A 72,089-nucleotide genomic window follows, 5' to 3' on the forward strand; every position below is an offset into this window, starting at 1 on the left:
AGGGAAGACTGCTGGGTAGTCACAAACGACTCGGACCCCTGCTTGCTGTTGGTCCCTGTCCTGACTGGTGCTGACTACGTGTGCTAGGAATCCCGTGCATCCTGAATCCAGTAACTTCCGTGCCTTCATAGCTGAGAGAAACCTCTTGGCCTTTCTCCTTGGTTCCCCGACGAATTCGAACTGTGCTTCCGCTTCAGGTTGGAACGTGACTTTCTGTTTACGGCACTCGATAGAGGCACCGTATTTGACCAAAAAGTCCATTCCGAAGATAATGTCATAGTCGGTCATTTCTAGCACTATCAGATCGCAAAAGAGCTCCCTGTCTGCTATAATGACCGGCACTGCTCTGAGCCAGTGCGTGGACGCCATAATGCCGTCAAAAACTGACCACGAGTATCTCTGAGGTACCTCTAATTTTCGGAGAACATCCTGGCTACATATGAATGGGTTGCCCAGTATCAGATAAAACGTAGCACTATCGAAAAATGCTAACTGACCTGTGACAACCGTCGAGGCATTGGCTACGTCCTCTCTGGTGAGTGCGTAGATCCTCGCATTCGCTAAAGCTGGAGGGGCTTCTAATCTGCCCTGGCTGATAAGTGGACCTTCTAGAGCGGCCTGCATCTGATGTAACTGAGCTGACTGGCCTGCATACGGAATCTGCTGTGGCTGAGGAAGACCGGTCTTGTTCGGGCACTGCTTGGCCATGTGCCCTTCTTGTCCACATTCAAAGCATCCTCGTGTGCCCTTACGACAAACTCCAAGATGGAATTTCCCACAAGTAGCACACTTTGGATATCTGGGCTGCTTGCTGGCTGGTCCTCCTTTTGGGTAACCTCCTGATTTGCGCTTGTTGCTGGAGTTCCCTTTCCGGTTAGAGCCGTGAGAGCTATGGCCCTGCTGTTTCCGAGTGCATGAGCCTCCTTGACCTTTAGCTTCTGTGAGGACTTGCTCCTGCTGCTGATTAGCCCTGAGGGTGGCTATCTCCTGCTGCTGTTCAGCTAGCTGCTGCTGTAACTGAGCCACTAATGCTGTAAGATCTGGAGGAACTGCCTGCCTCTTGCTGGGGCTCACTGGCTAGTGCCCTTCTAAATGGGCGTCCTCGTGCCATTTCTAATGACATAAGGAACATATGTACAACTAATACTATCACGGTTATATAGTTTCTGATATCATGTTTAACCTATCACATACTAACGAGCAATAAGCATATAACATGAACTGTAACTATAAGCAAGAAGCATATACCATGAATTGTCACTATAAACAAGAACAATAAAGAGAGTAGAGGTATTCTTACTTGGAAGCTGCAGGTGCAATGCTGATGTGTGTGTAGGAAGTATGAAACACTGCTCTGATACCACTCTGTAACGACCCGCCTTCTACTACTAGGCTATAAGGCGAATCGCTACAGTTTAGTGCTAAACTATACTGTGCGGAAAACTGGGTAAAATAAAAATTTTACTAAACTATTGTAGTTGCCTCTGCTAAACTCCGTGAGGGTGAGACTTCATATCCCACTACCTTATAAATGTTCATAGCTATACTAAGGAGGTGGAACTAGGGTTTGGATCGGTCCCTTGAACGATCCACTGACCCCCCACGCTAACACTGGCTGGATCGGTCTGGGGACCGATCCAGTAGAGGCTGGATCGGTCGGCAGACCGATCCAGGTATAGCTGGATCGGTCGGCAGACCGATCCAGGCACCCGAAATTCTCCTGGAGGCTACTGTATCGTGCTGGATCGGTCGGCTGACCGATCCAGGAGGATACAGTATGCTACTGTATCTCGCTGGATCGGTCGGCTGACCGATCCAGTGGCACAATTCAGCCTCTGATCGGTCTGTAGACCGATCAGAGGTCTGATTTCGAGTCTGCACTCTGATTTCCAGCAACTGGGTTGTACCAACTCCACATACCAACTAATTAATGCATCAGAAACTATTCTAACCACATGTACTAACATTCTAACGGCATAAACTAGTAATCTAACTTAACATAAGACATAGTTTAGGAATTTCATGGCAACACGCAACTAAAAGTGCCTAGAACATGGAAACCAAAACCAATAAATAAAACGCTAAAGTAAATGCTAAGGAGTCCAATGCTCAATTTGCTACGTCCCCTAAGGACCTTTGATTCCAGTTCCATGCACACACATCCTCATCTGCATTGACCTCCAGCCTCCGCTACTGGTCCACTTTTCCTTTACCTTTATCTGCAGTATAAGAAAAGTAGTATCTGTAAGCTTTCGCTTAGTAAGAAACCATCTACCTCACAAAATCATGCATTCGATGCAATATGCTTTTAAATCATGCTATTTGAAAATATGCACTGAACTTGCTAAGACATGGAGTACTGAGGTCATAAAGCATAACATATAAGCATGGCATATGATCATACAAGCATAACGGTTAAGTCTAATCATGGCATACTAGTATCTAAGCATGATAACATGAACTAAACATAAGCTAAACTAACGGAAACTAAATCTGTAACTGGAAACAAACTCAACTAGCATAACTGATTTTGAGTTTTGAAATCTAATACATAATAAGTGAAAATAATAAACATACTGTTGGGCCCGGCAACTGTACTTGCTGTGCGCGCATCCCTAACTAGACCCGGGTTTGCAAGTCCCGAATTTAGTAGGGTCTACTAGGTTATCTAAACCTAGCGACTAGGTTATCTGAACCTTACTAGGATATCTGATCCAGTACAGTGCCACTGAAAATAAAATACTGATATCTATAGCTAACTGATATAACATGCTGTTTCTAGGTTATCTGAACCTAGAGCTAGGTTATCTGAACCTAGAGGCGACTGTGGGAGCCCACCCATTGGATATCTGATCCATATAAGATATAATAAGCTGAACTAAACTAAGGTACTGTTTTAAGTGCTCCTAATGCACTTAACTGAGCTATTAAACATAACTGAAGTGGTATTTAGCTACACCAACAATTTATCGAACACTTGGCGTGCTTCAACTCTCTCCTCTAATCGGGAGATCACCTCTAGGCACCCGACAACGTCTAGAATCTCCAACTAAAGGAGAACAACGCGTCCGGCCCGTCTAGAGGTGTTCAACTAGATCCCTACATCCTCGAGGAGGGTTTAAACACACCCTACGTGCCGAAAAACCTGCATATAGCTAAAACCAATGCGTAGAAAACCAAACGGAGCTATTATACCGCAGGTGAGGGGTCTCTTACCTCTTGATCGTAATTTCTTACGATTCTAATCGCTAGGAATTCCGGTGGAGACGACTTCTCGACGTTTCGCTCGCGTCCACGTGCTCTACTCGCGGAGGGGAACGTCCTTGTGTTGAAATCGTCGCCGGAAAGTGATCTCGGGACCCTAGGAGAAGAACCCTAGGTTCTCCTTGGTGTGGCGCCGAAAGAAGGAGAGGAGGGAGAGGAGTCGGCGTTGAGGGTTTGGAGAGGGAGAAGGTTGCCGAACCAAGCAACAATAAACCAAACCCACTTAAACCTTCTATTTATATTAAGTGGTTAATTCGGCTAAACCCAACTTAAATATAATCGTTCCCCTCCTCTTTCAGCACAGCCCTGCTGGGTCAACTGGTTATGACATTGTCCCTCTAAATCATAGGTCTCGGGTTCAATCCCCGCCTAGGCCGTTTTACGCTTATATTTCTTTTTGCTACTTCCGCTACTCGGAAAATTCGAAAAATATCTAAAATTCCAGAAAAATCCTAGAATATTTCTAAAATAAATTTGGGAATTTTCGGTTACAATCCCCATACCTTATAAAAGTTCGTCCCGAACTTAAAACAATTCTGGATACTCCTCTGTCTCCCAAGTCGCCTCTTCTACTGTGTGATTTTGCCAGCTGACTTTGACTAATGGTACCTCCTTGTTCCGTAATTTCTTTACTGCTCGGTCTATTATCTGAATAGGCCGACTGTCATAGCTGAGATCATCACGGACCTGTACCAACTGGGGCTCAATCACCTGGGTGGCGTCTGGGATATGCTTCTTCAGCATAGAGACATGAAATACATTGTGGACAGCTGACATCTCCTGAGGTAGCTCTAGCTCATATGCTACCTTGCCCACTCTCTTCGTGATAAGGTATGGTCCCACATATCTGGGAGCTAGCTTGCCCTTTTTCCCAAAACGCATGACTCCCTTCATGGGAGCTACTCTGAGGAAAACTGTATCCCCAACTGAGAACTCTAGGGGTCTGCGTCGTGTATCAGCATAGCTCTTCTGACGGCTCTGTGCTGTCTCTATCCTCTGGCGAATCTGCTGTATGGCTGCTGTGGTAGCTGCTACTAGGTCTGTCTGAAGTTCTTTTTCCTTCTGCTCACCACTCATACCAGCAGATTGGTGATCTGCACCTCCGCCCATAGAGTGCCTCATAAGGTGCCATGCCGATAGTGGCCTGATAACTGTTGTTGTATGCAAATTCTGCTAGACTCGGATATTTGCACCAACTTCCCTGAAATCTAGGGCACAAGCTCGGAGCATATCTTCGAGTACCGATTTACCCGCTCCGTCGACCATCCATCCGAGGATGGAAGGCTGTCTGAATTTTAACTGGGTGCCCAATGGTGACTGAACACACTTCCGAAGTGTGATGTAACTCTACTGTCTCTGTCTGAAATGATGGTTCGTGGGACTCTAGTCTGACAATCTCCTGGAGATACAACTGAGCTAGCTTCTCCATGGAGTAGGATATCTTGATAGCTAGAAAGTGGGCTGATTTAGTCAACTCAACTATTACCCGGATGGCATCAAAACCATTTGTGGTTCGGGTAGCCCCACTATGAAGTCCATCGAGATATCCTCCCACTTCCATTCTGAATCAGATAGACTCCTCCGGTCGCTGATGTTCGCCTTGACCCTCTGACGTGAGGCGGATGCTAACATATCTGGCGATGTCTCGCTTCATCCCGGGCCATCAAAAGCGTTTCTTCAGGTCTTGATACATTTTGGTGGAGCTCGGATGCATCGCGTAGGGAGTCCTGTGAGCCTCATCTAAAATCCTCCGTAGCTCCTCCCGATCCGGAACACATAGTCTGCCGCCAAAATACAACACCCGCTGTCGGACACTCTGAATTCTCCACTTTCTGATTCTGCTAGCCCTTGCTTGATTTTCTGAATTTCAGGATCCTGATCCTGAGCTGACTGAATATCACCAAGCAAGGTAGACTCTAAGGTCATAGTAGAGAGCTGTCCCACGATGAGCTCGAGACCGAAATCCACGATCTCCTTCTGTAGGGGCGGCGACATGGCTGTAAGAGACAATAAGGTAGCACTGGATTTCCTGCTAAGTGCATCTGCTACCTTATTGGCTTTCCCTGGATGGTAGAGGATGTCTATATCGTAGTCCTTGACCAGCTCAAGCCATCTGCGCTGTCGCATATTCAGATCCTTCTGAGTGAAGAAGTACTTCAGACTCTGATGATCTGTGTACACTCTGCACTGAGCTCCATATAAGTAATGTCTCCAAATTTTGAGAGCGAACACTACTGCTGCAAGCTCAAGGTCATGAGTAGGGTAATTCTTCTCATAATCCTTGAGTTGTCTGGAGGCATAGGCAATCACCTTGCCGTTTTGCATCAGTACTGCTCCTAGTCCCAACTTAGAGGCATCACTATAGATGTCAAAGCTGCTGGTGTCGTCTGGTAGAGCCAAAATAGGAGCACTGGTCAATCTCCTTTTTAGCTCGCTGAAGCTGTTCTCACAGTCCTCTGTCCACTGATATTTCCGGTCAGTGGGGAGGCTACCCTGGAGAAATCCTCTACAAACTTCCTGTAATATCCTGCTAATCCCAGAAAGCTCCTGATTTCACTGGCGTTCTTCGGCTGCTTCCAGTTACTTACTGCTTCTATCTTGCTGGGATCCACCATAATACCATCCTTTGAGATGATGTGACCCAGAAAGGACACCTGATCTAGCCAAAATTCACATTTCGTGAATTTGGCGTATAGCTGGTTCTGCTGAAGGGTCTGTAATACTAGTTTCAGGTGCTCCGTGTGTTCTTCCTGAGATCCTGAGTAGATAAGAACGTCATCGATAAACACAATAACAAACTTATCTAAATACTCCCTGAATACTCTGTTCATGAGATCCATGAATGTAGCTGGAGCATTGGTCACGCCAAAGGGCATGACCACGAACTCGTAGTGTCCGTATCTGGTTCTGAATGCTGTCTTCGGTATATCACCCTCCTTGACTCTGACTTGGTGATATCCTGATCTGAGGTCAATCTTAGAGAACACAGCTGCTCCCTTTAACTGGTCGAACAGGTCATCTATTCTGGGAAGAGGGTACCTGTTCTTGATCGTGACCTGATTCAGTGCTCTGTAGTCTATGCATAGCCGCATGCTTCCATCCTTCTTCTTCACGAACAGTACAGGCGCTCCCCGGTGAGTGACTAGGGCGTATGAAACCCTTGTCATGCTCCTGAAGTTCCTTCAGTTCTGCTGGAGCCATGCGGTATGGTGCCTTGGAAATTGGATTTGTGCCGGGAACAAGCTCTATCTTAAATTCAATCTCCCTGTCTGGTGCTAAGCCTGGTAGCTCTTCAGGGAAGACTGCTGGGTAGTCACAAACGACTCGGACCCCTGCTTGCTGTTGGTCCCTGTCCTGACTGGTGCTGACTACGTGTGCTAGGAATCCGTGCATCCTGAATCCAGAATTTCCGTGCCTTCATAGCTGAGAGAAACCTCTTGGCCTTTCTCCTTGGTTCCCGGCATTCGAATTGCACTGCCGCTTCAGGTTGGAACGTGACTTTCTATTTAAGGCACCGTATTTGACCAAAAAGTCCATTCGAAGATAATGTCATAGTCGGTCATTTCTAGCACTATCGGATCGCAAAAGAGCTCCCTGTCGCTATAATGACCGGCACCAATGCGTGGACGCCATGATCTCTCCTCAAGGTAGCGTCGTCAAAAACTCCACTGAGTATCTCTGGAGGTACCTCTAATTTTTCGGAGAACATCCGGCTACATATGAATGGGTTGCCCCAAGATCAAATAGAACAGTAGCACTATATTGAAAAATGCTAATCGACGTGACAACCGTCGAGGCATTGGCTACGCCCTCTCGGTGAGTGCGTAGATCCTCGCGTTCGCAAAGCTGGAGGGCTTCTAATCTGCCTTGGCCGATAAGTGGACCTTCTAGAGTGGCATGCATCTAAGCGGGCTGGCCTGCATACTGAATCTGCTGTGGCCGAGGAAGACCGGTCTTGTTCGGCCATGGCCATGTGCCCTTCTTGTCCACATTCAGCATCCTCGTGTGCCCTACGACAAACTCCAAGATGGAATTTCCCACAAGTAGCACACTTGTTTGTTGGCTGGTCCTCCTTTTGGGTAACCTCCTGATTTGCGCTTGTTGCTGGAGTTCCCTTTCCGGTTAGAGCCGTGAGAGCTATGGCCCTGCTGTTTCCGAGTGCATGAGCCTCCTTGACCTTTAGCTTCTGTGAGGACTTGCTCCTGCTGCTGATTAGCCCTGAGGGTGGCTATCTCCTGCTGCTGTTCAGCTAGCTGCTGCTGTAACTGAGCCACTAATGCTGTAAGATCTGGAGGAGGCACTGAACTGCCTGCCTCTTGCTGGGGCTCACTGGCTAGTGCCCTTCTAAATGGGCGTCCTCGTGCCATTTCTAATGACATAAGGAACATATGTACAACTAATACTATCACGGTTATATAGTTTCTGATATCATGTTTAACCTATCACATACTAACGAGCAATAAGCATATAACATGAACTGTAACTATAAGCAAGAAGCATATACCATGAATTGTCACTATAAACAAGAACAATAAAGAGAGTAGAGGTATTCTTACTTGGAAGCTGCAGGTGCAATGCTGATGTGTGTGTAGGAAGTATGGAACACTGCTCTGATACCACTCTGTAACGACCCGCCTTCTACTACTAGGCTATAAGGCGAATCGCTACAGTTTAGTGCTAAACTATACTGTGCGGAAAACTGGGTAAAATAAAAATTTTACTAAACTATTGTAGTTGCCTCTGCTAAACTCCGTGAGGGTGAGACTTCATATCCCACTACCTTATAAATGTTCATAGCTATACTAAGGAGGTGGAACTAGGGTTTGGATCGGTCCCTTGAACGATCCACTGACCCCCCACGCTAACACTGGCTGGATCGGTCTGGGGACCGATCCAGTAGAGGCTGGATCGGTCGGCAGACCGATCCAGGTATAGCTGGATCGGTCGGCAGACCGATCCAGGCACCCGAAATTCTCCTGGAGGATACAGTATGCTACTGTATCTCGCTGGATCGGTCGGCTGACCGATCCAGTGGCACAATTCAGCCTCTGATCGGTCTGTAGACCGATCAGAGGTCTGATTTCGAGTCTGCACTCTGATTTCCAGCAACTGGGTTGTACCAACTCCACATACCAACTAATTAATGCATCAGAAACTATTCTAACCACATGTACTAACATTCTAACGGCATAAACTAGTAATCTAACTTAACATGAGACATAGTTTAGGAATTTCATGGCAACACGCAACTAAAAGTGCCTAGAACATGGAAACCAAAACCAATAAATAAAACGCTAAAGTAAATGCTAAGGAGTCCAATGCTCAATTTGCTACGTCCCCTAAGGACCTTTGATTCCAGTTCCATGCACACACATCCTCATCTGCATTGACCTCCAGCCTCCGCTACTGGTCCACTTTTCCTTTACCTTTATCTGCAGTATAAGAAAAGTAGTATCTGTAAGCTTTCGCTTAGTAAGAAACCATCTACCTCACAAAATCATGCATTCGATGCAATATGCTTTTAAATCATGCTATTTGAAAATATGCACTGAACTTGCTAAGACATGGAGTACTGAGGTCATAAAGCATAACATATAAGCATGGCATATGATCATACAAGCATAACGGTTAAGTCTAATCATGGCATACTAGTATCTAAGCATGATAACATGAACTAAACATAAGCTAAACTAACGGAAACTAAATCTGTAACTGGAAACAAACTCAACTAGCATAACTGATTTTGAGTTTTGAAATCTAATACATAATAAGTGAAAATAATAAACATACTGTTGGGCCCGGCAACTGTACTTGCTGTGCGCGCATCCCTAACTAGACCCGGGTTTGCAAGTCCCGAATTTAGTAGGGTCTACTAGGTTATCTAAACCTAGCGACTAGGTTATCTGAACCTTACTAGGATATCTGATCCAGTACAGTGCCACTGAAAATAAAATACTGATATCTATAGCTAATCGATATAACATCTGTTTCTAGGTTATCTGAACCTAGAGCTAGGTTATCTGAACCTAGAGGCGACTGTGGGAGCCCACCCATTGGATATCTGATCCATATAAGATATAATAAGCTGAACTAAACTAAGGTACTGTTTTAAGTGCTCCTAATGCACTTAACTGAGCTATTAAACATAACTGAAGTGGTATTTAGCTACACCAACAATTTATCGAACACTTGGCGTGCTTCAACTCTCTCCTCTAATCGGGAGATCACCTCTAGGCACCCGACAACGTCTAGAATCTCCAACTAAAGGAGAACAACGCGTCCGGCCCGTCTAGAGGTGTTCAACTAGATCCCTACATCCTCGAGGAGGGTTTAAACACACCCTACGTGCCGAAAAACCTGCATATAGCTAAAACCAATGCGTAGAAAACCAAACGGAGCTATTATACCGCAGGTGAGGGGTCTCTTACCTCTTGATCGTAATTTCTTACGATTCTAATCGCTAGGAATTCCGGTGGAGACGACTTCTCGACGTTTCGCTCGCGTCCACGTGCTCTACTCGCGGAGGGGAACGTCCTTGTGTTGAAATCGTCGCCGGAAAGTGATCTCGGGACCCTAGGAGAAGAACCCTAGGTTCTCCTTGGTGTGGCGCCGAAAGAAGGAGAGGAGGGAGAGGAGTCGGCGTTGAGGGTTTGGAGAGGGAGAAGGTTGCCGAACCAAGCAACAATAAACCAAACCCACTTAAACCTTCTATTTATATTAAGTGGTTAATTCGGCTAAACCCAACTTAAATATAATCGTTCCCCTCCTCTTTCAGCACAGCCCTGCTGGGTCAACTGGTTATGACATTGTCCCTCTAAATCATAGGTCTCGGGTTCAATCCCCGCCTAGGCCGTTTTACGCTTATATTTCTTTTTGCTACTTCCGCTACTCGGAAAATTCCGGAAAAATATCTAAAAATTCCAGAAAAATCCTAGAATATTTCTAAAATAAATTTGGGAATTTTCGGGCGTTACATAAACTCTACTCCCATATTACATTGGATACTATCTATATGTATTTCTTTGGGGAGGAGAGAGCAACCACAGTGACTGACTTTAGGTCTCTCTCTCAAGGTTCAACATTATGTCTTGTATCGAGTTCTAACGACCTACATTTTATCAATTACATCTCGCGATGTTATGATAATGTGTCCTTCCTACTCCTTTTTCTTGTATGTACTATATCAGCGTCTAGACATCGACATTGTATTACACACATTTCAATATGTCATCCATGTATTCAGTCTCATCACTAGGTGAGGTTTATATGCCCTACTGCATATGTTGACTTACATATTTTCGACCATAGAGGTAGATATGACCTAGGGTACGCCTACTTCCCTTAGCACATGTGATGCAATTGGTCAGCGTTAGCTCACATTAGTACATATAGATATCACCACTCAGGGGAGACTGTCTTGGAGAGTGGGACCACAGCCAGACATTCCATGTGAGGCCAAGGAGGATTTCCCACCTATCATTCCGACCGAGGGAGAGGAGATGGCATCATTTACAGCTGAGGAGCTCTTTGGACCTCTTTCGACCCAGCCTTCGACCTCGACCCAGCCCTCGACTTCACTATCCATATAGACTTGCTCGACTTGAGAGTCTTCCGCACAGATCTGGCAGTCAGTCTCGGATGGATTCAGGGCTCTCTTGGGGGAGATGACCACCGGATTTCGACAACTAGACCTATAGATGCAGTCGATTCTTCGGGCTTTGCGAGTGCCTGAACAACCCCCACCTCCACTTGCTGATGATAACCAAACCTAATTATATTCAGTGGACTACATTCAGTGCACTGCTATATATTATATATTTGTGTGACTTAATCTATATAGTTAGCCACTTTTTTATCACTTTATTTGGATAACTTAGGAAATTCTTTTTTAGAGTAGGATATGTTTTTCCTCAAGACAATTTTCAAATGATTTGCCAATTCTAGAAAAATCCTTTACTTATATTTAAAAAAATTCTCATTTTCTTAGTATTTTAAAATTAATTTTAGTCTTAGCCTCGATCACACCTATAGAAAGTTTGATCCTATAGATTTAGGTAACGAGCATCTTAAAAACGCACTAGGTCTACCTTAATTGTGTATTCAAAAACTTAGAATGACATGAGATACGTAGGCATCTTGCCTGAACTTTAGATGCTTATGTCAATGCATCAACACAAGTCTGGGCGAACAATACCAAAATTACAGTGATCAGATTAAGTAATCCATTTTAGTCAAACACTAATTGGATACATTTACTTAACTTAACTAACCAAGTGAATACCTTCTGATAGTTAGTTAGTAACTAACGGTTAGACATTTAAGGCTAAATTTGTAGCTGAATATTTTTTTTAATATATCAGGTTCAGGGAGAAGATATTTGAAAATGATTTTAAAATAATTTGTTTCTACTATTTGTTGCAAAAATCACTTTCAAAATATTTTACAAAATACTTTCAGATGTGTGATTCCAACAGAAAGACCTGGTGGATCAGTTTGGACGTCGAGAAGATAACTCGACAGTCGATAAATGAAGGTAAGTCACTGAAGGAGAGCGACTAAGTGAAGATACGTCTCGGTTGAGGGGACAGTAGGCGTCAGTCTAATTTAGGTCCATTTCAGAAACTCAAATTGAGACCTTGACTAGATCCTGATCCGGAGGATAGGGTCTAAATCATAAATTAATCATAACTATTATTGTACTAACCTTATTTTATAGGTTAAATACTTTTGTTGGACTAACACTTTTTGTAGGGCAAAAGGAGTAAAAATTGTCTTAAGTGAACAGCACTTGAGGCGTCTTCCATGGGACGGAAGGCGCCTTGAGTATTATTTATGAAAGGCGCCTTCAGTACTGTTCATGGAAGATGCCTTCGATGGATAAAATCAGACTTTGTCGACAATAAGGAGTGAGCTATTTGGGATCAAATTTTACACATTGGAGGTGCCTTCGACCCAATGGAAAGCGCCTTCCACACTCTATAAAAGTGTTGTTCGACCAAACATTCAACACTAACTCTTCTTTGAGCTTCTACACGTCCATTTGAAGTTTTGATTGCTCCGACTTCTTGCTATTGCTCCGCTACGACGTTGTTGCGTTCGACTACTATTGAGGAGCCGCCCGACATTGAGCCTAAGCCGATTATCTTCGAAAGTGTTGGATAACAAAGTTAAATATTGTACTTACTTTCTGTAAAAGGAAAAGTGTAGCATGTTACACTTGCTCCAATTCTTTTTGTACTCGATACCCTCTTCCGACGGTTCCAAGGAGGTATTTAGTGGATTACTCATCAATAGGTATGTGGGACATGAGTCTTGAAATAGGAGTCACCGAAGGCTCCGAATCAAGTAAAATTGATCGAGTCGTGTTTTCGTGTTTTCTGTTTGTGTGTTTAAATCTTCCACAGTGTATATTATGATTTCAAAATTGAAAAGGAAAGCTTTTTTAAAAAAATAACATGATTTACCCATCTCTCACATGTGTCTCGATCCAACAGTTTCAATGAGGGCAGTCGACTGGGCCTATGTGTTGGATTGAGACGCATGTGAGAGAGGGGGTGAATTACATGGTTTTTAAAAATTTTCTTTTACTTTTAAAAATAAAGTATGCACAGCGGAAAAGAAAGAAACAAGAAAGTAAGCAGAAAATACAAGTACGTAATCGGTTTTACTTGGTTCGGAGCTTTCGGTGACTCCTACTTCAAGACCAGGTCATATGGATCTATCGACGGATAATCCACTAAATACCTCCTCCAAAACTACCGGAAGAGGAGATCGAGTATAAGGAAAATAGGAACAAATGTAACATACTATACTTTTTCTTTTGTAAAAAGTAAATACAAAATTTAAGTTCATTACCCAACACTTTTGAAGATTATCAACTTAGGCTCAATGTCAGGTGGCTCCTCAATAGTAGTCGGACACAACAACATTGTATCAAAGCAACAGCAGGAAGCCGGAGTAGTCGAAACTTCAAACGGACATATAGAAGCTCGTAGAGTGGCTTGGTTGAAATGCTTTTTTAAGGAGTGTGGAAGGTGCCTTCAATGGCCCTGAAAGTACGTACCTTCCATAGACAAATGTCTCCCAAAAATACAGTTCCTTATTGCCGACAAATTTAGATTGTATCCGATAGAAGGTGTCTTCCATGAACAATACTAAAGGCACCTTCCAATGGATTGAAGGCGCTCGCCTGAGGCCTTTTTACTCCTTTTGCCTTGCAAGGTAGGTTAGTCCAACACGACAATATCTAACCTACAAAACAAAGTTAGTAAAATAATAATATGATTAATTTATGACTTAGACCTTGTCCTCTAGACCAAGATCTAGTCAATGTCTCAATTTAGGTTTTTGAAATGGACTTAAATTGGATCAACACCTACTGTCTCATCAATCGGGACGCGCCCTCACTTAGTCACTCTCCTCCATTGACTTACTTTCACTTACCAAGTGTTGAGTTGCCTCCTCGACGTCTAATCTGATCCACCAGGTTTTCTTGCTAGAATCACACATCCGGACTTCCTGCTGTTGAGAATCGAACATCCTAACCTCCTACCAAAATCCCACATCTGGACTCGCCAATTGGGAATCACACATCCCGACTAGATTTCCTGTCTGGTGTTAGGTTTTCTTAACCCGTCAAGTTAGTCAACCCTACATACTTGGTAAATGTATTAGATCACGATAACACCTAATTTAACTCACTTATCATTCATCAAAACCTAAGTTAGACTATTAGTGCAAATTGCACTAACACTATGACAGTTGACTGATATAATCTGAAAATATTTTCAGCATTAGAACTTGACCAAAAGAGTGGTGAACATGTATGTAATCTTATAGAGGATTAATACATGATGTTTATGGTCACTAGAGGTTAACAAGTCCAATAATTGGATATTATTGGAGTTCTTTTTAATGTATGGCAAAGGGGGAGAAGTGTTGGATTTAAGTGGAAAACCTACACACCTTTGCAAGAAAACCTAGCTCAAAAGAAAGCTTAGATGAAGGGAGAGTGATTGCTCATTTATTGGCAAAGAGGAAGAAGTTTATTTTTACGGGAAAATCCTAGCTTAAGGGGGAGCTTAGGTGAAGGAGGAGCCTAGGATTAGGTTTCATAACTTATGCATGAGTAGATATGCATGCTTATTTACAGTGTTATTGCATTTATGTTTTCCTAACTTAAACTGGTTGCCAAATATAAAAAAGGGAGAGATTGTTAGAGCAATCTAGGTACCATAGGTTTTGATGTTTGGGTAAAAATTTAAGTTAGGTTTATTATTGTATTTGATATGTCTATTGAGTGTGCAGGTACAAAAAAGTCCAAGTGTGATCTTGATAATGGTGAAAATCCAAGTGCGTGGAGTCTTGGCGGTGTAAGTCCACATATGTAGTCTTGGCAAGTGTAACTTGGTAAAGTTGAAGTCCCAAAGGTGAGGAGTCTCTTGACAATAAAAACCCCGACAACAAGGATAAGACCGATAGAAGCTCCAGAAGGCAAGGTGTAAAGGATGGGGAGACATCCGAGGGGCGCAAGGCCGATGGAGGAGGGTAGAAAGTAAGGTCTATTGGAGTAGGGAGCACCAGACGATCGAACTTGTGTTTTGATAATGATAAAAGGTTCAAAATTAAGGTTATTTATTATATAACAAGTGTGAATGAGCTTGCAAAAAAGTCCTAAGTGTTCTTAGACAAAAGTCCTAGTAGATTCTAGGCAGGTGGAAAACTTTAGGAAGGTAACCCTAGGTCCTAGGGGATGATAACCCTAGGTTATAGAAAATTCTAGTTGCGATTAGGTAACGAAGTTCTATTCTAGGGGACTGGGCAAAGTCTTGGCGAGTTGAGGACTTTGGACGAAATCCTAGAGTCGAGGACTTTAGGTGAAAATCTTGGGGGTCGTAGACCAGATAAAAGTCTGAACGGGTCGTAGAGTGGACGGTCAGCATGAAGTCCTGAAGTCCCGGATGCTAAGCAAAAGTCCAGACGATATGGAGGTCCAGTCTAGCAAAAGGTAAACTCTCCTTAAAGGAGTAGGTGAGGACATGTTCTCTAAAGAGATAACAGTAGGCGTAGATCCGACCTAGAGTTTCAGGGAAACTCAAAGTCAGAACCGGACAGTCAGAAGGCTGTCAAAGTTAATCTTTATATACTGTTTTATCTTTTATTCTAATTCTATTTTGTAGGAAAACTAATATTTATGCAGGGTCAAATTATGTCGTGTTCGGTCGACCCAACGCCTGGATCAGTCGACAGAACCCCTAAGCCAGAAGAGCAGATTTCAACTCGTGATGAAGTGTAGACCGAGGGTTCAGTCAACCAAATAGGGAATAAACTTCAGACCGGGTTGATCGACCAGATAAGCCGAGGAGCGTCGAGAGTTCGGTTGATCGAACGACAGAATCGATCGACCAAAGGAAGATCCTATTTGAAGCAGCGACATTTGGACGAGAAGCTGGACAAGTTTAGAAGGTTCGATCGACCGATCAAGGGGATCGGTCGACCGATCAAGGGGATCGGTCGACCGATCAAACTCGAGTCAAACCTGATCCTGATATCAGTGGATTTGGATCAGGTCTAGCTTGGCTATAAAAGGATACCTCAACCTAGTAGTTCGGAACAATGAACTCAGATAATCATTAGCTTCCATGCGCTGCTACGAGAACCTCTACAACGCTCGAACTCTGCTCTGACGACAGAAAGCTCAACCTTTCAGATACTTAGAAGTCATCGGTATAATTTTAATTAAGAGTATTTTCAATTGTATTATTTTTGTACTTCATATCTATATTTGTAATTTCTAAATTGGTAGCGAATTGTCCAACGAAAGTGATCAACGATTGCAGACCTTGGAGTAGGAGTCATCAAAGGTTCCAAACCAAGTAACTAAAAATGTTAACACTTGCTTTATTCTATCTTCATTTTCGCTGCATTCTATTCTGTGTTTTCCGAAAACGTGAAAAAACCAAGAGTGCTACTCACCCCCCCCCCCCTCTAGCACGTATTGATCCTATAAGGCCAAGGTTGTACGAGCGAGGACGAGTACTGGGAAATTGTACTTACGGTAAAATCCTAGGTTTAAGGTTTACCAATCGACTGGTGTATATACTAGTCGACTGATGTATATACAGAGGACCAATCGACTGGTAGTTGAACTGAGAGAAAACAGAATGCTTCTATTCTCTCAACCGAAGTGGGTCAGTCGACTAGTCTTGATATTAGTTGACTGGTATCGAGTCATTGGATTATAACGGTTGAATTTCACAGAGGACCAGTCAACTAGTGGTATGATTAGTCGACTGGTAACGACAAGAACAACTTGATTGGTGGTATGATCAGTCGACTGATAACGGCAGGAACAACAAGCTATTCCTTTCGAGCTCTATTTAAGAGAGCTCGGGATGAGTGGCTGAGGTTGACGAAATAGAGGTGGTTAACTCTTATTAGAGTCTACCAAGCAGCTCTCGTGTGATCAAGTGTGTTTGTGCGAGGTTGTGGCGAGGTTTCTCCACCCACAATGAGCTACTTAAGCTAGCCGAAAGTTGTCCGAGGAATTATCCATCGACAGATCGGGATTGTCTATCCTACGGACAGCCGTAGAATTAGAGTAAATGATCTCCGAACTACATTACATGAACGTATGAGGTTTGATATCTTTCTTGTTCATTATAGTGCTTAGAGTTATCTTTCTTTTGTTAGTATTATTTGTATTTCCGCTACGTATTAACAGATATATGAAACGACGATTTAAATGAAAAATTATTCATCCCTCTAACTGGTGTCTAGATCCTAACAAATAATTTCAAATTCATACGACTATATAACTTTCACCGCTTGATTTTAATCTCACGTCGACTAACTTTTCATTCGACCATCTTTATCACCGTCACTTTCTTTCTTAATTGTTATTGTCTTATTGACCGTTATCAGCTAGTCCAATCAATCAGGTCAATTCATCGGATCTATATAGGTGTTCTGGTTGAACTGATCCGACCCTTACGAGGAGGGAGTTGTTGTGGGGACGCAACTTCGGGTCGCGAAAGGTCCAGCAGCCACTCCTGCGGTCGACCCATGCATACCCATCTATGGTTCGCACCCGGACTAATACGGTGACACGAGGGTGGTTCGTGGGCCCCGCGTAATTTTATGCGAGACACTCGACCATCTACTTGGCCAATTTATGTTTCGGTCTCGTCGTCGGAAGTCTCTTCCTCTCTTCTTACCCCTCTCCTTTCCCTCCTTCGCTCCTCCTCCTCCTCAATTCCCTCCTCCTCCGTTGATCCTCCGTCCTGGGCCGGATCTTCCCTGCCACAGCAGCGACCGGCCACTCATGACTATGATGACGCCGCCCCCTCTCGACGTACGCTTCTTCCAACACTTGCCTCCGCTCATTCACCTAGTTGTTGATTCTTTACTTCGAGATGGGTCGTACTTTCGAATTGGCGATCTCGCCCTCTCCAGCGTGGCTCGCATGAGTTCTAGGGTTGGGAGAGCGGGGCGCTACTTGCCCCGTGAATCGGGTCAAATTGGGATGCCTATTGACCCACTTCTTGTGTCTACTGGGGAGCCTTTTTTGATCGAGGCGTGGCCGTTTTTGATGGATCTGAGCTCTGATTTGTATGCCTCGGTTTTTGCAGCAGCAAGAGGACGAGGAGATACTGGTTCCACATCAGGAGTTCACGGCGGGACCCCAGCCGATGGAAGGTGACTGCTGTTGTTTTTTAGTTGATGTTTTTGATTTCAAGATAGCTGTTGCCTGTTGCACGTTTCTGTTGATTGGAGAATGAAATTACTTTCTCTGCTTCGTATTGCGTCTAGCCTACTGAATTTAGGTTTTTGATTTTTATGTGTTTTTTTTTCTAACTCGCATTCGTTATCGTTATAGTTATATCATCCGAGCCAGCACCTGAGAATCATCAGTTGGAGGATCCTCCTACGTTCAAATATAGGTGGTCAATTGAGAACTTCTCTAGGTCGAACACCAAGAAGCTCTACTCTGACATTTTTTTTGTCGGGGGATACAAGTGGTAAGCTGATACATTTAGTGCACACTGCGTCTCTGTTCTCTAGGTGTGCACGATCTGTCTTAGTCAGTGAAAAATAATTGAGGGGTTTGAAGATTCATGCTTGATTTTGCTGTCACAGGCGAGTGTTGATTTTTCCCAAGGGAAATAATGTTGACCACCTGTCTATATACCTTGATGTTGCTGATTCAGCTACCTTACCATATGGCTGGAATAGATATGCACAGTTCGCGCTTGCAGTTGTCAATCAAATTCATGGGAAGTACACAATAAGAAAAGGTATCTCATCTCTTTTTCATGTTTGGTCATTTTTATGCATCAATTTTGTTGCAAAGAGGCAGGCACGAGAGTCTGATATGGTGTGGAATCAAGTGCACAACTTGAAACAAAAGTTATAGAAAACAACTGTCAAAGATAACATGATCCAGAGATTGAAGTATTCTGATAGTTGTGACACATCAATTATTAGTTTCATTTGAATAATTAAGAAAACAACTGTTAAAGATAACATGATGCAAAGATCAAAATATTCTGATAATGTGATAATTCAGAAGTTAGTTTCATTTGTAAGATCAAGTCATACAGTCATACTATTTAATTTTTTGATATTTAAATATTGCAAATAGTTTGATAGATGTTAAAGTTGTACATAATACAGAGTCCTGAATTGTCTTGTTGGTAAGCGGAAAGGTTGATATCCTCAATGTTTGTTTAACTATGTGTTTGACAATATTTCACCACATTTTGAATTCAGAAACAAACTGCCTACTAGAAATATTCTCTCCCTCATATCTATTGTCATATCAAAGGTTGTTAAATTGGGATTCATGTCGTAAATCATTTTTGTGAATTGTCAAATTGGGAATCACACCAAATTGTGAATCACAAGATTCAAATAAAAAAATTATAAAATAAGTTAAAATTCATATAGTTTTGATTGCTTTGGTATCTCATTTAGCAGGATAATACAATGGATGGAATAAGTTGATTTTCATTAATCTAGATGACAATATATAAATTATTGTTTATTTCATTAGGAAACCTTATGATCAAATGTTGGACCGTAAATGAACCAAGTGTTCGTGAACAAGCTTAGTGTTCGGCTTGGTAATAGCTTGTTTATGTTCATTCAATATACACAAGATTAATTAAATAAACAAGCTTGAATAGCTCGTTAAACTAAACAAACAAGCTTGACACATATGTGTTCAACTCGTTAATATTCGTGAACAACGTTCGTGAACAATGTACATGAACCATATTCATTAATAAAACTCTTTTTGCTAAATAAACAATAAAATAAAATAAATAAGCTTGAATTATCAATCTCAATAATCAATCAAACAACTAAAAGTTTCAAACAATTAAACAAGTTTGAATTGAGAGCTCGATAATATCTAAACGAACCAAGCTTAAGTCAAGCTCGAACCAAACTCAAGCCAAGTTTGAATTGAGAGCTCGATAACATCTAAACGAACCAAGCTCAAGCCAAGCTTCAAACAAGCTCAAGCTCATAAAAAATAAACTAAGCCAAGCTTGAACAATCATTTCAAAAGCTTGGTTCATTTTAAGCTCGGCTTGGTTTAGTTACCTTATCAAACAAGCTTAAACACCCTAAAGCTTGGCTCGGCTCGGCTCGGCTCGGCTCGTTTACAACCCTAGTCAAATGCATTTGATATAGAAAAAATTAGTATTATTAAATTGAAGACAAATTGGAAATGCAATGACTTTTAAGTCACTACACTTTTTTCTTCTATGTCATCTTTGACTTCAAGATTCTACTTTGTTGGAGCTTTATGCTTCTATCATATAATATAAAATCTGTTGTCACTTTATTGTTTTATAATAAATTAAGTTTAATTTCTAGTTTATTGTGTTCAATTTATTTCTTAATGAATTACATTTACTTTTAGTTGGTTAGATTAAACTTTTGATGACTTCTAGAATTGTATAAAATAAGAATTATTTTGGATTATATGCAACCAAACAAATAATTCTTTTAGTTTTCCAATTCATATATAAGAACCATATCAATTTGTATGTGAATCCTAACGTATTGTTAAGATATGAATCAGAAATCATATGATTCTAACTACTATGGTAATATCTGCTGAAGTCTCTTCAGATTTCTGACATTTATTCTAGAATGGATGGTTGTCTCAGTCTTTTTTTTCTATCTGGGAGTGTGTGACCTGAGTGGTTGTTTGCCCACTAAGTGTCATTGCAAATGTTTTTTTTAGTATGCCTAGAATGATAAAAATAATCTTTAAGAGAATGTTATTAAGAATTATGTTTTAACTTTTCTGAATAAAAATGGCTGTTATCCCTTTGGTCTAACAAAATTGAGAATTGTGGATAAGGTTGATCCAAGGATATTCTTTTCTTTTTGTGGAATAGGTTGATAATGGTTACTGCTTGAAATATCCAATTTTTTAAACTAAACTGTTGTTACTAAACTATTCTATCTGTAGTTAAGAAGATCCTCGGATGTTTTTTTTTTTTAATTTATTTTTGATAAATAAAAAATAAGAAATGAGAGCATTAGAGAGAAAGTCGGAGTTGCATTTATTAAGGGGAAACTCCGGGAGACACGTTTAAGATGGTACATGCATGTACTTAGCGACCAATAAATGCTCCAGTTAGGCGATGTGAAACTATGACAAACACACATATCAAACGAGGAAGAGGAAGATAAAACAAAAGACTTGGTTAACAACTGTAAAATAAAATAAAATTTATTTAAGTATAGATGATGATATAGTAGGAGATAGAGCTACGTAAAAGGATTTATATACCCGACCCCACCTAGTGGAATAAGACTTGGTGGTTGTTATTGCTGTTGTTGTTGCTGTTGTTATTTTTGATAATGCGACAACATTAAGGGCTTTCTATGGATGACCATACTTTTCTTTTTGATAGAAATAGTGTGGAGATTTCTAGAATGTTCGTCTAAGTTTTCGGAATGCTTCTCACATACATATTCATTTTGACATTTGTATCTTTTGAGTTTCAAATGTTGATACAACTACGACTTCTGTCCGCTTCAGTTATAAATATCTTTCAGTATTTTGACGCTGACCTTCTTTTTTTTTTTTTTTTTTTTTTTTTTTTTACTATTTGCAGATACGCAACATCAATTTAATGGACGAGAAAGTGACTGGGGTTTTACTTCATTTATGTCCCTAAGTGAGCTCTATGATCCAAGTAGAGGATATCTTGTTAACGATTCATGTGTAATCGAAGCTGAAGTTACTGTCCGTAAGGTTGTAGATTACTGGAGTTATGACTCGAAAAAGGAAACAGGTTATGTTGGCCTTAAGAACCAAGGAGCTACTTGTTACATGAACTCTCTTTTACAGACTCTGTATCACATTCCATACTTCAGAAAGGTAGGTCTGAATGTTCATTTAGTTCTATTATCGATATTCTTAGTGAATGATCCTAAATCTTATTTCCAGGCTGTTTATCATATGCCAACTACAGAGAATGATATTCCCTCTGGGAGCATTCCCCTGGCTCTGCAGAGTCTTTTTTATAAACTTCAATATAGTGACAACAGTGTTGCTACAAAGGAATTGACGAAATCTTTTGGTTGGGACACATATGATTCTTTTATGCAACATGATGTCCAAGAACTCAACAGAGTTCTATGTGAAAAACTGGAAGATAAGATGAAGGTTTGAAAATTGCAAAAGATTTACATTGACATTGGTCTATTTCATTCATTAAATTTGTTGTACTTTAAATATTGACACAGGGTACTGTGGTTGAGGGCACAATTCAGCATTTGTTTGAAGGACATCACATGAACTATATTGAATGCATTAATGTGGACTACAAATCTACTAGAAAAGAGTCCTTCTATGGTATGTATGACTTTTGCAACTTTTGGATATATTTTTATTTAATTACTTGGTTGTATTTTATATAGATCTGCAGCTAGATGTAAAGGGTTGCCGTGATGTTTATGCTTCATTTGATAAGTATGTTGAGGTAGAGCAGCTTGATGGGGATAATAAATATCAAGCAGAAAACCATGGGTTACAGGTATGTTGAACTTAAATGCTGATCTTTTTTATGGATCTTTTTGCCCATGGTTAATTTAAATCAAGCCTGTATCTGCATGGAGAAGTAATTGCTCGTTCACTTTTCATTTTCCTGCTTTATGATCAGGTTAAGTGTTGTAACATTTGCTTACCATCTTGGCATTTTCTTTGTAGTGGTTTATGTAGTTATGATCTCAATTTTTGCACCTGATATGTTAGTCTATGATGTTGAAATACATGTATCAGCTACTGCTGCATAATTCTCATTAGAGCTGTAAATGATAGTGCATAAGACATAATGCTGGCTTCACTGATTATTTGCTTGTTTTCTTCTTATGGATGTTTGTCTGATGGATTTTCTTTGCTTGTTAGCAATGAGTGCTTGATATTTGTTAAGAATCTAAAAAAACTAAATTTGGAACTTAAGGGATCTAGATGGATGTAACATATTGTCCTCTGCATTTAGAAAATGGAACCATTAACACTTGTACATTCTTTTTATGACGATACCTTATTTATTTATTTTTTATTTATTTATAATTGTGTGGTTCTATTAGATTCAGGATTTACTTTCACCTCTATAATTATGTTCTCTCAGGATGCTAAGAAAGGTGTTCTGTTCATTGATTTCCCACCAGTTTTGCAACTCCAACTCAAGCGATTTGAATATGATTTCATGCGAGATACAATGGTGAAGGTCAGTGAGCTGTTGACACTATGGCTCATTCATGCAGGTTTTTTTATGTGTAGCTTATTATAGCTTTTCTAGTTCTCCTTCAGTTCCTAAAAATTTATCAGTAACATGATGAAAAAGTCTCTCTTATCTAAGATTTGGAACTTGGGAGGCGTTGGCTGGCTAGCAGAGCATCAAGTGTTGGAATTTTTAAAAATTTATTTTGATTGCAAAATGAATATTTGCGATGTTGACTGAAATATCATCTCTGACTAGATCATAGATGATAATTTTGCTTAGGGTCATGAAATGAGATAACACCACAACAATGGTCTTGAAAGAGAGGTTTATAAACCATATTCTAAGGCATCAATGAGTCCCTACATAAATTTGATGTTTCACTTTTATTCTTCCACTTCTTTGTTATATTTGCACAACTATTTCAGTTGTTAAATAGTATTCAGATGTTTTGTAAATCATTCCTCTCATTCCAGTTTGTTTATATTCCTTTGGTCACGTATGTGGGACATTGGCTCTATGGGAACATAGACAACAAGATTGTATCATCTACTTAATGTGACCCAGTAAGTTAATAAAAGTAAATCTCTATTTCCATCTCGAAGCTTGGCACACACTCTTGGTGTTTAGCTCAGTTTTTGGGTTTAATACTCTGAAATATTCAAGGGTGATAAACTTTATCTCCTTCAAAAGGGAGATGATCTAGCTTCAGATACATCTATTAGTATGGTTTCATTCAGTGATTGATTCATTCTAGCCATTATTCTTCAATATCACATCTTTGTCCTTGACAATTATAGGATACATTCTATCACAGCATAATTGAGTCAATAACACATTTACTTAAGTTGATATCATCAACATGATTCATATTTTGATTCACACTTTGGGCTTGAAATACTATAGTAAAATGGATTAATACATATATTGATCCACTTTGAGCTTGAAGAACTAATTAAATGACTTCATATAGTATGTATAGTTTTTTTCTCCCTATATTTGTAATTAATCATCCATTGGAATGCAGATAAATGATCGGTATGAGTTTCCTCTTCAGTTGGACCTTGATAGAGATAATGGTAGATATCTTTCTCCTGATGCAGACAGGAGGGTTTGTAACCTCTATACTCTTCACAGGTAATTTTCTCATTTTTAAAAGGGTACTAAATCTAAGAAATGACAGCTTCTGCACCTAAGAGACAGTTGGAGCAAAAATTACTAGGTTTGAAGGATTATGAAATACTAATCTGATAAAATTCAAAATGACAATATCATTAAAATTGTTTCCGATAGATAGAAGTCTGTTGAAATTGCAATCAATGCTTGTTTAAAGATTAAAATATTTGAGTGGTCAAATCATTATGAATTTTTCCATATAAGTAATTGAAGGGTCATCTAATTAACTATCTGTCATTCTGTACCACAATATAATTTTCAGTTATTCATTGCCAAAAGAAACTGTCCCAAAGAGGCATATAGTTTAAGTGTTAAATTCACAACATATTTGGATAATTGTTTTGCAAGAATATTGATCCCTTTTGTCATCAAATTCATCACGAGTATGCATCTCAACTATGTAAATCTCAAAGTTGATTATTAACTATGCAAGACAAATATGTATTTTCCTATCATAGTGGGAAAAAGATACTTTTGATTTGTATTTAGTTATTTAAATTGCTCATTAGACTCTTGAACATGTATATATAAAACAAATAATGATCCTACATTATACCAATGAAATTAAGAGACCGAATTCATAGTTTATATATTTGGATTTCATGAACGTTCTATCATGAATTGGAAAAATTCATCAGCCAATTAAGTAAATTAATCATCTCATGCTGGAGAATGATGCTGCACTTTAAATCCAAATTGACTTTGTTATCTTAATTCTAATTAGGACTATTGTTATCATACTAAATTATGAATGGTTCTAAAGAAATAAAGGAAAACTAAAGGATGACATACAAAGATGGGTCATAGTTAATAATTTAATACAACTTGGTCTTGGTGACTAGCAAAACTCAGTGTGGTTGTTGCTGCAAGTTTATAATATAGCCTCAGCATCCAAACTGGGAGGGTAAAATTAGTTAAAAGAATTTGAGCTTGCAGCAGCATTGATGTCTTATAAGATATAACTACTCTCATAAATGTAAGTGGGGCAATCTAATAAATGCCTGTTTAAAGTTGAAAAACTGTTACCATAATTGCCTAATGAATTATTGGATCATTGGCTTAGTTGTCTTTCTCTGTAAATGTCTAATATGAAATAATTAGTATTAGCTGATTTCCAATGATTTATTATTTGTTTCTTCTCTTGGCTTGCAGCATTCTTGTTCACAGTGGTGGGGTGCATGGCGGACATTATTATGCTTTCATACGACCAACTCTATCAGATCAGTGGTATTTAACCTTATACCTGTACCTTATAGAGTATACACTATTGTTAGGTATATGTAATGAAAATATGAATTAACCCTTAAGCAGCCATAGGTTACCAAATATACTCCAGACTAGATACTACTAAATGTTTATGGTTGCAAACAATACCAAATGTCATTCATTATACTAGTTGCACAGAGTCGGATGATTCGATTGAGAATTGAGATATGAATTAATCACATTTATATTTTGAATCCTTCACTATGAGATGTTGTCAGCCTCTTAGTTATGGACTTCATTTGGCCATTTCTAAAGGTGTATTTCATATTGTCTTAACCATAATACTATTTGAATTTTCTTCTTTTGCTTCACCGTGATTAAATGTATGAGGCAGTGAGTTCTTGTTATTTGATAATATCAGTGTTGTAAATGACAGTAGACGATAGCGGGATAGTCAGTGACCGCCCAATGCCTAAGCTGTTGAATTTTTTTTACTATTTTTTATACATATATTATAAATAATCATTATTCTTTATAATATTTATTTTTAATAAAATATATTAATTAAAAATTAAAATTTTAATCTAAATATTAAAAAATTATATATATATATATATATATATATATAATGGGATAATTTTATTAGGCTTTAATTAAGTCTATTTAAATTATCCCAATTATAATTATGAGTTGATTAAAATTATTAACCTAAAGTTATTTAATTAAACCCTAACTTACAACTATACCCTGTTCGAGCACGATGAGTCCAGATGCATCACACCAGGCGACGTTTTCGGAAACGGCGACGGCGACAGCGGTTCCAGTTGCGGTGGTGGCGGAAGGAGGTGAGTTACCACCTAAAGCACCACCTCAGGCAAAGGCGGTGCAGTTGATGCTCGCCTCCTACCTAAGCGGCAGTCTCGACTACCATTTAGAACACTGAGTGTGATGGTTATTTATTGTACTTCGCTTTTGTTCCCAGTTGATCAGTATTGCTAACAAGACGAAAGCCTTCAATGTTATGATTACATGCTATGTTAAGCTTTTCGTTTGCAACTATTATTTGATAAGCTTATGAGCAATGCTTTATTTAGTTAATTAGTCTTACCTAACTGTAGAAAGTTAATTGTTTCTTTTCTGAATTGACTATTCACTGTGAAGTTTCTAGAATGAATTATGTTGCATTTTGAAATTTAGTGGAGTCACTTTTTTCATCGATGCTTAAATTAGAGTTCATGTTCTCTTAACTAAACTATATGGGCAAGCTACATAGTATTAGTTAGTGTTTTTATAAACTATGTGAAGTTAAGCTAAATTTCATCACAGGTATAAGTTTGATGATGAGAGGGTAACTAAGGAAGATGCAAAAAGGGCACTGGAGGAGCAGTATGGTGGTGAAGAGGAGGTTTGAAAAATAACCACAATCTTGTTTAATGCTAATGTCTCTTATTGCAACCCTTCTTATGCTGCTTCTGCCTTTTACCATTTTGTCTTGAAGTTACCCCAGACAAATCCTGGCTTCAACAATACTCCATTTAAATTTACTAAATATTCAAATGCTTATATGCTTGTGTACATTCGTGAAAGTGATAAGGAGAAAATTATGTGTAATGCGGATGAGAAAGACATTGCTGAGCATCTCAGAGTAAGTTGATGAGATTTGTTAGTTATATAGTAGTCAAATATCTTTCTGGTATTCACAGATTAATACCCACAGGTTAGACTAAAGAAAGAACAAGAAGAGAAGGAGCACAAGAAGAAAGAGAAAGCTGAGGCCCACCTTTACACTATCATAAAGGTTTGATGTAGGGTTCCAGTGTACTGAGATATCTTCTGTTATTTTTCCTGCATTATAAGTCTTTTTTTTCCGTAACCCATGTAGGTGGCTCGGAATGAGGATTTGACAGAACAAATTGGAAGGGAAATATTTTTTGATCTTGTAGACCACGACAAAGTTCGGAGCTTTCGCATCCAAAAACAATTGCCATTCAACCATTTTAAGGTAAAAAGGTGATCAAGCTAGTTGATCAAATGGAAGAAACCAATAGGTTTTCACAAGATCATGACATACACATAATTATATATTATTTTAACAGGCTTATTTTATTATAAGTTTTAAGCTGTGTTATTACAATATGAAATATTTCATCTCGTCCTATCTTTAATAATAATTAAAGCAATGAGTATTTTTCAATACTTTTATGTGAAACTATAGTTTTGACCAGCTTTTCAAATTTCAGTCTATGCCCATAAGTCATTGGTGAATTTTTTTTGTTTCACATGCCAACCAACATGCAAGGTTGGAAACCCTAAGTGCGCAAGCAGTTCCTTCATTGGAAGCTCATCCTTCATCTGTGTGTTCGTACGCATTGAGCCACAAGCTCATCCAGTGTCTACAAGTGAGCTGCAAGCTCATCCTTTACCTACAAGCAAGCTGCAAGCTCATCCTTCTCATGTTCATCCTTTGCCCAAGCTAATGTCGCCGCAGTCCTTGTTTTGTAGGCCAGGACCTATGAATGACAAAATGACTTTGGGCATCATTTTTTTTTCTTGTAATTGATCCGACATTGAGACTTCAATCACATTGACAGAATAATGGAATGACTTTGACTTCAACTTGAGTGAACTGAGGGACGATTTTGACTTCTCCGACATCATTCATGGACTGGTAGAAAAAAGTGATCGGCTAGAAAAAAAATTATTAAAGGCACTCGCTTGGCTGCGCCTAGGCGCAAGTCACGGCTAGGCAATGTGCACCTTAAGCATGCTCCTTGTGAGAGGAGGAAGAAATCAGTCTTGAGGAAACAGATGAAGATTCAGCTATACAAATCCGAAACATCTGGTGATGATGATATGATATGATTGAGGAAGATGATGAAGATTTTGATTATTTAGATATTTGAAGTTTTTAAAAAAAATTATGTGCATAATGTGTTTATTTGTTAGTGAATTTTATATTTACATTATTGTTTAATATTTTATAGATTATAGTTTTGTTAGTGAAATATTTTGGCAGAAATTCCCTATATATGTTTAAATTGTAAAAATTTATACCCAAAGCATCTTTAAGGCACACTCCTCACTTTGCGTAGTGCGCCTCGGGCCTCATAACACCTATGCGATTTTGGATGCCTCATGCCTTAAATAACTATATGGTCTTATCCCTCCTCTTCTCCCCTTTACTCCTCACCACCTTCATTTTCTCCTCTTTCTTCTTCTCATTAGTGCCTTTGAAATTGTGTGTCATCTTACCCTGGTATGGCATGACATTGTGTTGTTCTGGCTGGGGACCAATTCTTAGCACAAAATGAGATTTCAAATATTGGTTCTCCCAATCCAAAGTAGTTACCTTTAAATAATGATGATGATATGAATTATAGTTCTGTTTAGAAGAAGTTTCAAATGTTAGGGATTGAAAATACAAAATAGCTATTCTATTTTGTATGGAGGAAAAGACAGGAGCAATACAAATTAGTAATATTCATTGATCATCTTAACAAATGATATAGATGCACTATACTAGAAGTGGATTCAATTTTTGATTTTTTTTGGTTTGGTTCACCTTGTAGAATTCTCACATTCATATGCATTGTCAGATCAGCCATATGCATGACAGTTACTTGACTTAGATCCTACAATTCTTTTTTGAACACCTTTAATATAGGTTTAACTGACCCAGGTTCTGCATTATACATTATCTCCCTATATCATTGTATTGCTTCTTTATTGGCCTGCAAATTTAATCTATGCATAAACAATTTCATTGGCAGGAGGAGGTGGCTATAGAATTTGGCATTCCAGTGCAGTTTCAACGGTTCTGGTTGTGGGCCAAGCGGCAAAACCACACATATCGACCCAATCGGCCTTTATTGCCTCAGGAAGAAGCTCAGTCCGTAAGTATAGTATAGTTCTGTCCACTTTTGTTTCAAAATGTTCTCTGTAAAACATGGAACTAAAAGTTAACTGTTTATTATGCAATTTTTATCAAGATATTGCACCTATGTTAGACTGCCTTATTGTTCCTCGGCCAAGTGAACATGAAAATCAATGTACCTATTTTCTTGTGCTTTGTTGAGATTTTCTTAAACAGGGATCTCCTCCTTAGTATCTTGGTGTTTTGGATTGGAATGGGTTTTGTTGGGCTTTCACATGTATTTCAGCCCTTGATGGACCAAGGGATCTATTGGAGCTATTTTTACGATATTCTATAATGTCTAATATCATAAGTGGGTGTCCTTCGCAGTGACTAGTTAATTTGAGATGGAATTTATTCACTCAACCTCAACATGATACCTGAGTCTGTCCTTCACCTCTAATGATGTGGAGATTGAGGGATTATGGAGAGAGCAAAGAACTCCTCCCTTTAGTATTGCATTGGTAAGTGAGATCATCTTGGTGTTGCTCAACTATTAAAGGAACTTCACCTAAATGCCTTGCCATTTGGGTTGTGAATTGCAAAAAAAACAAAGAGTGAATGCCAAGGAGTTTGAGTAGCCTCATCCAGACCTGAAGTACTTGCCGAACATGAGTGAATGTCGGTACATAGTTTAGTGATATTGAAGTCGAAACCTTCGATTTGCTTTTATAATTCTTCATCCAACTCCAGATTGTATATTCTATCTTTTTGATAGATTTTGTGCCCCCATAAATTGTTCCAATTTTTTAAAAACATTTGTTCATGTCATCTTCATTGAAGTGATTTTTTTCATGTACTTCCATGTGGTCCTTTTGTGTACAAATTAATATTGATTGATACTATTTTCTGTTTATTGCATATATATCATGGATGATCCCTAGTGTCAAACTGTTGCTTGTCTTATTTCTATAAACATGTATAGGTTGGAGAGCTTAGGGAGGTTTCAAATAAGGCACATAATGCTGAATTGAAGCTTTTCTTGGAAGTAGAGCTTGGACTGGTAAATCCATTTTTCAGTTTTGTGCAACCCACTCATATTGGGTTGTTTCCTTTTGACATTCTGTATTTTGTACTCATAATCTATAATAAAGGTGAAGATATTTTCCAGCAAAAGCTTCATGTTCTTTTCATATTGCCTGACGCAATTTTTTTATCAATTGTGGCGACCTAGGATCTTCACCCTCTTCCTCCACCACTAAAAACAAAGGAGGACATACTACTTTTCTTCAAGCTCTATGACCCTGAAAAAAAAGATCTGAGGTATGCTTTATTCCTTCTCAATTATTTTGATTACGAGTTTACCTTATTTCTTCTGAAAGAGTAGTTTAGTGCAAAAAATTCCTGCCAATGTGAAATTCAGGAGTTTTTATTGTTTACATAGGCGGCTATCCTTTGCTATCAAAGTAGTTTCTGATCGGAAATCCTCAAAAATATATAATGGAAGAGAATCTTATTATGGGCCAATATTCTCTTAATGTTTTATTTATTCTTCTTTTGTGTTTGTAGATTTGTAGGAAGGCTGTTTGTGAAGGCTCTTGGGAAACCAATTGACATACTCTCAAAATTGATTGAAATGGCTGAATTTTCTGCAAATGAAGAAATTGAACTTTATGAGGTGTGGTTTACGTGCAATGGAGGCAATGGATTCCTTCATCTCTTTAACTTGGGTTTACAAATATGTTCTTCATAGCTAGGGATAAAGAATCAATGCAGAGTACACTCCTAATACTAAAGACAAATATTAAGTTGGAATTACATGATCTTTGAAGTTCTAGTCATGTGTTAAACTGATCATTATTTAAATATTCTGTGCAACATCAATTTGACCTCATCTTTTGTTAAAGCATGATTTTTATTAGCAAAATAATAAAAGAAATGATGAATTGTAAATTCTTTTCACAAGCTAGCTGCCATTTAAAGGTTTTCAAAATTTTCATTATGCTTAATATTTCAGTTTCCAAGGTTTTTCATGTTATTAGAAGGTGGGAGCTGGCCAAACTAATTGTTGACAAGAGAAGGAACTTGTTTCTTTTTAGCTGTTGATTACAGTTCGGACAAAGAAAGTTTGATATTATTTCAATAAATAATCCAAGTTGATATCCTAGTTCCAGTTTAGAACTGTCCCAGAAGTAGCTTATTGAAAGATATCCTTTTCACTTGTGTTAAGACTCTCATATAGATGTCTTATTGTATTAATTAAACAGAGGAATCTAACTTCTTGTTAACAAAGTATCTTGATAATCTACTTACATGTCTTATGTTAATACCAGATAAGGATCTAATTTCGCTCTGCTACAATGTATAGGAAATAAAGTTCGAATCAAATGTTATGTGTGAACGCATTGATAAGAAGATTTCTTTCAAATCAAGCCAGGTATCTATATAGATACATAGTTCTTTTACATTTCTCCTGTAATTCCACTTCTTCACTTAACTTGTTCATTGAATGTAGCTTGAAGACGGAGATATCATTTGTTATCAAAGAGCTTTAACATCAGCAAATAGAGATGAGTTTCAGTATCCTGATGTTCCCTCTTTCTTGGAATATGTTCGTAACCGCCAGGTCTGTCTTCCTCAACTTGAGTAAATGCCATTCCTAGAATGCTTCATCATGTAATTCCATCTGGAGACTTGTAGCCTTTTCCAATGGAGTTATCTGGAAAACCCTAAGAAGACAAATTTATTGAATAATGGCAGCCTTTTATACATGTGATCCAGAAGTTTTATTAGATACTGAAGTCAAGGTTTCAAAAACTGTCTGTACCATGTAGCTGGCGTTCAGTAAGGTACTGGTAGTATCTGTATGCCATACTAAATTGACTTACTATTTGTCACCCTTGAGAGTGGAGCAAGACACCATATGAACCTTACCATGCGAGATTATTGAGCTTCTATACAGCTGCAAGTCCTCTGTCAATTGTGGTGCAATTGTGTTCTGTCAGTTGGTTCAACCTCCTACTTTCACAATGGAATGGTCTAATGCTAAAGGAAAGAATATCTTTGAAATCTTCCTTGGTTGGCAGCTAGGTAGGTATGCACTGAAATAAATATTTTAAGTCAATACATAGGGCAGCTTAGGATTTTAAGTAAATTTTGTTTGGTTAGATTGGTTCAAATGAACCAAATAAGATTTTTAATTGCACATCAACTTAGACTGTATATCATCTATGTGTTTCGCTGAAAGTCTGACTAGGTGGCTGTAATGCTTACCCAGACAGATACTTTTCAAAACCATGGCTGAAGTTCAAGGGGGAATGTTTTCTAGAGGAAACTTTGTGATGGGAAGAATCAAACTTGAGATGCATCCTGCAGATTCTTTACTTCTTACAAATTTTGTAAATCTGAAAATTAAGGGTGTAGCATTTCTTTTATTTTTTTTCCTTTTCCCTCTAATTTTCTCATAGTCTTAAGAAGAATCTACTTATATTTAACTACTCCAATTTGATGCTTCTAGAAAGATTGTAAGCATGCGAAACATTCAAATCGAACTACTATGTTTCACTTGTACTTGGTGGTGCAATCAAAAGTTTTAATCCATGAGTCACTTTGTTTAGTCAGATTTCCTGATTAAAGAAAATGAAGGTCAAGTTTCCCATATTTAGTTCTTTAAATTGGACGGAATGGAAGAGAGAAGAAAAGAGATGGCAGAAACTACAGTCATGTACTTGGAAGAAAAATGAGGAAAACAAGGGTGGAAAGCTGTACAATTTTTTCTATGAAAATCTTTCCATCTAAATTTCAAAGAGAGAATGTGATGGTCAAATGCTCACTTGGTGTGAGTTTGGCTAACTCTTGGTCGCCAGTTTGATTAGATTTCATTTTCTAAATTCCACATTGTTTTCTTCCCTACCTGCTGTTTGAGAGGCTTGTACTCAAGGCTTGCATAATTTTTGGTTATAGGTTGTTCATTTTCGATCCTTGGAGAAGCCAAAGGAGGAAGATTTTTCCTTGGAACTGTAAGTTTTGAGAAAAATATTCTCTTTAACACTTATCTGGCTAAGTTATTTTACTAACCTTTTTTCTCATATGATATCGGTTCAGATCTAAACTCTTTGCGTATGATGATGTTGTTGAAAGAGTTGCACGCCATCTTGGTCTAGATGATCCCACAAAAATTCGACTTACATCTCATAACTGCTATTCTCAGCAGCCTAAACCACAACCAATTAAGTACCGTGGTGTGGATCATCTTTCAGACATGCTGGTTCATTATAACCAGGTTTTATTGTTATTTTTTCAATAATTTATCATTTAGAAGCTTATTGTTTATAGTAAATTTAGTGAATTAATGGATGATAGTTTAATTGCCGCAGACATCTGATATATTGTATTATGAGATATTGGATATTCCTCTTCCTGAATTGCAAGGTTTAAAAACTCTAAAAGTAGCATTCCACCATGCTACAAAAGAGGAGGTTGGGTTGATCCTTCTATTCTTTATATTTCCTTGTTTTATGAAATTTTCTTGTAACATAGATGTCTCATTTGTAGGTGGCAATTCACAGCATTCGACTTCCAAAAAATAGCACTGTGGCTGACGTAATCAATGACCTAAAGACTAAGGTAACTTCATTCCTGGTGTACTTTGTTTTTTATTTTAAAATATTCAAGTTTTTACCTTGGGTGTCTAATTGGCCATATTTTGCTGCTTTATCAGTGTTTTACCACTTCTAATGCTTATATCTGTATATTAGGTTGAGCTCTCTCGTCCTGATACTGAACTCAGGTTGCTTGAGGTTTTCTATCACAAAATCTACAAGGTACCCATTTTATCATTATTACTCTTAGGGGAAGAGAAAGAAGCTCATACAGTTAATACTGACTTTCTGTTTGGGATGTGATCCCTAAAAGCCTGATGTCAACTCTGCTACATCTATTAGGTCTTGAGATAAACACTAACGTGCCTGATTGCAATTTAGCGAAAACTTGTATGTGACATGTGCAGTAAAACTGAGGATTTGCTTGTATGAATTCCTAAGGCTCATTTTCAAAGTCAAATTCTATCCTACTGGACATAAGCCAATATTTTCTACGTACACTTAGAATTCCTCTCTTGTCTAACTATTTGCCATTTTAACCTTCATCTTACTTTTTATCCATGCAGATCTTTCCTCCTGGTGAGAAGATTGAGAACATTAATGATCAGTACTGGACTTTGTGTGCAGAGGAGGTGAGTTTGTATTGGGGATATTTTTACATTTATCTGAAATTTATTGTTTACATGCTCTATTGTGTTGTTTCATCTCTGTTAGAAGACCTATCCTTTTCAAGGTAAACTTGTGCGATTTTGTGTCAAATATTGTGATTTAATGGTATCTTATGATCAATTGGGTATTCTCCTTGCAGATTCCAGAAGAAGAGAAAAACCTTGGGCCTCACGATCGCTTGATTCATGTTTACCATTTTAATAGAGATCCTAATCAGAACCAAATGGCGAGTATAATATGTTTGACTTGTGCTATTTTTTGGAGCTTTGAATAAAATAGATGCATTTATCTTTTGGTAATAATTACCATCTGGTGTATTTTATATTCTCTGCCAACAAATTCTGGTGTGATTTCTTTTATCTGTACTGAAACTTTTTCCCATTCTTACTTAATTGCCTTGTGTAGATGTCCACATGCTTTACTCTCTAGCACTGACAGAGACATATTTCCAATTGCTTTATTATATACCTTAAAGGATTGCCCCAAAAACTAGACTAGCTAGCTAATTGCATTATTATACAGATCCATGATTACTTTTTACCTCTCTATTTATCTTGTGAAGACAAACTTCCCTATGAACTTCACATTTTTTTGTTTCTTTGCAGCAAGTTCAGAATTTTGGAGAGCCTTTCTTCTTAGTCATTAAGGAAGGTGAAACTTTAGCCAATGTCAAGATACGCATTCAGAAGAAACTGCAAGTTCCAGATGATGAATTTTCAAAGGTACTTTTCCTGTTACTTTAGTGATTCAGTGCTCGTTTATATTACATCTTCCTTTATTATAAAGATCAGGATTTCGTACCTAGCTGTGTCCCTTATCATGTCTTGCATAAAATTGAAGTATTGCCAAATATACTAGTTTACTTTGTTATTACTGTCTTTGTTTATATTCATTGAATCTGACAAATCTTTTGTTCAATCAGTGGAAGTTTGCTTTTATTTCACTTGGTCGCCCTGAATACCTCCAGGATTCAGATGTAGTATCCAACAGATTTCAGGTATATTTGTTTTTGGTGTTTCTTCTTCTGTTGTCAATCTCTATAGCATATGATTTAATTGGTGCAGAGAAGAGATATTTATGGAGCCTGGGAACAGTTTCTTGGTTTAGAGCATTCAGACACTGCTCCAAAAAGAGCTTACACAACTAATCAGGTAATCTAGCCTTTTCCATTCAAATTCACTATCGGCCTTTCAATTAATTTGTACACTTTCCAACGATTAGGCAAATTCCACTGGATTTTGTTCAGTATTCTTATATATGAAGGCCTATATTCTCATGCAGAACCGTCACACATTTGAGAAGCCGGTGAAAATTTATAATTGAAAAAGTCATCAGGATATGCTCCCATGGCATCCCATGCTGTTAGCTCGCCAATTCATGGATAGGGGAGAATGATCTGCATATTCTTAAGATCAATGCAGAAAAGGTGAGGTAGAGTGAAGAGGCTTTTAACCAAGATATTTTTGGTCCGAGTGTCGTGGCCATTTTGGAGGAAAAACATCAGAGAATTGATGCTTGATCTTGAGTTCTTGTAACGGCTCACCCGCTTTTTATTAAAACTTGATAGGTTTTGCTCGATCAAGCCTTCTCTTAGATTTCTATCTTTGGTTTAGTGTAACTTAGTAGATAAGATTTTGGATTAGGGGGGCACATACAAGGGTATAGTTTGTTATCTTTTCAGCTTTTGCTTTGTGTTTATTTACCTTCCTACCTATGATATACGTTTCACGTATTTATCAATTGGGGTTGTAACATGGGATGGTTTTAGTTGTATTGGTTGTCTTAGTCTATGAAGGCCATGTAAAAGACGTGCTGAAAACTGCTTCGTTGAATGCTCATACACGTATATATTGTTTGCGATGAGAACACATCTCATGCATCTTTTCCTTTTCTAAGTTCATCACCTTTTAATTTTATGTATATTTTGTGGTGACCACCAATTGCAGCGTATCATTTTGTTCCTCGTGCAAATTCAACATCTCTTGGTTTTATGTTGAAGGATTTGTCGCTTTCTACATTGCATTCATCTGGTGATGGTATTTTTGAGTGGTCCGACCATAAGCCAGAGATGTTGAGAATACTGTTAGATCTATTCTGCTTTTCGGGAGGAATATAATGTCAATTCTTATTAACGAATGCAATTGCAAGGGTTATAATAACATCCGTGTTTTTTCTATTCGATAAAATGCACTGCGTAACAAATTATATGCAACGGCATAAAAAACAATTATCTTTCTAACCGTAGAAGAAGAAAAGGAAAATTCAAAACTGATACAAGACAATTACATCGTATAAATTTTATTTTTTTCAAATAATAATAACAAACTCTTCCGTCGCATCATGGATTTTGAGGATCAAATAAACTTTTTTTTTAAAACCCTAATTCTTCTCAAATTAAATCAAATGATATAAACTGAATGTTTTGCTAAGTTCAATTTGAATGAAATACAACTATGAATGTATATATCTACACAATCCAATTATAGGACTATCTTTTTTTATTATTATTATTCTAAATTAATACTGTATATACAACTTATGACAATTAATTATCATAATAATTAATTCGGCCTTACAAAAAATTTTTATCAACTAATAAAATAAATCAAAAAGTACTTATAACAAACAACCTATCAATCCAACATTCTTAAGATCAATCATCAATTAAAAAAATTCATCTATTAATTCATCAAAACTAAAACGTAATCCTTAAATATTTAAGAAACTAAGAAAACAACCACCTACCGCTGCACAACTATTGCCCTAAGCTATAGAACTACTTTTTTTTTTAAAAAAAAAATAATAAATAAACCCAACTAGTTTTGGGATGACCGACCCAGTCTTATAAAATTTTTCCACCAACCATTAAAATAAATCAAAAAATGCTCACGGCGAATAGCCCAAGAACTTGCCATCCTTTCGCTATACGTCAAATTTGAAAAAAAAAAATATTTCTACAAATTTATCATAATTGAAAATCAAACCACAGATATCTAGATAATAATCTTAATATTCTACCACTACACTATAGCCCAGAAATAATAAAACTACTATCTATTTAGTACCTTGAACTACTATCTATTTAACAATGCAGTAAAGATTGATGCGGGAAATATCCCTTGGAAAATACGATGAGCAATATATTTGCTACTTCAAAATTTTTACAAAAACAATGAGCCTCTCTCGTGGAGATGCATACTAGATAGCAAACCCTGTCATATAATAGTTCCTAGATTGATTACCTGAATATAACAATCATAAAGCAACCTGATTCATTGATAATATTTTGGGCGAAACTTCACCAATGACAAATCTACGAGCAAACAGGGTGAACTCTGTAGAATATAGAGTTGTCGATTGTCTCCGCAACAAACTGATTCATCCTCAGAAGAAGTAACAAGTAAGATCTTGCTTTTCGCCCTGCAATAAGAAGTCAGATGGCTTTAGCCAACCATGGCTTATCTCATGGAGATGATCTACAGAATAAGATATGCTCTGGGAGCATCCATGCAAAGAGAGAGAGAAAGAAGGTAGTTTCCTGAGAAATTATATTCAAATTAAGGAACAAATAATTGAATGCTGACCGAGCCCCATTTTTTCAATCTCATCTTGGTTAAACACATCATTGTGCTTATGTTCAGAGAGGAAAGAATTAATCTTGACCACAGCTTCCTGCAACTCCTAGAGAAGTGAAAAGAGCTAAAAGTCAATAAAGAAATCAATGAGTTCCATAATGGGATGCAACATTCTGAAAAAATTATTAACTTTTTGATGTGTCTTGGAAAATACTGAAAGGCATGGTCAGCCAAAAACTAAATGTAGCCAAGGAGTGTCAATGACTTCTCTTCAATTCATTGGAAATGTTCATAAGCATGTTCCTAAAGCAATTGATTTAACAAGAGATATTCACTGTGCTTTCTGAATCCCCTTAACCTTTTTTACAAATGTTTTCAACTTTTAAGTATGCTGCACAGAGATGCACATTAAGATCCTGATTATGTTATTATACACAAAATTCTACATGTTCATTGTGCTTCCAAAATCCTCGTACATAAGATACTGATAATGCTATCACACTGAATGTTACTTCAACTGTTAACTGGAATTCTCTAGGATATAATGTTGGCAATTACCTCCCATGATACCAGACTTTTCATGAAAGCAGGCAGGTCATCATAGTCATCTCTAGATGCACACACTATAGCTTTGGCAATATTTCTGATAACTGGAATTTCATCATTGTATGAATCTGTTTCACATGAAAGAGGTCAGGATGTGCTAATTGAAGAACTACTGCTATCTTAACCATATAAGTCAATACTAGATAAACTCCAGCACCTGAAGCATTCAGGGCTTGTTTTGAATATCCAGGCAAAGTCATCTTGTCAGATATTATGTCATTACAATAACTACAGAAAAACATCAGAAGGCATACAGGAGAAAGATAACAAAAGAAGATAAACATGTAGACAGAAAATCTTGTGAAATTAACCTCATTGTTTCTCCTGAATTTTTTTTCATGGTTGAAAGACCTCTGTCATCTGTGTCATTGCCTGCTAAAATAAAAGTTTAATTTACATAAGATATTCTGTTAGAAATTTTTGAGGTATATTGGATAAGCAGGTCAAAGCAAGAAAGTTACATGCCAATATGACATTTAATGCATATTATATAATTTCTTAATATAAATTCAGAGGTCTTCTAACCTTCTGAAGCTAAAGTTGCCAGACCAGCATCTGAAAGACCAAGATTTTGCAAGGAAATGGAATCCTCAAATCTTATAAATGTATAGGAAAGAATAACTGGTGGTACATGCTTAAAAAGAATATAGATGTTTCACATGTATTCATGAGAGTCAAACTGCCAATTTCATAGACTTCTGAGTTTTTTTTTCCATTATATACATACATAAGATATCAAGTAATATGAGACTAAAAAATAAAAATAATAACTGTAATCCAAGCTTATGTTTGAATATCAAGTGTTTTGGACAACCAACTCAATTTTATGAAACTTTTCCTGCCCACTCCAAGTCAACACCAAATTAAATAAATAAAAAGAAAAGAAAGCTTAAAACTTAAGCTCCCCACCCTCTCCAACTCCCTCAAAATCAACATTGAGCCATGTTAATCCCAACTATTGGGTTAATTCCATGTGGATGTGGATTTTTTTTTTAAAAAAAAAAAAGGCCACAAATATGCTTACCTGCCTTGAAATTTGAAATTTTCAACCCTACCCGTCTTGCCTCTTAACCTAAACTCAATAGACGTTGCAAAATTTTAAATCAATGAGAAGGATCGGGTGGTGCTCAAATAGGGAAACAAATGTATCAAAGGTTATGCATGACTCAAAGTGTCTAACTTGCTGTGAGGAAGCTAACCAAAGAAAGGTTGAAGTTGGGAAGGTTCTTGAACTTAAGGGTCAGACAAACAAGACCATCAACTCATCAAGCAATATGCCCTTCTATGCTAGCCTTTGTGTTGTTGACCACTGGGGAGACAGATCAACTCAAGTAGGGTGACAAAAAGTTCAACGTTACAAAAATTTGGGTCATGACAATTGACAAAGTCCAACACAATAACAGGCAGTTAGGTACAAATAGGTAAATCAAGCCTAGCCAACTAAAGGTTGGGATCTTGATATTTAGGAAAAAGACATGATGCCATAGAGAGGAGAGAATTCATCATACGAGGAATCATCATCACCCTCTATGAGTCTAACTGTCGTACTGTTTATGTTGAATCCTCTTCCTTCATTGTTTGTAATTCTCCCTTGATTTGGGAAGTCCATGAAAATGATTTTGTTAGTGTTGTTTTCTCTGTGTTTATTATCTGTTTCATGCTCCAGGTAAATGGCCTAATTCAATGAATCATTGGTTAGGCCACATGTGTTAACTCTTAAAAGTATATTCTTTGTGCTAAATATTTTGGAAAGCACAAGTCTAACCAATTCAAGGAATTATTAGAGTGATTGCTTAATATGGCTGATTGAGTTAATTTTATTTTTGTAACACTAACAATTTGAAGTGGAAGGGGAGTCTTGGCGCAACGCGCAACGGTAAAGTTGTTGTTTTGTGACCAAAAAATCATAAGTTCAAATCCTGAAAATAGCCTCTTGCAAAAAGTAGAGTAAGGCTGCGTATAATGGATCCTTCCCCGGGACCCAGCATGACGGGAGCTTCGTGCAGCGGACTGCTTTTTTTTTTTTTAACAATTTGAAGTGGGTAGAAATTGTTTTTTTTTTAATTCAGCCAACGAGTTTTTTTCCTCAAAATTTTTCTTATTTATAGGAAGAGCATTTGTGGGTTGCAGATGAATAAATTCTCTTCAACTAAACTCATATCCTGTCTTTACTGTCTAAATAAGAGAGCCATAAATCCTCTTGTTCTCTCTTCCTAACCACGAAGAGGAAAAAAAACATATTTACTCTTCAATTCTTCCAATTTTTTTTCCTATCCAAACAAGCCCATTCATACTAGTGACTACTCTGCTTTCCTATGCTTGGTAAATCTTACCACAACCTACAACTACAAATTATTAAACAAAGTTGACGTACCTGTATAACCAATACAACAAAGTAATAATTAATAACGAAATTTACCGAGTGAAATATTTGAGCAATAATTTGCAAGCTTAAAGAAGGAATCTCCAATCATTGACGACTTTGTTATTCAACCGATTTGCATCGATTTCGTTTATTTCTTGATTGCACGTTACTCTAAAATGAACTGAAATGTAGAACAAAAGGCAGTAACTTAAAGATTATTATCAATAGATCAAACAAAGAATCAACATAAAGAATTCGCAAGAAATCATGGGGAAAGGATACAAGGAATCCTCCTCTAGCCTCTTCCTGCTCGACCGAACAACAGAAACCGAGACAAACTCAAAGGAAGGTTTCTGAAATCCACTCACAGGACTCATAAACTTCGAATCATCCAAAACCTCGTCATCTTCCAACTCTACCTCTGCGCAACAACTCAAATCAAGAAAGCAAAAAATAGAAATAATGATAGTAGGGTTTCACGTCAGTGGCTCACCAGGGACGTATCCTAAACTCTGCATCCTCTCCTCGAGGTCGGCGATGTATCTCTGGTTGTTCTTGAAGACCTCGTTGCAGTGGCCGAGGAGCTCCTCGAAGGAGACCGTGCCGAAGGCCATGGACTCGAGGAGGTCGAAGTCGGCGCTGGCTGAGGAGATCCGTCGATCGACTGATTGCAAGAAGGCGGATGCAGCCGAATCTGGAGAAGGAAGGACCAGATCAAAGAGGGAGTGAGGGGGGAGGTGAAATCCCTTTTCTTCATAACATTACCGAGGGGAATCGGGCGGCGTTGGATGGAGTCGGAGAGGGATTTGGAGGCGGTGTCGACGTGATGACAGAAGGCGGCGAGGGATTGGCAGAAGGCGGAGATGGCGCTCTCCATCTGGGCGTCCACGCTTCTGGTCCAGCAACCGACAACAACGATTGCTTCGACTCAGAACTAAAAAGAACGCCGTGTCGGCGCCAAAGTTTCGGTTTCAAATTGCCAGGCCAGTTTCGCGAAAACGCGGAGGTCCATCCACAAAGTTTTTGCTGATTAGCACATAACACTAAAACTCGTATGAAAAACACCCTTTCGTCAAAATTCATACAAAAGAAGTCCCTTTACAATTTATGGTCAACGATACATACTATCATTGCATTAATATGATTGTTTGGTATAATTGACTTGCCATTTGAAATGAAAAAACAATAAACATAATTGACGATTAGAGATTAATTTTATTTCATATATAACCTAACATACAATGTAAACAATTGCCATGAAAATAAAATTTGGTGAAATACAACTCATCAAAAGCGCCTAACATTATCAAAAAGAGTTCTATTAACAATTCATTTGTCATATGTACTATTATTACATTTCTCCCATTTGATCTTAAATTAGCTTCCCTCTCTCTGTGAGCAGCAGTTGCCCTTTGAATAGCTCTAGCAATTCTCTAAATCTCACAATGCTGAAATGAACTTCCTTCCCTGTGCTATGAGCAGCTTGAGAAATGGCATTAGCTATCCCTGGAAAAAAAAGAAGAGAATTTGCTCTCTGAATTCTTGGGCGGTGAGTACGACTGTGCAAGTCATCAGCACTTCAATAGGAAGTATGAACAATGCGTGTTATTTGCTGAACTAGAAAGTCAACGAATTCAACCTTCAAACTATGGAAAATTATACTGATTCAGTAAATATGGGATTACAGTCAACAACTTAAGGCCACTAAAAAGTTTTGCCTAGCTCTACAGTAGAAATCATATGGTGGGATCCTACAGATTCTGAAATAAAACTTGAGAGAGATATCAGAGTGAGAATTTTCATTTTTTTTATGCCCACTCCAAAAAAGTGTTGGACTAGAATGACCTTAGCATGTTCCCATCCTCAATCTAAACTTTTGTATCTGTTAGAATATGGCAACCACATGTAATAGGTTTTAAATTTATTAATACGACTCTAGGACCATATGGCAACCATATCCATATCTAGGAAAGCTAGCATGACACCATAAAATACTAAATATGGTAAAACAAAAACAATGTTGATTTTTTATTAGTTAAAGTTTTTACTACATCTGCAATTAATTTGCCTTAGCGTAGACACAATAGCATTATAGCAGCAGGATACAAGATTACAATTTGTTGCTTTTCCTGTAAGGTGCCTTGCATATATATTTTTCTGTTTCTCAGCATGCGAATTGTAACTAAGATGCGTCTGTAATCATTATTTGTCATTAATTTAAAAAACATTTGATTAGGACAATGATCACCAGTTTGCTTTGTTTAATAAGAACTGTTTGTGTTTGAAACTTACAGAAACTAAGAAATTGAACATTTAAGATTCATAATAAAACTTACCAGATGCTTAAACCATGACCTTCCTTTAAGGCACTCTTGCTCCCGGGCATAGCGCAGACGGTGGGCACATGACATTTCTGAATAGTCAGGGTCGATTCTCAGGAACTGACGATCTGGCATTTATCCCACCATGCGCCTATGACCTGTGTACCTGCATGTATCTCCCTCCATATCCATGGGGCCAACACTAGGAGGGCCGCTAAGATAGCGGATCTACCTTTATTTTTTGAAGGCACTCTGCTTCAAGAAAGCCTCTTTCGGCCAGCATTAGACCATCATTAAAAGCACGCCACCTTAAAGAAACAGAATACTCGTCATCCAGCTCTTGAAATTTCTGATGATGCATGAACAATTTTTAATGCCTCTAAAACAAATGCATTTTAAAGCAGCTATCATGTTTACAAAATAATTGATAAAACAAACTCTGACATATCCCAGTATAGAGACTGTTATATTACATCTGTTGCTAGAAATGTATAAAGATTGTAAAGATAACCTTTGGATCCTACGAAATTGATTACAATAATAAAAAAGTAATAATAATCTTTTTCTTCGTAACTTTGGAGCCTGACCTGTCCTTCTTCTAGAACTGCTCTGATGGCTGTAGTGAGCTCATCGATAGATGTATGCACAGGTTGTAAAGATAACCCCTCATCCAGCAAGGTATTTAATGCAGTTGCATGCTCCTGCAAGTACACGAGGAAAATACAAGTCCAAAACTCTTATTTATACATATCAGAAGATATCATTCTAATCTGTGTCTATCAAAATACTTTACCATCATCTTAGATACGATATCATCCATATAATTCAATAATACCTACTAATTAATTCAATTGAGATACTTGGATAAATTTTGAATGGCCTTAAAAATAAGCCAAAAAAAAGGTAAAGGATTTCTACTTGCAGAAAAGAAAGGTTTTGGCAAACTATATAAAACCCCCCTCTATTCTTGACCTATTATTGAGGTAGAAATATGGCCTGAGAAGTATAGGTTGATTTTAAACTAAAGGTACATGAGTTTAGTGAAATAAATATACATCACCTTGCAAGAAATTCATAAATAGTAGCAGAAAGGTCAGCACTGTAATTGTAGAACCCAGAAAGATGGAAGGAACAAAGATAACTCCGAATTTTTTAGTGGTCAGACAAATATAGTTATTGCTTTGTAACTTGCGTACCTATTCTTCCAGCAATTGCTCAAAAAGAAAATATAAACAAGCCATGCTACCAGACCAAACACGAATTAATGCATAAAGTTCATATGTATACCTTGCAATATAACTTATTTTTGAGATATGAACCCTGTATAATTCCAACTCAAAATATAATCTCAGATTACCAGTTTGGGCATGCAGGACAAAAATGAACTGCTATGAGAAGGAAAAAAAAAATCGATTCCTCACGAGGCCAATAAGCACTTACAAGTAGCTGGGTAGCATAAGAAAGATAATCAAAGGGTAGGACTGGATCATCTGCCAGACGAAGACCTAAGAGCCCCCATATTTCAGCAACTGAGGAATATACACAAAACAAAAGCTGAATGAAATAAACAATAATACAGGCCTGAAGTGAGATATTTCAAGTCATAAACATCTGGAAAGGGGTGTAACACTTACTGGTCACATGATGGTGGATGATGGATCACCATGTTCTGACATCCATTTGTAGTTGTCTAAGGCTGTATAGTAGCCAGTGAATACTGAAAGAAGAAATCAGGCATTCATGCCATCTCTCCAGAACCAACGATCAAAAAGTCTAAAGGAAGATTCAAAATATCAAACAAAAGCTCAACTACTTTAAAATAGATAAGAATGCATCAAAACTTGCAAAGGATGATGATATAATTGAAAGATTGTAAAAAGAAAGAGAATCAGAAATGACCTTTAAGCACTAACTTTTACAGAGAGGGAAAAGAACTCTTAGATCTTGTGTCAACGAAAACCAACCATCAGAATATCACATAATTACAAATAGGTTTATAAGCCGACAACCATTCAACAGTGACATGCCTATAATAAAAACATCCAAAAGTGACTATGCAATATCAAACTTACTGCATAGAGCTCTTTTGGGGTAAGCATCTATAACGAAAACGTGATATACCTGAACCAAACCAGTTCAAACTGTAAAAAAAATCAATGGTATATAGGTTTGGCTTTGATTTGCCAACATGGTTAAAATCAGTATTGGTTTCAATTTGTACCAACTATTATAACCAAATTGAACCGTTAAAGTTTTTACAATATATATATATATATATATATAATCTTGATCTCCTACGCGACGCGCACAGTGCGCGACTGTGCGCGTCGCGCAGGAGATCAAGCTTTGTTTTTTAAATTTTTTTATTTTTTAATATTTTAAACTAAAAAAAATCAATAAAAAAATTAACATTTCCTTATATAAATTTCTAATACATTAATATATCCCCTTAACATATTACAATACTCAATAAATACTTAAACTATTTTTTTTTAAAACCAAACACTATAATCTAATTGGGAAATTTGAACCCCAGAGGTAAAATCTAAAAAACAAAATTGCTTTGATACTATAACCCAAAGCCTGAACCCTAGAGGTAAAATCTAAAAAAAATGGCTTTGATACTATTACCCAAATCCTGAACTCTAAATAGCTTTGATACTATAACCCAAAGTCTGAACCCTAGAGGTAAAATAAAAAAAAATAGCTTCGATACTATAACCCAAAGCCTGAACCCTAAAAATTAAATTTTTAAAAAATATTTTAATTATTTTTTTAATTCAAAAATTTAAAAAGAAAAAAAAAGCACTGAAATCCTGCGCGACGCGCACAGTCGCGCATTGTGCCGTCGCGCAGGATATCAGCGCTATATATATATATATATATATATATATATAACTAAGATTAGTATGTTAATAATCTTGAGTTCTTATTTTTTTTATTTTTATGCTCCGTAGTCGATATAAACTTTAAAATATAATAAAATTGATTATTAAACTCAATAAAATTGTTGTTTTAAAGCTGGTTTTTTATTTATTTATTTTTTGGTTAAATTTATGATTATTTTTAAATTAATGGTTTGAAATTCAATCAAACTGAAATTTTTGGTTCGTGTTCAAACTCAACCAAAATGACCAGCTCAATTTTGGATTGGATTTTTCAGACTGAAATATTTCAGTTTGGTTTCAATTTTCTTAACTAATTCGAAAATCTGAACTGTGCCCACCCTTAATGCTCCGGCATATTTCAGAATTCAGATGCAAGACTATGTATCCAGCATTTTCCGAAATAAAAAGTTCTTGTTTACAAATTCTATCGCTCTTGCTACACGTAGGAGCACAACCCAATGAAGAAATAGATGATGCAGCATATTGAATTGACTTGCAAGAATAGCCCAGTCCTCAAGCCCACTAATTGAAGAAATAAAACAATCATAGCAATAAGGTGTGAAGAATTTGGGTTGCCAGAGGGATCTTTTGCAGCCATGGAGCTCTATGTAATTGATCTAGAGGGATTTTTATTTTAAAAAAAAAAAATCTTTGATCTCCCTTGACCTCACCATAGCTTAGTTCAACTTGTGGTAACTGTAACCAAATGTGGTCATATCATGTTAACGTATTTTCTCACCTATGACCTAACTTCTCGCACAAATAGGAAGATTCCATACGATTCAATTAAATCAAATGCAGCACTCTTCCATAGTTCAAAACACCATAAGGAACAAGCATGTGATAAAATTATTTTTGAGTAAACAACAACAACCAAGCATTTTCCCACTAGGTGGAGTCGGCTGTATGAATCATTTTACGCCATTCAGCTCTATCTCCTATTATATCATCATCTATATTTAAATAAATTTTATCTTGTTTTATTGTTACTAACCAAGTCTTTTTTGAATAAAAACAGGTTTAAAACAAAGGTTGTCAAGTTGTTTGCCAAAACACTTTAATGGGAATTTTTCACTCAATAATGGTTTTTTGACTCAGAAAGGTAGAAATATTCTAATTAAGACTCTCAAGAAGTTTCTAGTATGATTTTTTTTCTATTGGCCACTTAACTCATCTTGATAGCCTTGCACTTGTCAAAAAACATAAAATGAGACCATATCTTTGCTCCATAGATTCCCAAAACAAGTTCGAAGGAGTTATAAAGTTGTGGTTGTCCACAAAAAAAATTAGTGGCTTGGGTAGATAAACAAGAGGTGCATAATTTGGGAAAAAAAACAAAGTAGGGTTTGGAGTTTGGAAACACGTGGAACTTAGATGCGCCTTTGGAAAATCTACCAAAAAGTATGTGTAACATTAGAAAAGCCCTTAAAAATTGAATGAACTATTTGCATCCACTTTTTGAAACAGTGGCAGCTGAAAAAATAGAGTTGGGCAAAAAATGGAAACAACACTCAAGAACTATAAAGTTGATTCATCAAGTTAAGCAAAAGGTGATTTCGCTCACCCCGAGGACCCCTCAATGTCGGTCCCACAGCGAGATGAAGGGGATTCATTAAGTTCAAAAAAAAAAATGGAACCGTCACATTAACAGGCCCCTACACTAAGGGCCCCATGTCGATGGAAGGAGGTTCATCAGAAGCACAAGTGTTGTTAAGCGCATGGTAGGACGAACACATGCGATGCGGGCATTCCCTAGGACTCGAGCCCTGCCCGCTACAGGCAAACTATCATGCATTGACCATCTGTGCCAAGCCGAGGGGGATTCATCAAGTTCAAAAAAGGTAGATCCGCTACTTTAGCGGCCCCCTAGTGTCGGCCCCACGGATATGGAGGGAGGTACATGCAAGTACATAGACCATAGACGCATGGTGGGGTAAACCCCAGGTCGTCAGTTCCTAAAAATCGACCCCTGCCCATTGCGCTAGAGATGTCATGCGTCCACCGTCTGCGTTATGCCCGGGGGCAAGGATTCATCAAGTTCAAGCTCCTACATCAACTGGTTTGCAATTAAAGGCAAACATAATTAACGAGTTTAATGACAATTATTGGAGATTATACCAGGATGACCAAGCATTTACAAATTGAATTAAAAATAAACCTCAAATTAGTCAAACTCACTAATTATCATAGAAAAATGCATGACCCAGTAAGTTAGTGAGGTTCAACTTTGAACAAGGGATCATTAATCAAAATAACTAACATATGAAACTTACATGTTGAATTCAATTTCTATAATGAAATGAGTATATTAGTCATTGGCACCAATTATGTCGAACGCAAAGAGTATGTGGCATACTACTTTAGTGTGGGTTATGAGTGAGCAACTATTAAACAGGCTTAGGCATTTTGGGCAGGTGATTAAACCAAATCATTTAATAGGTCAGTTCACTTGTTTAATCGAAGTGTGACAATTGGTGTAGAGCTGTCCTAATCTTGCACCTGACACCGTGAATGTAGAAGCATAACAGCCCTAGGATACCAAAAACTGAAACACATCTATAACTTTCATGGACAATTATTTAATATTATAATTGAAAAAATAGGCATACCATCTCCATAAAACATATCTGTTGAAGGAACCCCAGCTATGTGCAAAAATGCAGAAAAATCTGAATCAGCTCTACCCAACCTTTCAATTTTCTGCATAAAACAATCATGATCTATAATGTAAAGATTGCATAGGGAAAATAAAATGAGACTACTGAATAAAAAGTAACATACTATCAAATTATCCAGAATAAATGCGACCCGTCAATCTTGAGTTGTAATACATAACATATGAAAACATAAATGCACAAATCATTTCAATCTATGGATAAAACAATGTTTTATTATAAAAAATGAAAACCAAGTTAATAGACTAAAAGATAATTTCTATAGCAAAGTGAGCAAATTGTATTACCGATAGAAAAGGAAAACCCAACAATTTAGCTACCTCAGAATGATAAAATGATAAAAACAATGTACTCCTTATTCTAGAAAACAAATGATAAAATTTCTCTGAATCAACAATACTTATGGAATAAAGAAAGCTTTACATATTTAGACTTACATTAACACCCCCACTTTTTGTTACCCAAGTATCATAAACCGCGGTGCCTTTGATATCTGGATCCTGAATCTGAAACATCAAGGTGGCAATATCATATTAGAAAGCAAACAAAGACACATCTTATAGATAACAGCATAGTAGATCCAAATTTATAGAACTGATTTAATATCATCAGCTAATTTGGCTCCAATGCTTAAATGTTAACAAAATCATTCTCTGTTCTTAGCCAAGGTTGTTGAGGTTTTTAATAGAGATTATCATTTTCATGGAGTAAATTGATAAACCCAAGGTTCATGTAAAAAATATATAAGTATTTCTACCATACTGAAAAAATACATCACAAAACATATAATCCAAATAACAATATTTAATTTAACCCCACAATATGATTAATGAAGTACATATTTGTAAATACTAAAAATGCATAAAAGTTAAGGATATATTGTTAGATCAATATCACAAATCAATGCAGGGAACAGAGTAGCGATCTTTTGAACTCATGTTTTGAAAACTCAATTAATTAAACACCTTGCAAGCGAGAATAGTGATTGTTTGATAAAGGAATAGGAAAATTACAGGAGAGATTGAATATGTTTAAAGAATTATAGTACAAGAAGTAATATTCTAACCTCAAATATTGTGCATGCTTTTTTAAAGGTTCATGTTGTTTAACATTAACTGGTTCAGGTTACTTTACAATGCTCCTGAATCGCTGGTAATTTGGTTTGTATTGAATGGTCCTTGTCCAATTGAATCAGACAGATACCTGATCCAGTCGATTCAAACATAAGGTTTATAAGTATGTTCCAAATTGAATTGACAATCATCTGATTATGATAATCAAGTTGTTACTGTTTCATTGGTAGCCCCAATGAAATGAAGAAACAGCAAGATTGATGAAAATAAGTTCACAAGATCAAAATCTTAAACTAGCATACTTGTCAAAATTTTCTGAGTAGATAAAAAAAGGAGCAAATAGAACTTACAAATAACTTGAAGCACTGCTTATGGTCACCTGCTTCATCACTTGAACTAGAAGATCATCCAATTGGGGACTTGCACCAGCAAAAAACCCATCACCTTGAACAGCACAATCAACATTCAAGTACGCCACAGCTTTTGCTGTCAACCATCCAAGGTTCTGCTCTACCCATTCGGTAGATCCAATCAGTGAAGATAATAGCCTCTAATTTAGAAGAAAAGTGAATATGCCACTTGATATAATTCAATCCTTATGAGACATTCAGACTAGGACCTTAACCAAACAAGAATATCTCAAGGATTGCATGTCTGAACAGATATTGTTAAGCAAGCTACAATGCCAGTAATCAATATTTCCATTTGAATTTGTAACAATTTGGTCAAAGAAACACTTCCAAGGCAAAATCGATGGTGCTTTATAATCCCATTTCACTCACCACTACTACGAGAATACTTTTGCTTTCTTTACTCTGGCTACAATTGAATCTGAGTTTTTGAATGAGTAAATATTGGTGGAAGCCCCAATATTCATAAGCATCGTAGGATACAATGAGTAAATAGCATACCATCCCAAATTCCTCAGCATCCCAGCTACATATGATTATTGTCCTTCGAGGTCTCCAGCCAAATCACAACAAACTTCCATAACAGCCTGCCACATCAAGGAGGGTAGCTGTTCCACTATTAGGATCCACAGCACCAAATGTCCATGCATCTCTGTGGTTGCCAAGGATGACATAACGATCAGCTTCCTCTCTTCCCAATATGACACCAAAAATATTTTGAATCTTTGACAGCTTTCTATCTTCCTTAATGAAGATCAATAGATAGAAATATCAAAGGATTTTCCAATTTAAATAGTAGAAACAAATAAAGTCAAAGGGTAGAGACCAGTATCGGATTGGAGGAGCTAACAATGAGTTTTATTCCAACAAAAAAGACAGGAGATCCACACCCACCAAATAGACAAAAAGATTATTTTCTGAAGAGAGATCATGAGTACAATAGATCATATAAGATATAATAGTCAAATAGGTTTTAAAACATGAAATTCAATATGGCTTCTTTGCTGCAATTTGTAAAGAAGATCACATAGATGAGTGATGCCAAGAACTAGGACCTATATCAAGATATATTACTGAACATTGACAGCAAAGATTGTTAGCAAATTCACGCACAGCATCTCATGCATTTAGGCTGACAAGGATATTACAATGACTTGCACTAATATTATCATATTTGTACATCATGCGATGTTCAATGACTAACGGCCTACCAACTCAAGCAAATAATCAGTGGTCGGCTCATGATGAAAATTAATGTTTTGATTAGTTGTATCTGTTGGATCGTAGACATTCGATAGAGGGGGGATGAATATCAATTACGAAAATTTCGATAAGAGTAAGCGCAGCGGAAAAGAAAGAGCAATGCTAACACAGAACCTTTTTACTTAGTTCGGAGCCTGTGTCGACTCATACTCCAAGGTCCGTACTCGTTGAGTACTTTCGTTGGGCAATCACTAGCAATTCGAAGTTTATTACAAACTACGTACAGGAAATGCTAATGAAAAAGAAATACCGACAATTATGAAATAAGAAACGAACAGACAGAGCTTTGTCGGAGCTTTGCAGCGTCGCAGGAGCACAGGAGAGCGAGTTTTTCAATTCAAAGTTGTTGTTGAAGCTCCACCCCTGACCCTCCTTTTATATGAGGCTCGGGGCGCCCCGGATCCCTTCCGGGTGCCCTGGTGGGATGTGGTAGGTCCAACCAGCGAGCTCCACGTGGCGATGACACGGTAGGATAAAAGTTGCCTCCCGGGCGCCCGGACTTCCGGGCGCTCGGACCACCTTTTTTCAGGGAACACCTTTCCTGCAAAACAAGATTAGTCCGAGGCAAATAGATAATGTATATCCTGCAAAACAAAGTGTTAGAACAGTTTATAAGTTCAATATAATAGGTATGACTTAGATTCCGTCTTTTCGAGATCGGAATCTAGTCACGATCTCGACTTAGATATCCGAAATGGATCTAAGCCGGATCGACGCCTAATGTTCCCTTCCCGGGAACGCGTCCTCACAGTCACTCCCTTCCAATGACTTATCTTTACTTACCTGCCAGACATCCAGTCAATCCTTCGACCCGTCTGGACTTCTCGCCAAGCGTCCGGTCAGCCCGTGGACTCGCTTGGACTTCTCGCCAGCTATCCGGTCAGCCCGTCGACCCGCTTGGACTTCGTGCCAGACATCCGGTCAGCCCGTCGACCTGTCTGGACTTCGCCTGCATACTCGGTCAAAGTGTTAGATCACGACAAACCTAACTTAACCTGATTTGTCATTCATCAAAACCTGAGTTAGACCGTTAGTGCTAACCGCACCAACAGTATCATGCACATAATTCCACATGCAAGCAACAGTAGATATATTCTATGGACAAAAGAAATGTCCTATCGAAAATGTAGCACCTCATAAATTAAAAAGAAAACTCAGGTGTCGACCTTATCATTGCTTCATTTGGACATCCTCAATTGGGATTTGGTGTTCAATAAGTGAATGGAGAAGAAATGGAAAAGGAAAGAGGCTCCATTGTAAATGGGACTTTAGTCCCACATTGGAAGTTTCAAGGAATTTTTGTTGGTATATATTGATTCACATACATTGAGGATGTGAACAAATGCATGGGGAGAGACTCTCTCTCACGCATAGGTGCGCAGGGAGATGCAAATCCAGAGCTCGAATTGCACTGAACCAAGCTGACTCGTGTGCGAGCGCGACATGCGCGCACGAATGCCGGATCGGTCAAGGCAAAATTTGCCCAAGTGAAACAACCAACATTTTGCCACGTAGATCTTTTGCTGCTATGAAACAGATGCATTAAATTCGAGATTAATGCAGAATAAAACCGGCTGAGTAATAATGAGTGAAACGGTGGTCGTTTCACTGCTCGGCTAATAATGACCATTAAGATCATTAACTCTAGCCATTGATCCGAACTCCTATATAAGGAGGCTCCGATCATAGGTAGAAAACACACAGCAAGAAAAGCAAAGGCTCTATATTTTCCTTCCTCCTCCTCGTGCATCTCCTGCTCGGCGGAGTGCCCGTGATAGCATTCGGGTACCACTCAGCTCACCGTGACCACCAGTGCTTGGTTGGATTCACGATCGGTCGTTGTATCCTGGGAACAGACGATCCTTGTAAGTCTCAAAGCACAGCCGGAGGTGGGTGAATCTGTTTCAAGGAAACTGCGACTCGCAGGCCTCGGTCAGTTTGCCCGGTCGGTCTCTTTGTCAAACCGACAAACTTCTTTGCCCGCTCCGGATCTTCGTCTGGCCTGTCAGCTCGCCCGGTCAGCCAGTCTCTTTGACAGCCCGACCTATCTGCTTCACTTGGCCTGTCTGCTCGACCCGAACGACCTCTCTGGCAGCCCGACCTGTCTGCCGACCGGTCTGTCTGCTCAACCTGGCCGACCTCTCTGACAGCCTGGTTGTCTGCCGACCGGTCTGCCTGCTCAACCCGGCCGACCTCTCTGACAGCCCGACCTGTCTGCCGACCGGTCTGTCTGCTCAGCCGACCTCTCTGACAGCCTGACATGTCTGCTAACCGGTCTGCCTGCTCGACCTGGCCGACCTCTCTGACAGCCCGACCTGTCTGCCGCCCGGTCTGTTTGCTCGACCCGACCGGCCTCTCTTGCTCGGCCTGTCTGCCTCGTCCGACCGGCCTCTCCTGTCTCCGGCAACAGATTGTTTGTATTCCAACAATCTTGAAACAGATTCGCTTCTGTTGAGATGGCCACGGAACGAAATGTTGAGGTACAACAGACTCAACACGTGCAGGCCCCCTCCGCCTCAATTGGAACTATGTCAATCAATCATGGGGAAAAGCTAGAGAAGTTCAGTGGACTGAACTTCAAGAGGTGGCAGCAGAAGATGCTCTTCTACCTGACCACGCTCAATCTAGCTCGGTTCTTGACCGAGGACCCTCCCAAGCGTACTGAGGATGCTGATGCGCAAACCATCAGTACAGTGGAGGCATGGACTCATTCTGAGTTTCTTTGCCGAAAATATATCCTCAACTACCTTGCCGACTCGCTGTACGCTGTGTATAGCATGAAGAGAACGGCTAAGGAGCTGTGGGAGTCCTTGGACAAGAAATACAAGACGGAGGATACAGGGACAAATAAGTTCATCGTGGATCGATTCCTGGACTACAAGATGATTGACTCCAAGACAGTGATCTTGCACAAGATCCACTCAGAAGGGATGGTTCTGAGTGAAACCTTCCAGGTGGCTGCTATCATTAAAAAGATGCCTCCCGGTTGGAAGGACTTCAAGAACTACCTGAAGCACAAGCAGAAGGAGATGAATATGGAAGAACTCATTGTTCGACTCCTCATCGAAGAAGACAACAAGAGTTTGGAGAGAAAGTTGTTCTCTCAGGCTAGTGTGAAAACCAATGTCGTCGAGCATGGTCAAAGCTCGAAACGGAAGAACCCCAAATCTTCCAAGATGGGACCCAGAGGAGGCAAGAAAAAGTTCTCTGGGAAGTGCTTCAACTGTGACAAAGTGGGTCACAAATCTTCGAAGTAACGAACCACTTGACCTAATCCACACTGATGTGTGCAACCTAAAAGGTACGCCAACACGGGATGGTAATAAATACTTCATCATTTTTGTAGATGATAATACAAAATATTGTTATGTGTATCTTCTCAAAAGTAAGGATGAAGTTATAGAGAAATTTACTCTCTATAAGAATGAAGTTGAAAACCAACTTAATAGGAAAATTAAGGTGGTTCAAAGTGACCGAGGCGGTGAATATGTATCACCGTTTGCTAAGTTGTGTGTTGAACATGGGATCAAACACGAAACAACAACTCCTTATACTCCTCAGCAAAATGGAGTTGCTGAGCGAAAGAATCGAACTCTAAAGGAGATGATGAATGCTCTTCTATTGAGTTCTGGATTGCCAGAGTCCATGTGGGGGGAAGCTGTGTTAACAGCTAATTACCTTTTAAATAAGGTGTCTCGGAAGAAAATAGATAAGAGCACTTATGAGTTGTGGAATGGAAGACAACCATCCTACAAATATTTACGAATGTGGGGGGTGTCTTGCTAAAGTGTTGGTGTCTGATCCGAAAAGGATTAAAATAGGACCAAAGACTGTTGATTGCGTATTTATTGGATATGCAAATAATAGCAGTGCTTATCGATTTTGTGTGTATGAGTTACACATACCGGAGATACTCAAGAACTCGATAATTGAATCGAGAAATGCTTCATTCTTCGAGCATGTGTTTCCATATAAGACCTGAGAGGATGCTAGCTCCTCAAAACGGGCATATGAAAGCGAAGAAGATTATGTTGAACCAGTTAAGGTTGAGCTTAGACGGAGTAAAAGAGTTCGGGTAGAAAAATCCTACGGATCGGATTTTATCACTTTCATGCTGAAAGTGAGCCCCAGAGCTACTCAAAAGCAGTAAACTCGTCTGATGGACCTCACTGGAGAGAGACAATTGCATCTGAGATAGAATCTATCTTGTAAAATTACAAATGGGAACTCGAGGATCTTCCTCCGAGAAGTAAACCACTAGGTTGCAAGTGGATCTTCAAGAAGAAAATGAAATTAGATGACACAATCGATAAATACAAGGCCAGATTGGTAATCAAAGGATACCGACAACGAGAAGACCTTGATTATTTCAATACATACTCTCCGATGTCGAAAATAACTTCCATTAAAGTATTGCTGGTGATTGCTGCTCTATGGAATCTCGAAATACATCAAATAGATATAAAGATAGCCTTTCTAAACGGGGATTTTGAAGAGGAAATCTACATAGACCAACCTGAGGGGTTTTCTGTGCCCAGACAGAAAAACAAGGTCTGCACATTGGTGAAGTCATTATATGGCTTGAAACAAGTACCAAAGCAGTGACATGAGAAATTTGATAATGCCATGAAGGAATGTGGATTCAAGATCAATGAATGTGATAAATGTGTCTACATGAGAGCCACAGAAAGTGACTATGTCATCTTGTACCTCTATGTAAATGGCATACTTATCATTGGGAGTAATGATAAGATAATCAAATTCATTAAAGATATGTTGAACTCAAGATTTGACATGAAAGACATAGGCCTAGCTGATGTGATTCTAGGAATTAAAATTTTTAGAACGACAGAAGGACTTATTCTTAGTCAGTCTCATTACGTGGACAAGATTCTTGATAAATTCACCAAGGGTGATATTGCGTTGGCACGAACACCGATAGATAGAGTCAACATCTATCAAAAAATTAAGGTGAAAGTATCTTGCAGATAGAATACTCTCGAGTGATTGGAAGTCTGATGTACTTGATGAGTTGCACACGACCAGACTTGGCCTATGCAGTAAGCAAACTGAGTAGATACACGAGTAATCCCGGTGTTGAGCATTGGAAAAGGGATAACAAGAGTACTGAGGTACTTGAGGTATACTCGTGAATATGGACTACACTATACAAGATATCCTGCTGTGATCGAATGATACAGCAATGTAAGCTGGATATCTGATATAAAAGACTCTAAGTCTACGAGTGGGTATGTCTTCACTCTAGCAGGTGCAACCATTTTCTGGAAATCTTCTAAGCAAACCGTAATAACCAGATCCACGATAGAATCTGAGTTTGTAGCTCTTGATAAATGTGGTGAAGAGGCTGAATGGCTACGACAATTCTTAGAAGATATTCCACGATGGTCGAAACCTGTGCCGACAATTTGCATACATTACGATAATCAATCAGCAATCGGTCGAGCACAGAGTCATCTGTATAATGTAAGTCTAGACATATACGTCGTAGACATAATACCATTAGACAACTACTCTCAACTGGAGTTATCACTGTTGACTATGTGAAGTCAAAAGATAACCTAGTGGATCCGCTAACCAAGGGGTTAAATTGAGAGTTAGTTGCAAGCTCATCATGAGGAATGAGTTTAATGTTGTTGTTAGCGATCAGTGCAAAGGGCACCCAACCTATGTTGACTGGAGATCCCAAGAACTAGGTTCAAATGGATAACTAATCTGCACTGACTAGACACACTGTGGAAAATAGCCCAATAAAACAGTGATTAGACCAGGGTAAGCCGATGGGCTTTTAATGATCAAGAAAAGTATATGGCAACTCTTAAGGGATCACCTATGTGAGAAAGAAGTGGGGCCGCTTCAAAGAGAATTAGGGACACAATTCTTAGAGCTTCTCACAGAACTAGGCGTGTTCATGGCCAAGAACGAACACACTCATGAAAACTGAGTTGTATCAGAGAGAGTCTTGGGTGAGATTTGTCACTGCTTACATAGACGACAATATAGTTCAAGGACATCGTGTCTACTATCAGCCAGTAAGCAACCAAATCTTCACAAGGGAAGGTTCAAAAGGTAAAACCTACCTATCGTATACTTGACTCAACTGTTGAATGCTATCATTTACCCTATCTCCATTCATGTGGGAGATTGTTGAATAAGTGAATGGAGAAGAAATGGAAGAGGAAAGAGGCTCCATTGTGAATGAGACTTTAGTCCCACATTGGAAGTTTCAAGGCATTTTTGTTGGTTTATATTGATTCACATGCATTGAGGATGTGAACAAATGCATGGGGAGAGACTCTCTCACGCGTGGGTGCACAGGGAGGATGCAAATCCAGGGTCCAGATTGCACTGAACCAAGTTGACTCGTGTGCAAGCGCGACCTGCGCACACGAATGCCGGACCGGTCGAGGCAAAATTTGCCCAATATAAGGATGCTCCAATCATAGGTATAGAACACATAGCAAGAAAAGCAAAGGCTCTCCATTTTCCTTCCTCCTCCTCGTGCATCTCCTGCTCGACGGAGTGCCCGTGGTAGCATTCGGGTACCACTCAGCTCGCCGTGACCACCAGTGCTTGGTCGGATTCACGGTCGCCCATTGTATCCTTGGAAACAGACGACCCTTATAAGCCTCGAAGCACAACCGGAGTTGGGCGAATATGTTTCAAGGAAACTGCGACTCGCAGGCCTCGGTCAGCTTGCCCGGTCGGTCTCTTTGTCAGACCGACAGACTTCTCTGCCCGCTCGAGATCTTCGCCCGGCCTGTCAGCTCGCTCAATCGGCCATTCTCTTTGACAGCCCGACCTGTCTGCTTCACTCGGCCTGTCTACCCGACCCGACCGACCTCTCTAACAGCCCGACCTGTCTGTCAACCGGTCTGTCTGCTCGACCCGACCGACCTCTTTGACAGCCCGGCCTGTCGCCGACCGGTATGTCTGCTCGACCCGGCCGACCTCTCTGACAGCCTGACCTGTCTACCGCCCGGTCTGTCTACTCGACCCGGCCGACCTCTCTAACAGCCCGACTTGTCTATCGCCCGATCTGTCTGCTCAACCCGACCGACCTCTCTTGCTCGGCCTGTTTGCCTCGTTCGACCAACCTCTCTTGTCTGCCTTGTCCGACCGGTCTCTTTGCTCGGGCGCTCTACTCACTTAGTCACTCTGAGGTTGACATTTGGATAAAAACCGGTCCCTCAACCTGAGATCATCTGCTCGGGTCAGTTCAACTGTAAATTGAATTTAAATTCTATGTAATTTTTAAATTCAACTAAGTCTCCAACAAATTTTTGATAACAAATTGTTTGTATTCCAACATTTGGGACCACACCTACTGGAATTGAATGAGATGCGACCAAAAATGAATTGATACGTTAGTAACTCCATAACAATCTGTCTGCATAGCATTGTTAGATCATACAAGACAGAATTGCTACAAACGGTGCCTTTTAGACATACAGCCCATCCCTCCAAGGTATTGGACCACTTTGTAGCCGAGTAAAAAAGGACAGCAACAATTCGGTAATTCAGGAAAAAACAAACATACTACATGCGAAACCGATGGATCGGGTAAGCATACGAAAAGACCCCATCATTGACGGCCGCCCAAAAGGTTTCTGATTGAGACAATGGACAGGTGAGATTACCTGATAGGTGAAGCTGACCAACGTGCGACCTGGCCCGACGCCGCTCTCCGCCGCAAGACGCAAATCATCTTTCCACTCAAGCGGCATCGTGGGTCCACCGAGAGTACTAAGAATCTCCTACGCCACCACTTCCGCCACCGGCCGCCTCCTCGGTGATGAGCCTCTCGCCTCCCTCGTCCGAGGCGGTAGCCCATCCAGGGGTCAGCAGATCGCCGACCCCACCGAGCAACACGGTCCCCCTCTCAACCCCACCGAGGTCGGCCACCTTAAAAATTAGCATCGCTTTCGCCCCCTTCGCCGCAGCCCTCGCCACCACAGCACCCCGGTACTCCCCGCCACGCCTCGCGATCGCGACTCACCCCTTGACTTCGATGCCCATCCGATGGAGTACGACGTAGTCCTCCTCGCGTCCGAAGTTGACGTAGACTGCGGGGGAGACAGCAGCGCCGAAGGGCTTGTAGGCATGGTACGGCGGAACGGCGGTTGCTAATGGGTCGGCTGGCTCGGTGAGGGAGAGGGACTTCAGGAGGAATCCGTCCGAGAGAAGAAGTGAGAGGGAGGCCGAGGCGGGGTAGGAGAGGAGGGGAGAATAGTCGACGGCAAAGGCGCGGAGGCCGGCGGATCGGAAGTGCGAAAGGACGTAGGAGACGAGGACGGAGTGGCGGCGAGATGAGGTTGGCGGTTGAGGGCGCGGAGGTGGAAGGAGATGGTGGCATTGGCGTCGGAGGAGAGGGCGAGGAAGAGACGCTGAGCAACGTTGGGGGAGATTCCGTCGAGGCGATCGTTGGAGGAAGAGGGGCGGAAGGAGTAGAAGAAGAGGAGGAAGAGGAAGAATAAGAGGAGGATGAAGAGAGCGGCGCGGTGGAAGTGCGGGGGTTTGGGCGGCATCGAAGGCGGAAAAGAAGCTTCGAGAAGGAAGCGAGTTAAAAAACGAGGAAGAAGATGGAGAGAAGAGGGGAAGAAGCGAAGAAACAGAGAGGAGAACGTGACGGTGGTAGCGGTAGCTGCGGAAAATATGCGGAAAATACGACGATAGAGAAAATATGATGAGATAGAGGAGCCGTACGAAAGAAAAAAAATAAATAAATATATTTTTATATTTGATATTAAGAGAAAAAATTTTAATTTTAGGTCAAAGATATTTTTAAAATAAGTGAATATTTTGATTTATGAAAATAGGATAATGGCTCATTAAAAAGAAGATGAATGGAATGAGTTATTAATTAATTTAAAAAATTCATTCTTTATTTGTATTTCTATTCCTATAATACAAACATTAACAATAACAATCAATGATTTTCATTCTCATTCCTCACTTCTATTAGGATGTGTTTTCATTATCAAGTAATACATAATTAAGGTTATGAGGAATAAAATGTAACCAATTATTATTTGGTTCAATGTTTACAACAAAAATTTATTTATTTGAAAATTTTAATAAATATCTTAATTTAATATTTTACTATATTACTTTTAGTTATAAAATCAACCATATATATCTTCTAAACACTACATTTTTTTTTTTTCACAGTTTTCTTTATTTTATGTGTTTTTAAAAAAAAATTAATTTTTTTTTTTAATTTTTTTAATTTTTTGCCCTTTTTATTTTTTGTCATTTTTATTTTTTAAAAAAAAATTTTAAATTTTTTTTACTTTTTTTATATTTTTAAAATTTTCTATTTTTTTACGTTTTTTTTATTTTCCCTATTTTTTTTGTTTTTTTCTATATTTTATTTTTTTATGTTTTTTTTTATTTTAAATTTTTATTTTTTTAGGTTTTTTCTATTTTTCTATTTTTTATGTTTTTCTCCCATTTTTTTTAACGTCGTTTTCCTATTTTATTAATTTTTTAATATTTTTTACATTTTCTTTATTTTTTTAGTTTTTTTTTTATATTTTTCTCTTATTCAAGGGTATTTTGGGGAAAAAATTTCATTAACCCCGAAATCAAGAAAAAACTGAGTTTTTCGAGGTTTTCCGATTCCGAGTTGTATATCCCTTTTGTTGATATGTCAGGCATGGAACATTACTCGAGAATCATCGATTACCTAAACCAAACAGGATTTTCATTGATAACTTTGGATAAATAACTAAGGTTATCAAGGATAACCCCCAACCAAACACACCCTTATTATTGCTATTAGCAAATTGCATTCCCCTCCCCCGCAACACTCCCACCCCTCTCTCTCCTGTCAAATGATATTTTTTTATCTTTTTTTTATAAAAAAAAAATATTTAATTTAATTTTTTAATTAATTTTATTTATTTTTTCATCAATACTTATATATTTTTAAATTTTATTTTATTTGTATTTAATTTTAAATTAATGTATTTATTATTTTTCTAATTTTATTTAATTTTATTTTTAAACAATTTTGTTTATTATTTTTTATCAAAATTTTTATTTTTTATTTTATATAATTTTTAACATATCTTTTAAATTATATTCCTAATTCGACACTTAAATTACTCTCATCTAACTCTTGACACATGTCAGAACCTTCTCTCCCTTTAAATCATCCCTCCCTCTAACCCTTGACACATGACATATGTCAGAACCTCTCACTCTATTTAAATTACTTATCCTCCAACCATTGACACCTGTCAAAATATCTTCTTCCTTTAAATTACCCCTCTTCAACGTTTAACATATGTCAGAATCTCCCCTCTTTAAATTACTCCCTTCCAATTTTTAACATATGTCAAAATCTCTCATCCCTTTAAATGACCCTCCTTCCAACCTTTGACACATGTCAAAATCTCTCATCCATTTAAATTATCCCTTCCAACCCTTGACATATATCATAACTTCTCATTCTCTTTAAATTACTCACCTTCCAATTCTTAACACATGTCAAAACATCTCTCTCTCCCTTTAAATTACCCCCTCAAACCCTTGACACATATCAGAACCTCCTCTTCCCTTAAATTATCCACCCTTCAACTCTTGACACGTGTTAGAACCTCTCCATTTAAATCCTCCTCTCACACTTCATTTTTAGTCACTCTTCAATCACACCTCTCTCCACCGCTATCTCCCTCTCAGCCTCTCCTTCTCTCTTCCTGAAATATAGTTATCTTCTTAGCCATTACTTTTCGTAATTCATAGAAGAAAATTATAAATGACTATTTGGATTTATTTTCAAATAGTTGGTCAATTGAGAATGATGTTCCTAGTGGAGAGAGTATCTCCAATAATAGTCGCTATTATACAGTCGAATTTACAATATATAAGGTTAGTTATTATCGCTGTTTTATGTATATTCGTTATTTATTTTATAAGTAAAGAAATTATGTTAAGATTGCATAATGTCATATTTATACATCTTTGTTATAATTTTTTATATAAATATTTAAAAGTAGAGAAGATATGATAAATTAGGCAAAGACAGTTGGTCTGAAGATTGGTATTATAGTGGTTATTAAAAATTCTACTAATTTAAAAGGTAGCAAGCTGCTAAAGTGTCATCTTATGTGTGAAAGAGGTGGAAAATATAAACCGCCACGATATCTAATTGATGGACAATCCTTAAAAAAATATTGGGACTAAAAAATGTGAATGTCCATTTGAGTTGTGAGGTATACCAATACCTCTAGATAGCATGATGTGGGGTTTAAGGGTTGTCTGTAGTTTTCATAATCATCAATTAGTAAAATATATTGATGATCATGAGTACCCGTGTGGGTTATTCTTTGACCACTTGGACTTTTCTCCTCTTATCAAGTGCTCAGTCTTTCATGATCCACTTGGACTTTCAAATACTAGGTGTCCAGTCAACCTTTAATCCACTTAGATTTTTAACTGTTTGGCTTCACTTACTAAGAATTACTCACTGTCCGGCTTCATTCATCGGGACTTTCTAATTACCTGGCTTCACTCACCAAGACTTCTCATCTGCCTAGCTTCACTCACCAGGACTTTCTAACTATCTAGCTTCACTCACAAGAACTTTTCAACTGCCTAATTTCACTCACCAAGACTTTTTATCTACCCGGCTTCACTCACCAGGACTTTTCAACTGCCTAGCTTCACTCACCGGGATTTTCCATACCAAGTGTTCGATCCTCCATGATCCACTTAGTTTTTCTTCTTTTGTCAATCATCTTATTGGTCTTGCCCTTGCCTAACCTCCAGTTAAGATTTTTTCAGTCAAGTATCTGGTTAACCTCGATCTACTTGATTTCTAGTCAACTTTTTGTTAGATTTTCAGGGATGTCCTAAGATAATCGTCTTACAGTTTTTACTAAATATAAATTCACTATTTGAGTGCATATTATATGTTTGATTGTCTTAAACTCATTTACTAAATGCCCATAATACAATTCATAGTATGAGAGAAATTGCGATTGGATCACAACTAGTGATTATCTCTACATGTGCAATTATGAATGTATTAGAATTTTCCTAATCATCGAATTGATGCATTCAGACATCATCAATTTTGTAAGATTAGCACGGGTTATACTCCTTGGTTTATCAAGCAGCTATTTTCTCACTGGCTTGAGATATTGAGATTTTGAGAGTTAAACATGAATGCTAGTTATGGTAACTAGTTCATTAGAGTGACTCGCTGTAAGACTTCATATGGTTATCTATATATATATGGATATGTTTGTGAAACTCTTACTACAGCTCGAGTGCAAGTTTCCTTCGACTTGAGGTATACAAGTCATCTTAATCATGAAAACTTATACTTTGACATCTTAAGCAAACACCTCATTGAGGTGTGGACCCGGGATGATTGGGTATAAGTCAAAATGCCCGAAGATATTTGGATACCCCACAGAGGATTCACCGCTCCTTGTGAGGAGACGTATATCCTATGGCCACTCGTTAGCATTATTACTCAAAGTCTTTGGGCAAAGCATCACATGTTAAGAGTACGAGACTCTTGTACACATGTACTAGTAATTTAAATCCGTAGAACGAGAAATTATTACTTGGGTTAGGTGTGATGTAGTCAGTCTAGTTGGGACAGACACATAGATCATGTCCTGAACCAAGTGGGTATAAGACGAGTGAAAGAAATAAGACATGACTCACTGTAGCTGATAAAGAGTTTAAAATTAGTTCTAAAATCAACTATAATTTACGACAAATTGGATCATGATGTATTACTATGTATCACTCATGATCGTTCTATAATTAAGTAGTTAATTATAGATAGTCAAGATAAACCGGGAATCTATTGGGTCACACACACTAATGAGTCTCTAAAACACATAAAGCAAGTCAAACAATAGGATTTTTAGATCAAGAGATAAATATTTAATTGGATCATGCATAAGACAAATATAGAAATATTTGTAATGATGGAAGTGCGGATGGACTACATCTTTTATGGTAGATGATGCGACGATGGAGGAAGGCTTACCTGGCATGGGGTCAACTTCTAGGGTGGAGGTCAAAGTAAGGTGGTCAATGCTCGAGTGTCAAAGCTAAGGGTTGAAGGGAGAACAATTGCAATGCCCAGTCAGGCAGTCAGGCCCCGATCGGCAGGAGACAAGTCCGAGCATACCCCCATTCCGGCTCGGGATGATACGCAAAACAGCCGACGCTTAATACGAAGCAGCAGGATGCCAAGGGAGACCACATAGCTGGTCTGAACGAGGAAAGATATGTTACCACACGATCACTGCATAGAAGAACCACGGAGGTCAACAGAGCGGAGAAGTCCCGGCCGAGCAGCTACCCCGCTCGGCCAAGCAGCAAGACCTGCCCATGGACAGAGCAGAGTCCCGATCGAGCGGCTACCCCGCTTGGCCAAGCAAGGGGCCCATTGTAGTATCTCTCGATATCCTTTTGAGAGATAGTGTCGCTGATACGAGGCATGGTCGACAGGTGGATCGTACAGCAGAAACTTCTATTATCGCGTTAGGGATATGCATGCCCTGTTAAGGTATGGTGTCAGAGGTACTTTCCTGACAATGCCCTTTCATGGGATACATGGGAGAGCGTGTCTATACCTCAAGAAACACGCACGCTACCTACCAGGGCTTTATATAAAGGGGGGTCTTTCACCGGCTGAGGTACGTGTTATTCTTGAGTTTTACTGTTGCTACTGTTCCTTCGCTTTTCTCCACATTCCGGTGACTGACTTGAGCGTCAGAGAGCCAACGTCGGGGACCCTTTCCCTGGCCCGACACTAACATCATCTGTTTTGCATAGCAGAGCGAAGTCCACGTCTTATTAGTGAAGTCGCCACCTCCCAGCTTTCCAACTTCACGCTTTCGAACAGGATAAGTAGAGTTAGACCATGTTTAGTTTAGTCATGAATTAGTCATGAATCAACTTAGTTTAGTTGTGAACCAAATCAATGAGTTAATGAACGAGTTTTTAGTTAAGGGATAATGAGTTGGATTTAGGCTTTCTAATCCAACTCATTAAAGAGGATTATATATAGATGTAATTATGAGAGAATTAGACACAAATTTCATTATTTGGTTGATTGATTTTTAGAAACTAAATCCTCCTCTCCCTCTCCTCTCTCTCCCGCCGCCAACAAAAGGGTTCTCCTTCTTGTTGCTGTGACCACCACAAGGAAGAAAACTCTCCATTGTGTGCTTCTCTTCTTCCTCTTGATTCCTCTTCTTTGCTTGTTGCTAGTGACTTCCGAATGGGAGGCTTGTACTCAAGGAGTTGTCTTGAGGAGCTCAACATGGATACGAATAGAGGCGAGGTTCGACAATGTCACTACGGTTGATGCCCTTCTCGTTATAGGTCATCCATAAAGTATACTTAGCATAAATTTACTTCTTGTAAAATATTAATTATGTGATCATGTTTGACATGTTGTATCCTTATATGCGTGTGGTGTGTGATGTAATAATTAGGAATTATTATTGTTTTATTTTTCACTGCACATGTTTACGAAACATGTTGTAGCACGCACTTGCATCAGACATATCCAACACCTTTGAATGTCGATCTCCCAAATGGGCAATTGCACCAGCAATCTTCATATATTGACAAACATCAAAACTCAAGTATCAAGACTCAAGTTTGAGCTAGCTCAAGCTTATTCAATCTGGTCAACTTTGACCTAGGGAAAGTTGTACCAGAAGAATCTACCAAGATTGTCAAAATCATGTACTATATCCACAAGACCTAAAAGAACCTTACATGTAGTAGAAGAAAATAAAACATAAATAAATATATACAAAATGTAGAAATTTGTAAAATAATAAAACATCATCATCTACTTCAACTTTATTAACATAAAATTTAAGCAACTCCTCAATTCTTGATCTGATTATTTTTTTTTATTTAAGAAGTAAGAAAGAAGTCATCCGATGCTTTAATTGAATTCATTGGAATCGATGCACTTCGGTTTGCAATACCAAGCAATAAGGACACGTCTTTTCTAATAAAAGCAACAAGTACACCTAAAAAACTAAAATAAATAGTTATTTTCTACTTATATATTTTCTACTAGCCAAAATTAAAAATATTAAGTTTTTCAATCTATTTAATTTTACTAAAATACTTAGTACTTTGTGTTTAAAATTCACAACTATAACTTGTACATTACTTGAGATGTTGAATCTTAATTTTGAAATATATTAATAATATATCATAGATGATGCAATGATGAAGAGCCACAAGCAGCATGAAAGATATATATGGACGACTCGTCCACTCGGCAGGGCAACGGAATCGGCATATTGCTTATCTCACCGCGAGGAGGACCAGATACAGTTGTTCGTTCGGCTGAATTACCGAGCTACTAATAATGAAGCAAAGTATGAGGCGCTGATAGCCAGTCTGCAGGCAGCTCAGCACGTGGGAGCCGTTAAAGTCTTCATCCACTTAGACTCCCAGCTCGCCACCCAGCAGCTATCCGGGAAATTCAAGATAAGCAACGCATGGCTGAGGCTCTATGCAGAGGCTTTTGAGAAACTGAAGGCTAACTTCCAGGAGGTTGTTATATAGAAGATCCCCAGATCGAAGAATCAGGCGGCGGATGAGTTAGCGAAACTAGTCAGTTTGTTGACGCCGATCGTCATAGGTCAACCGATCGAGCAAGTCTCACTTGTGGCGCACATCGATCGGATGGAGGGAATAACCTTCCCGAATGACTGGAGGACGACCCTGACAGAGTTCTTACGGTCAGGAGCTGCACCTGTCGATTCGGAAGAAACTCGCTTGCTGAAGAAGAGAGTCGGACGGTTCACCTTGATCGGGGATCAGCTTTAAAAAAGAGTCTTCTCCAGGGCCCTCCTAAATTCAATTAAATATTAATTTCTAAAATTAGCTTCCAGGTTAAACATGACGAGACACTAGACCTTCTTGGATATGGGAGCAACCACCACTTCCTAGACTAAGGAAAGGTAATATTTAATTTCCTTATATAACTCTAGGTTTAACCAAAAAGAACAATCGAATCACAAATTCGAAAAACAACAAAACACAACTTCGAAACAAATCCAAAAAACTAGAATCTAATGCCTCTTGTGTTTGGAATTCATACAAAGAAAAATAACTAGCATGATGCAGAAGAAAATTACTAGTTATACATTCTTTTTATATGCTAATGACCTCGAGACCTTCTGCCGTATTCCTCGCCTCGCCTTGGACGTCGTGTGGGCGACGAACTTCCAAGATGAACACCACCCAAAGAGCTTCTCCTTCTTCTCTATGTTTCGGCCACCACCACCACCAAGGAGCAAAAGAGAGTAAAGGGAAAAGAGAGGGAGAGAGGGCCGACCACAAGAGGATCACCAACAAGAGAATAAGAATTGTTATGTCATGAGGCCTCTCCTCCCCTTCTTTTATATTACTTGCCCAAGGAAAATAAGGAAAGACTTTTTACAAAAATTAAAATCTTCCTCTTGTTTTTCCTTTTCCCTTTTTATTTTTCCTTTTCTTTCCTCTTGATTGATTCAATCACCAAATCAATGATTGGATGATCTATTGATTGGTCGGCCCCTTGCTTGGGCACCAAGCAAGGGTGGCCGACCACTTAAAAGAAAGGACATACTTTTGTAAAAATTTTATAAGCAAAGAAGAAAAGTTTTTATAAAATTTTACAAGCTCTCTTTTTAATTTCCCAATGTGGATGTTTAAAAAAGGAAAGTTTTAAAAATTTAAACAAAGTTTTAAAATTTAAAACTTCTCTTCTAAAATTTCCTTTTTTAACATGGTTACAAAAATTAAAAAGATTTAAAATTTAAAACTTCTCTTCCTTTTTTCTAAAACCATGAGGATGGTTAAAAAGGAAAGTTTTAAAACTTTTAAACTTTCTTTTAAACCATGTATCTTAATTCAAATAAGAAAAGTTTTATATTTTAAAAACTCTCTTTTAAAACTTGTAGTTTAAAACTACAAAGAGAATATTTTAAAAATTCAAAACACCCCTCCTAATTTGACATATCATGGTCGGCCCCTCTTTGCTTGGACACCAAGCAAAGTGCCGGCCCCTTTGTGAAGGAGATTGGCCGGCCCCTTTGGCTTGGTCTCCAAGCCATGGGTCAGCCTCTTCTTGGACACCAAGAAGGACTTTTATATGGGTGGACTTGAGGCTTTAATGAGACTACGACAGGGACCTAGAGGAGAAATTGGTTTTGGCCTTCCGATGAGCTTGAGTATCCCGTGTTCGCCTCGAACATACAACTCAAGTTCATTAATAATAACTCATTCCACTAGAGAATTATTATTGCACTACCGTACCAATCCCAAATTACATCATGAGCTCCTTCATATATGAGTGTGTTAGTCTCCATGTGTTTAAGATAACGAATGCCCACTAATTAAGTAAGTTGCTGACAACTCACTTAATTAATATCTAGCTCCAAGAGTAGTACACTCAACTTCATTGTCATGTTGGACTAAGTCCACCTGCAGGGTTTAACATGACAATCCTTATGAGCTCCTCTTGGGGACATTCTCAACCTAAATAACTAGAACACAGATTCCTTCTATAATCAACAACACACACTATAAGTAATATCATTTCCCAATTTATCGGACCTATTGATTTATCGAACTAAATCTCACCCTTTGATAAGTTAAAGAAATAAATACTAAATATATATGCTTGTTATTATATTAGGATTAAGAGCACACACTTCCATAATAACTAAGGTCTAGTTCTTTTATTAAGTCAGTATAAAAAGAACTTACCTAAAATGGTCCTACTCAATACACTTAGAGTGTATTACACTATGATTATTCCAATGGTTTGTTCCTTTCCATCTTAATCGTGAGCAACTGTTTATAATTTATAAAGAACTGATAACATGATTTTCTGTGTGTGATACCACTCACCATGTTATCTACATTATAAATTAATTGAACAACTACACTTAACAAATAAAATATAGACATTTGACCAATGTGATTCTTTTATTTCATAAATAAATGTTTACAAAAGCTAGGCTTTTAGTATACACTCTAACAACACCGACTTGTATCCGATAACGGAAGACAGTTCGCCAGTCGGGAGCTTAGAGAATGGTGTGAAGGTTATGACATCCAACAAGTCTTCATCTCGGTGGCCTACCCTCAGGGCAACGAACAGGCTGAAGTCACCAATCGGAAGATCCTTAGAGTCTTACGCTCTCGACTCGACCACATGGGAGGCAACTGGGTCGACGAGCTCTCTAGTGTGCTGTGGGCTCTCCGCACGACTCGGAAGGAGACGACCGGCGTAACCCCATTCAGTGTGTTGTGGGCTCTTTTCAGGGAAAGCTTTGAGATGCGAGCCCACCTTGGGAATGAAGGGATGAAGGGGGAACCGCAAATTGGCGATAAATTGGTCTCGGAAGAAACAAATGCAGTAGATCAACAGAGAATTGGGTCGATTGGACGGAGAAGACAGAATGATCTGATGATCGGAAGAGATTTCAAAAACATCTCGCAGGCTCTCAGTGTCGCCCCCATCAAACGTAGACTTCATGGATATGTACCAGAGTCCAGGGATAGAGGCAGACGACTGTGAAGGACTTGCCATTGCAAAAATCGGGAAAGGCAAAAAGAAAGCTACGAGAATGTTGCTGGAACAAAAAGAAATGCCGAAAAAGATCGAAGGTAGACGCGATGGGGAGAAGGCTTACGGGAGAAAGGTCATCGAGAAAGCAGAGATCGCCGGAGAAGAAGCGCGGAGGATCACCGGAAAGCGTGGGTCGCACAAAGCACAGAGAGGTGCCCGCTGGGAGCGCTCGAAGAAGTGTAGAGGAGGAGAAGACGCAACGGGCTTATAAACATCATGCTCGGCTGACTAAAGACGTCCGATCTAGGTCACGGAAACCCAGGCCAAGATCTCACCATCGAATTTGAACCGTTAAGCGTCACATCACACCTGTCACATCAGGCGTGTGGCGGAATCGGGCGTGACACGTGCTGCCTCGCCATAGGTCGGCAATTAATGAAGGCGTGGGAACACGCTCAGCTTTAATGAGTGGGGATTTACACAATTTTCAAGAAAGCTGGGTGATGTCAGCCTAGCTCGCGCTTGCTCGAGACAACCCAAGGAGAATTTTTACAAGTGCAAGCCTTCGTTGTGCCGATTGGATATAGGGAACATATTTATGCCTGAGCGACAAGCTTCAACAGGCCGATCGGCGAGGATTTGTCTTATCCCGATCGAAAACAACACAGTAACGAAGGCCGATTGGGAGGAAACCTAATCGGACAATTGTCCAGTCAGTCAGATTATAGCCTCCTTCAACTAGACTTGAGGGGGAGGCTTGTGATGCGGTGATAATAAGGGGTCTTACCCCTGCTGCCACGGTGGAGGTCAAAAAAAGTCAAAGTCAAGGCGGTCAATGCTTATAGGGTATCAACCAGTCGGGTGAAGCATTCCCCGACCGGCGAAAAACATTCAAACACCCGATGCTCAGGAGACAACGGTGTGCAGAAGCCGAGCCGAGTAGTTACCCCGCTCGGCCAGACAGCGAGGCCTGGCACCGACAGAGTCCAACTTCGGTCGAGCGACTCTTCCGCTCGGCCTAGCAGCAGACTTGACATCCGGCGAGCACGTGGACAATGGACTTCCTGCCAAGCGGCTATCCTGCTCGGCCTGACAACACACTTGGACAATGGACTTTCGGCCGAGCGGCTATCCCGCTCGGCTCGACAGCAGACAACACATGAACAGCAGAATTCCGGTCGAGCGACTATTCCGCTCGGCCAAGCTACAAACATAGCAGACTATCTTTTGATATCTTTTTGGGAGCTAGTGCCGCTAACAGGCGGCATGGTCAGACAGAGGATCGTACGACGAAAGCTTCCACTGCCACTTCAAAAATATGCTCGGCCCGTTAAGGTACTGTGTCAAAGACACTTTACTGACACGTCTTTTCAGGGAAAGCTTTGAGATGCGAGCCCGCCTTCGGAAGCGTGCACGTGTGCTACCGAAGCTCTATATAAAAGGGGGTCTAAGCATAAGTGGAGGTATGCGATATTTTACTATTACGCTACAATTCTTGTTGCTTCACCTACTGCTTCTTCTTCTTCTTCGTCGGAGACTGACTTGAGCGTCGGAGAGTCATTACCGGGGACCCCTTCCCTGGCTTGACATTGACGCTGCTTGTGTTGCAGGCCGGAGCGAAGTCCACCGGAGGTCAACAAGAGCGCCACATCCCCAGCATCCATCTCATAAACTTTCGGACATGATCAATAGATACGTTGGATATCTTGTATGCCAAGAAAATATCAAAGGGGGTTGTTTAATCATCGTCATGTGTTGATCACGTAAAATAACAAATCTATGATGCCTTGTTTTTATTGTG

The 72,089-nt window shown here is 38.8% G+C and overlaps 2 protein-coding genes and 1 pseudogene across 4 annotated transcripts; 1 reads left to right on the forward strand and 2 right to left on the reverse strand.

The window, feature by feature from the left end:
• The first annotated feature begins 17,454 nt into the window (after positions 1-17,454).
• On the forward strand, positions 17,455-36,391 carry LOC122012226 (ubiquitin C-terminal hydrolase 13-like). Of its 2 annotated transcripts, none has more exons than XM_042568701.1 (32): positions 17,455-17,617; positions 17,898-17,961; positions 18,143-18,284; positions 18,403-18,560; positions 21,405-21,670; positions 21,740-21,958; positions 22,039-22,147; positions 22,213-22,328; positions 22,926-23,024; positions 24,046-24,155; positions 25,347-25,421; positions 26,727-26,805; positions 26,899-27,045; positions 27,118-27,198; positions 27,283-27,402; positions 29,171-29,293; positions 30,239-30,316; positions 30,488-30,576; positions 30,823-30,931; positions 31,622-31,690; positions 31,769-31,879; positions 33,217-33,272; positions 33,358-33,535; positions 33,630-33,731; positions 33,808-33,879; positions 34,011-34,076; positions 34,421-34,486; positions 34,663-34,749; positions 35,129-35,245; positions 35,446-35,520; positions 35,588-35,674; positions 35,805-36,391. In XM_042568701.1, exons 1-32 carry the CDS (start codon positions 17,588-17,590, stop codon positions 35,844-35,846), a joined length of 3,342 nt encoding a protein of 1,113 aa, XP_042424635.1. In that variant the 5' UTR covers positions 17,455-17,587; the 3' UTR covers positions 35,847-36,391. The 2 variants fall into 2 exon arrangements, with proteins under 2 accessions (XP_042424635.1, XP_042424634.1); XM_042568700.1 differs by having other exon boundaries at positions 17,456-17,617; positions 17,895-17,961.
• Positions 36,392-37,642: 1,251 nt separating this feature from the next.
• LOC122008209 lies at positions 37,643-42,126 on the reverse strand. 2 transcript variants are annotated; one of them, XM_042563846.1, is made up of 9 exons: positions 41,835-42,126; positions 41,563-41,763; positions 41,352-41,490; positions 39,230-39,300; positions 39,016-39,079; positions 38,862-38,932; positions 38,657-38,772; positions 38,108-38,204; positions 37,643-37,943 (listed from the first exon to the last, which is right to left on the reverse strand). In XM_042563846.1, exons 1-9 carry the CDS (start codon positions 41,944-41,946, stop codon positions 37,837-37,839), a joined length of 978 nt encoding a protein of 325 aa, XP_042419780.1. In that variant the 5' UTR covers positions 41,947-42,126; the 3' UTR covers positions 37,643-37,836. The 2 variants fall into 2 exon arrangements, with proteins under 2 accessions (XP_042419780.1, XP_042419781.1); XM_042563847.1 differs by having other exon boundaries at positions 39,016-39,076; positions 41,835-42,125.
• Positions 42,127-42,302: 176 nt separating this feature from the next.
• Positions 42,303-60,368, reverse strand: LOC122012228 (annotated as a pseudogene).
• Positions 60,369-72,089: the final 11,721 nt, after the last annotated feature.

Source organism: Zingiber officinale, chromosome 8A (genome assembly GCF_018446385.1).
Source record: "Zingiber officinale cultivar Zhangliang chromosome 8A, Zo_v1.1, whole genome shotgun sequence".
Taxonomy (NCBI): Eukaryota; Viridiplantae; Streptophyta; class Magnoliopsida; order Zingiberales; family Zingiberaceae; genus Zingiber; species Zingiber officinale.

Excerpts from the sequence above, each read along its gene's own strand:
- LOC122012226 (XM_042568700.1), top strand. The coding sequence starts at position 17,588 with ATGACTATGATGACGCCGCCCCCTCTCGAC. Across the intron at positions 30,317-30,487 it reads TGGAAGTAGAGCTTGGACTG|GATCTTCACCCTCTTCCTCC; the intron begins GTAAATCCATTT and ends GTGGCGACCTAG. Across the intron at positions 30,577-30,822 it reads CCTGAAAAAAAAGATCTGAG|ATTTGTAGGAAGGCTGTTTG; the intron begins GTATGCTTTATT and ends TTGTGTTTGTAG.
- LOC122008209 (XM_042563846.1), bottom strand. The coding sequence starts at position 41,946 with ATGGAGAGCGCCATCTCCGCCTTCTGCCAATCCCTCGCCGCCTTCTGT. Across the intron at positions 39,301-41,351 it reads AGGCTAGAGGAGGATTCCTT|ATTTGAGGATTCCATTTCCT; the intron begins GTATCCTTTCCC and ends TACATTTATAAG. Across the intron at positions 37,944-38,107 it reads GATTGAAAAAATGGGGCTCG|GGCGAAAAGCAAGATCTTAC; the intron begins GTCAGCATTCAA and ends TTCTTATTGCAG.